The sequence below is a fragment of the Anomaloglossus baeobatrachus genome, chromosome 4 (assembly GCF_048569485.1).
Source record: "Anomaloglossus baeobatrachus isolate aAnoBae1 chromosome 4, aAnoBae1.hap1, whole genome shotgun sequence".
NCBI classification, from domain to species: Eukaryota; Metazoa; Chordata; class Amphibia; order Anura; family Aromobatidae; genus Anomaloglossus; species Anomaloglossus baeobatrachus.
The window spans coordinates 659,719,419-659,791,507 of record NC_134356.1 but is presented as its reverse complement, the minus strand read 5'-3'; the positions used below and the strand labels follow the sequence as shown (position 1 = coordinate 659,791,507).

The following is a 72,089-nucleotide window of genomic DNA, read 5'->3' as shown; positions in this document are numbered from 1 at the left end:
AAATGCATTGAAATGAAAACGAATTTGCACTGGATCCGTTTTTGCGTTAAAAGAACGTTCAGGACGCATGTGAAAAAGACGTAGTGTGAAAGCAGACTAATCCAGGGTCATGGTGATGACCCTGGGTTACCATGGCAGTGTTCTGGTCACTGTGATCGCATTACAGGGACCTGATCGCCAAAGAAAGCTAAGCGATTCCTCTCCCTGCTTTATGAATGCTGCGATCGCACTGATTGTAGCATTTAGGGGGTTAAACTGCCGGGAGCGACGCAGGCACTGCTTCTGGCAGTGAGAGTCGGGTCCCGGCTGTAAGATCAGCCGGTGGCCCCACGGCGACCGTGGGAGTACAGCGCCTGAACGCCCGCGGTCGCCATAACTACAAAACACACAAAAAAACATGTAAAAAAAATGTGCAAACACAATAAAAAAAATGCCCGGTTTGTTTCAGCTTCTTTTTTCCTGGCAAAACATGCGTTTTTATGTGCAGATTTTCTGCACATAAAAAAGCAATGTGAGGGCATAGCCTAATTTTTTTTTTTCAAAATGCTCACAACAGGTGAAAAAAATAATAATAAATAAATAAAATAAGCAATATTTATTTTATTGATCCTCCACTGCTCATTTTTCTATGCTGCCAGATCTCACAAAACTGAAGCCATGACCTCCTAATAAAGACTTCTATCAACTGCAACCGGTCACCTCTGCGGCCACTGATTTGCAGCAGTCACATATCCAGATGAGCAGTGTTGGTCCTGGAGCTCTGGGCGATCGTTGAGTTTTTTGCTTCGTTTATTATTTTAGACACTTCTACGCATCTTTATGGAACTAAAGACACTTCTAGTGACTCTTCAGATTTTGTGTTATACCATGCCTGATGAAGAGACCTGAGTAGTCTCGAAAGCTTGCAATTATTACCATCTTTTCAGTTAGCCATTAAAAGGTATCAACCACTGAGGACTTTCTGTTCTTTTAAACAAAAATTTTTTTTTATTATTTTAGGCATTTAAAAAAAAGACAACCCCTTTAATTTCATCCGCTGTTTCATCATTGTCAAAAGGGGTCTAGATATCATTCCTGGGTGTAACGAAATATTACAAGTCATGGTTACTAGATTTCTAGAGATGGATCGCTGATCCTGAGATTTATTCTGATTGACGAATTTGGAGATTAGAACCAATATTTTTTCTCAAACAAGTAAAATTGTCTTCTGATTTTTTTTCACCTTCTTTGGTTTTAACCTGACGTTGTAACATACAGTATATAATAATGAAATCAGGCAATATCCAGGACTCAGTGGATAAAAATCTTCTACGTTCTATTCTTCAAAAAATCCTACAATCCAAAACAGATCACCCGATAAAATACTACTAACACGTTTCTAGCACACAGTGTCCATAGCAGTACCATATACTCGATAACTACGGTAGTTGGTATCATATATAACTTACATATCAAATAGAAAAGCAGACCTTATGATTAGAATATATTTCATGTGAACGGTGACTCAAATTAACCCAGACATTACAATATTTACAGTGACAAGCAAAGGGGTAAGAATGTTTTGAACTTTTCACTTTCAGGCTCAATATCTCACCATCCTCTACAGCTTTGAGCGGGAGACGAACTTCATTTTATACACAATCATCTTGGCTATCTCATACAGAAATCTGACTTGTAACTATTTAGCATATGATTAGTTATGTAGATTCTTGTCATGTCACTGCATTGTTACTGTTTTGCTCCTAAAAATGTAAATTTTAATTTTTATTATGTTGTTAGTATTTTGTAAATCCACCTTTGGGTTTCACACTGCCTGAAATATTCTGTGCTCTCAATCAGATTCTCCCATGTCTCGACCGAAATCCGATCCCAGGTCTCTTCTATATGTTCCCAGTGTTGGTGTATCGCCTCACTTGGGTATGTATACAGCTTTTTCTTCAACTCTACCCAGAAGTATTCGATTGGGTTGGGGTCTGGGGACTGTGGGGACAATCCAGCTCCTCTACTTCATTGTCATTGAACCATTTCTTCTCCAGTCTCGCCGTATGCTTTGGGTCATTGTCCTGCTGGACCACTATGTCGTCCTTTTCATACCAATAGTACTCGAGTGTATGAAGTAACCCGTCTTGTAGCATACTCACATATAGATCAGCATTGAGACCACCATTGAATCTGTACAAGAGCAATTCTGTCAAGCAGACACTTAGGGTATGTGCGCACTAGGCGTTTTTTTCACGCTGCGTTTTTATGTGCGTTTTTGTCTAAAAACGCACCCGCGGCTAAAAAAACGCGGCAAAAACGCATGCGTTTTTGCCGCGATTTGGTGCGTTTTTTGCTGCGTTTTTGCTCACTGCGTTTTTAATCAGTGCACAATGCCATTAAAGATTGTTGATGAAAAAAAAAAAGGTCTGATGTCATTTCCTTCTTCAAAATGTTCATTGTATGCAGGAGAGCAGACAGCTGCAGAACTAGTGTATGCAGGAGAGCAGACAGCAGCTGCAGAACTACAAGTCTCAGCATCCTCCATTCACTAGTGTATGCAGGAGAGCAGACAGCAGCTACAGAACTACAAGTCTCAGCATCCTCCATTCACTAGTGTATGCAGGAGAGCAGACAGCAGCTGCAGAACTACAAGTCTCAGCATCCTCCATTCACTAGTGTATGCAGGAGAGCAGACAGCAGCTGCAGAACTACAAGTCTCAGCATCCTCCATTCACTAGTGTATGCAGGAGAGCAGACAGCAGCTGCAGAACTACAAGTCTCAGCATCCTCCATTCACTAGTGTATGCAGGAGAGCAGACAGCAGCTGCAGAACTACAAGTCTCAGCATCCTCCATTCACTAGTGTATGCAGGAGAGCAGACAGCAGCTGCAGAACTACAAGTCTCAGCATCCTCCATCCAGGACTGTATGCAGTTTTTTGCCCAAAAAGAAAAAAAAATGACGTGGGCTTCGCCATATTTTTGTATGCTAGCCGGGTACAGCAGGCAGGTACGGGCTGCCCCCAACCCCCAGCTGCCTATTTGTACCCGGCTGGGAACCAAAAATATAGAGAAGCCCTTTTTTTTTAATTATTTCATGAAATAATTAAAAAAAAAAAATGACGTGGGCTTCGCCTAATTTTTGAGTCCAGCCGGGTACAACTAGGCAGCTGGGGATTGGAATCCACAGTGCAGGGTGCCCATGCTTTCTGGGCACCCCCACTGCGAATTGCAGTCCGCAGCCACCCCAGAAAATGGCGCTTTCATAGAAGCGCCATCTTCTGGCGCTGTATCCAACTCTTCCAGCTGCCCTGAAGCCGGGTGGCTAGCTAGGTAATAATGGGGTTAGGGCTAGCTGTATAGCTGGCCCTAAGCCCGAAATTCATGGTGTCACGCCAATATTAGACATGGCCACCATGAATTTCTAGTAATGATAAAAAAAAAACACAACACAGAGAAAAATATTTTTATTAGAAATAAAACACAACACAATTAGTGACTCCATCTTTATTGAAATAAACCCCCCTCCGCAGTAATCCTGGGTCAGGGTCCCGCGCCGTCCAATCAGGATCCAATATCATCTGATCGGTTTGCTGGAAGGCAAAGCGATCAGATGATGTGTCAGGATCAAGTGCCTGAATCACATCACACATCAGCTGATTGTATAAAAGCCGATTATACAATCAGCTGATGCATCAGTAGAAAAAAAAAAAAAAAATAATACTCACTTATGTGCTGTGGTGATTACCGGCAGCTCCTGGAGCGATCGATTGGACAGGAGTCTGATCCTATACGATCGCTGCCGGAGCTGCCGGTAATCAGCTGATGAAGTCCCCTGACGGCAGGATCAGCTGATAGCCGGCCGGGCGCGAAAAAGCCGGCGACACCGCGATCAGCTGATGCGTCAGGTGACTGCATCAGGTGATCCATCGCCAGGTCCTGCAAGCAAGGTCCTGCCCCGGGGAGACTGCACACAGCCAGAGCGGCGGGACCGGGAGGAGCTGGGAGCGGGCATGGCACCGGGACCCTGCGGACAGGTGAGTATATGACATTTTTTTTTTTCTACTGTTCACTTTGGTTTTCGCCGCTGCCTCCACCTCCCGCCCAGACATGGCGCCGCACGGAGCTGACATGCACAGGACGGGAGGTGGAGGCAGCGGTGACGGTACCGGGAGGATTCATGCTTCTGTGTTTACCAACAGAAGGAATCCTCTTCCTGTACACGTCACTGTAGTGCCCACCCCTTGCGTTTATAGCTGCGTTTTTAGTCATAGAAACGCGGCTATATGCGTTATTCATTGCGTTTTTAACATCTCATTGAATTCAATGAGTGAAAAACGCAGTGGAAAACGCAGAAATAATTGACATGCTGCGTTTTTGTGGTCACCACAAAAACGCAGCTAAAAAAAAACGCTGTGTGAGGACAGCACTTCTGAAAACCCATTGACATTGCTGGGGAAGCAATGTCACTGCGTTTTCAGCACAAAAACGCGGTAAAAAACGCCGCTAAAAACGCGGCAAAAACGCCTAGTGCGCACATAGCCTTAATGCCTCAAGTCCTGAAATAAACAACCTAACAAAGCAAGGACTAACATCTAACCTTTAATATATCACTTTAAAATCAGTCAATAAAGTGCAGTGCAAAAATGTGCAAAATCACACAGAAAACAAACAAAAATTAGCATAGATCTCACCCGATCCTTCACCACGAGCGGACCATACACCATGGTATGGTCTGCTCGTGATGAATTATCGGGTGAGATCTATGCTAATTTTTGTTTGTTTTCTGTGTGATTTTGCACATTTGTGCACTGCACTTTATTGACTGATTTTAAAGTGATATATTAAAGGTTATATTTTAGTCCTTAGACCATTGAACCTGGTCAACTTTCCAACGTCTTTGGCTGTGAAACACCCCCATATCATCAGGCTTCCTCCACCAAACTTGACAGTTCCTTTAATTTCTTGATCCGTTACCAACTTTTTCGTCTTCCAGACACATTTGCTCCCATCAGAGCCGTCTATTGACTTTATTCTTATTGCTCCAAATCAGCCGTTTCCAAACTTCTATCTTTCCAATCTTTACGATGATATTGAAGTTGAGGCTTCTTCACCGTTTTTCGAGCCACCATTCCAGACTTGTGTAACGTGCGTCGCTCGGTGCTTGCATGGACGTCTGTGATCTCATTATTATGAAGCAGACGAGCCGCCTCCACTCCCAATTTTGCCACCAGAACTGATAGACCTTGTGACGAGTTCACTTATTGACTCCGATATTTTGCCTGGATGTCACTTCTTGGCTTTTCAATGGATGGACATGTGACGCCCCTGGACTATCAGGTCATCACAGGGTACTGCACAAACTGGCCTTCCGTGCAGTATTCCAAGTGCCTCATGGTTCTGGGTCCCTATCTTGCAGTGTTGCCCCCAACCCCCAACAGTAAATCAAATCCTAGGTACACAATGCACCACACCCACCAGGCACACCAGTAGACGGCTTGAGCGGAATAGAGTCGCCCACCTGGGGTGTCAGGGAGGGGGATGAGTAGTGTAGTGAGTCGGTAGTGAGTCAGTGGGAGGAGAGGAGTGAAGTAGCCCTCGAGCTGTGAGGAGCTCAGAGGAGGTTAGGAGTGGTGGCTCCCAAGAGAAGCTGTCTAGGTTGCAGACGGTGGTCTGGGCCTAGAGGAGTCGGACCCCCGGTCACAGGGGATTGCGGCTAGGTGCCTGGACCTGTCAAGGAGGACGGTCAGCAGCCTGGCACTATCATCAGTCCGGGACTGAAGGCACGGCGGGGTACACAGTCCCTAGGTCGCGGAGAAGCTTCAGCCAACCCGGCAATTAACCTGACGTGAACGGAGCCTTTATGATCTGTTCCCACCCGCGCCAGAATCGGGGCACTAGCGCAACGAGGGGGATAGGCCCTTCCAAACAAGCGGTCCAAGAAAATCCCAAGCGTTAGCCCTGAGAGCAGGCTCCCACACTTAGCCATAGTGGGGAGCGGGATCCGGCAAGTCAATACTACCGGGCCACTACGTTGAAGTTAAACTTAGTGCCAGGAGGCAGGTCACGGATGACCAGGCAACACTGCAGGGGACGGGACCCGGACGAGCTCCCCTCAAGCGGCAGCGATACTCCGAGATTTGGTTTACCTGGTTGTCAGCATCTGCTTATTGACTGAGTGAGTACCTGAGTGATCCCTGCATCCCACAGCATCCTACCGAGTCCCGGGCCTCCTCCTACCCGTGGAGGGCAACGACACCTTGCTGCCCCACTCCATCACCCCATGCCAACGGCAGCGGTGGTACTCCCAATTACCGTACACCATGGGTGGCGTCACGAACTATAATTCCCCTGTAAATAACTCCCCCCTTACATTTAGAGTGGACCCATGCCCCCGGGTCCGGAGACCCTCGAGCCACAAGCAAGCACATGGATCCGAGCGGTTCGATACGCTGCAGGGGCGGCACAGACAGACTTAATTTATTCTTTCAGCTGTCATGGCCTCACATGATGCAGTTTGGCAATTTTCTTGGCTGACAGACCACTATCAATGAGCTGGATGATGCTGTTTCTTTTTTCTTGGGAAATCTTCATGGTTGCTCCTTGATTTGAACCAGTGACCTTTCACTTGGGAATCAATCTAATAACACACTGAGCTATTAGGGAATGTGAGAACAGGTTGTAATTTGTAGTATACAGGAAGAAAAATATTTTTCCACCAGAAACAAAACAATAACAATGCAGTGACATGACAAGAATCTGCATAACTAATCATATGCTGGATAGCTGCAAACCACATTTCTGTATGAGATAGCCAAGATGATTGTTTATAAAATTATGGTCGTTTAACATTCAAAGCTGTAGTGGATGGTGAGATACGGAGCCTGAAAATCAAAAGTTCAAAACATTGTTACCCTTTTGCTCATCACTGTATAATAAAATATTTGTTAAACCTATACAAAACAAAACCAAAAAAGTACAAAAACGTATCCCTATAGAAACCAATATATATGGTTGAACATTGGACGAAAAAATGAATAACTAGCCAAGAAAGGTATTAAGCTGGGGTGGACACTTGCCATGGCCTCAAAGAGAGACACAATTATAAGCAACTGGCCGCAGCTCGCTGTAGTTACTGTTATGAGATAGAAGATAATTGTTCTTTTAGGTAAAAAAAGGAATCTGCAGATTAGGAAATCACCCTTTAGTCGCTGACAATGCCTTTCATTTGGAACTGTGGCCCCTTCCTCATTGGTGGTGTTGTTGGTATAACACATATCTTCCAAGGAATGCAAAGTCTACATTTTTCTTTTATTGATTACAAACATTTACATTTTTTTCCAATCTGTCTTAATTTTCTGATTAGAAATTTTTCCCCGATTTCTCTATAAGTTTTTAAGGGGCCATCTTAGGCTGCTTTCACACCTCCGGTTTTAGCAGAGCCGGCCAATCCGGCTCTAAAACCTATGCAACGGATGCGGCGACAAAACCGCATCCTTTGCATAAGTTTTTTACATGCGGCCCGTCCGGTTTTTGCTGCTTGCGGCAGGCTACTGAGCATGCGCAGTGGCAAAAAAAAGGCATGCGGCGGCCGGATGCGGGTTTTGCCACAGGACACCGCATGCGGCGTCCATAGGCATGCATTGCAAATCGCGCCGCAACGGTTGCGTTTTTTCTGCAAAGCGCCGGATTGTGCCGCACAGGAAAAAACGGATGTGTGAAAGCAGCCTTATCCTGAGCCTCTCTGGTCTGTTACCAGAAGTTCAGATTTGCAAAACTATGGAACTTTTAGCACCGCTGGTTTTACTAGGAACATCCCAGAATGTCCAGGAACGCGTGGATTTACTAAGTCCTTGTCCTTTTGTGGCACAATTTTCATGACTGTTTTGCCAAAGTCAGTACCATTGGTAAGTCGAAATAACCTGGAAACTGCAGTCTGAAAATATTTTTTTTAGCTTGAATGGCTGAGGGGCCAAAGAATTTGCCAAATCAATAGATGGGTTTTTCTATACCAATCCAAACACAAACTTAAATAATTGGCTTGGTTAGTGACAAGTATGCTTTTATGGGAACTTCATTGTAGATGGTGATTTGCATCCACAAAATGTTTCTTAACAAAAATTAGAAGAGGAAATGCTGCCAACATAGTATCTCACATAGTATCTCAGTATTACAACATCAGCCTTTGAGCCTGTACCGTTAGGCTATAATAGCTCAGCAAATATAAGTAGATACACTGTATGGAGAAAAGTGTATAGCCCTCCTACATCACACCTTCAGGAGCTTTTCTGACCTCCGATTCTACATCCAGCTATAACAGCTTCCAGTCTTCTGGGAAAGTTTTCAACAAGATTCTGGTGGCGTCTGTGAGAAGTTTTGAGCACTTGTGACGTCAGACCCTGATGTTGGGGAGAGGCCGGGCTCACAATCTGCATTATAGATGTTGTATGGGGCTGAGGTCCGGGCTCTGTGTTGCTGCTCATGTCCCCCTTTCCCCCTCCATGTCTGTATAGACCTTCCGCACTGGGCACCGTTATGGGAAACAGAAAAGGGTCTTCCCTAAACTGTTCCCGCAAAAGCCGAAATCTACGATTATGCATAATGTCTTGCTGAAGGATTAAAATGTCCTTGTCCTGAAACTATGGCTACGAGGATGACTTCTGAAAAACAAACCCATAGTACTATCCTTTCCCCACCAAACTGTACAGCGAGCACAATGCAGTCAGGGGGTAACGTTCTCCTTCACCAAACTGAGACTCATTCATCAGACGCAGATAGAGCAGTGTGATCCATCAATGAACAGAATACATCTCCTCCAGAGTCCATTAGCGGCGACTTTACAAAGCTCCATCCAATGCTCGCCACTGTGCTTGCTAATGTACGGCTCGGCACTGAGCTTGCTGATGTACGGCTCGGCACTGTGCTTGCTGATGTATGGCTCGGCACTGTGCTTGCTGATGTACGGCTCGGCATTGTGCTCAGTGATGTATGGCTCGACATTGTGCTCGGTGATGTATGGCTCGGCATTGTGCTCGGTGATGTATGGCTCGGCATTGTCCTCGGTGATGTACGGCTCGGCATTGTGCTTGGTGATGTACAGCTCAGTATTGTGCTCGGTGATGTATGGCTCAGCATTGTGCTCGGTGATGTATGGCTCGGCACTGTGCTTGCTGATGTACAGCTCGGCCTTGTTCTTGGTGATGTACGGCTCGGCATTGTGCTCGGTGATGGTCGGCTCGGCATTGTGCTAGGTGATGTACGGCTCGGCATTGTGCTTTGTGATGTATGGCTCGGCATTGCGCTTAGTGATGTACGACTTGGCATTGTGCTTGGTGATGTACGGCTCTGCATTGTGACCGGTGATGTACGGCTCGGCATTGTGCTTGGTGATGTAAGGCTCAGCATTGTGCTTGGCGATGTATGGCTCGGGATTGTGCTTGGTGATGTACAGCTCGGCATTATGCTTAGTGATGTACGGCTCGGCATTGTGCTTGGTGATGTGTGGCTCGGTATTGTGCTCGGTTATATACGGCTCGGCGTTGTGCTTGGTGATGTACGGCTTGGCATTGTGCTTGGTGATGTATGGCTCGGCATTGTACTTAGTGATGTACGGCTCGGCATTGTGCTTGGTGATGTACGGCTCGGCATTGTGCTTAGTGATGTACGGCTCGGCATTGTGCTTGGTGATGCATGGCTCGGCATTGTGCTTGGTGATGTACGGCTCGGCATTGTGCTTGGTGATGTATGGCTCGGCATTGTGCTTGGTGATGTACGGCTCGGCATTGTGCTTGGCGATGTACGGCTGCTGCAGTGGCTCGGTTATGAAGCTCCTGGTGAATGCAGTGTTTGTGCTGATGTTACCAGAGGAGATATGGACTCCGCAGTTATGGAGTCCGTAGAGCGTTGGTGACTTTTCTTCCCTCTGCTCCTCAGCACTCGGCCCCCCGCTCTGTAATGTTATGGGGTCTCCACTTCGTGGCTGAGTTGCTTTGGTTCCTTCCTCTTTTCAATAATATCACTCACAGATGATGGTGGAAGATTAATGGCTGAGGCCGCACGGGGATTACTGTGAGTGCTCGCATGACACTCGGCACACGCTCGCAGCACAGTGGGAGCTGAGTGTCATGCGACTGTGGTCCGATCGTGTGATCAGAACATAGCTGCAGAGGGGAGGGCCGGCGCTGCGGAGGAAAGGGAGGGATTTATCTCCCCATCTCCTCCATTGCCGGCTGTAACGCGAGTGCAATGCGATGTTTCTTTCGCCCCCATAGACTTGAATGGGTGCAAGTGAAACAGGATCGCATTGCACCCGCAGCATGCTGCGATTGTTTTCTCAGAACGATTACGGATGTGAAAAAAATCGCTCATGGGAGCTGCGCCATAGAGTAAAATTGATACTTGTGGAATGCAATTTTTTTTTTTTATCACATTCCATTCTCTCCGTATTACTCGCCGTGTGTGCCGATATGGCGCCCTGGACTAGCCAGGTCGTCAGAGGTACTACAACATACACCCCCACCCTGAGACAGGCACATCAGCCAGACACAAAATCCTTGTTGCCTCCCTCCAGGGGCTGATGTCCACACCAGGTGGGGTGGAGCCAGGCGGTTGGCCCCACCCACTGAGGAGTTCACAGCTCTGGAGGCGGGAAAAGGAAGTCAGTGTAGAGTTCAGTTAGGGAAGTGAAGGAGTAGTGGAGGAGTAAACTGACCGTGTCCGGGTGCATGGCCCGGGCACTAAGAGCAAGGTTGGCAGACGGTGGTGGCCGTCTGTAGGAGAGGCAGATCAACGCGGAACCGTAGGACCGGGGATAGGCGGTGGCCCGCCGGTACCGAACCGGGGAGCGAAGTGAAGCCAGCACACACAGGCAGGGCCTGCGGACCCCGACCAGGCTTGGCGTCGCCATTAGAGGTCAAATCCGTCAGTGACCGGAACCCCAGGGGTTTCCTAACAGCCAAGACCCGATTGAAGGCAACCGTCCGACCAGCAAAAGGAAATACAGCTACCGCCACAGCTACAGTTCCAAGGGCCAGAGCCTGCGGGCTAAAGGGCTCCTCCAGCACATATACACGCTGGGGAGCGGGTTACCGGTGGGAATCCATCGGGACCGAACATACACAAAGGTGCAGGGAAAGGCAGCCACCACCAACCGTCCGGGAGAAGTCACAGCAGCCGGCTGCGGGACCCGTCCATCCAGACGTTTGGTTTACCAGAGACTTTGCGTACATTTGTGGCTGAGTGAGTACAACCGTGCCATCCGGCACCACGCTGCGCAGTCCAGGCGACCCTGCACCTTGCCAACCCTGCCTCCCCGTCACCTCCCCGGGACCACCAACCCCTACCCACGGAGGGGGGGAAACAACATCCCAGCTTCTCCCTACCATCGCTCCCGGGATCCCCGTCACTAGCAGCGGTGGTGCCCAACCTCACCACAAACCGTGGGTGGCGTCACGGACCAAACCCCCAAACCAAACTACCCCCTTTCACTCACGGGCGAGGAGCGCCGCTCGAGTCCCCGGATCCGGCCCACCGCTTGAGCCACTGAGCAGCCATCGCAGCAGCGCCGGACCCGAGCGTTAGCAAGCGCAGCGCAGCGGCGTCCTTCCGCGCCCGCGACAACGACCCTAAGGAGGAAGAAATGTCATGAAAGGACTTGTTATCCTGGTGCCTTCTATTACAGTAAGCTCTTTACCATTAGCCGTTGTGTCTCGTGTTAGTGAAGGCAGACGGTACGGCTGCATTTTATACACGTGTGATAATGGCACTGGATGAAACATTCAAATTCAATGATTAAGACGCGTGTCCTAATACTCTCCCCACATAGTGTTTATCAAAACAGTTTTCACATTTTAATTTTACGCTAATGAGAACTGATACTTTTTTGGTTAAGACACATTTAAAGCATGTGTAACCAGACAGAACCCTGTTTGCCAAAATGTCATATATGAGTCCATTAATGCCCATTGAGTTAATTCATATCCCATTGGGGGGCAAATTTGTCTCATTTGCTATTTTTGAGTGTAAAAACATGAGCTTGCAATTCCACAACTTTTTAAGAACCAAGGAGAGAGAGGGGCACAGGTCTACTGTATACATACACTGTATATGTCAGTCACTTATGATTCTCATCACATCATCATCTGACTATTTACTGAACAAAGTGCGTTATAACTTCTCTGTAGAGCACACAAATAGGAGATCAGACAACCCAGTCCTTGACTCACTGACCCGTCCAACGTCATTACACAAGGACGTCGGTTAGATCACCACCAGTACTATTAGCAGCTTTTGTCCAAAAATCCAGCACATTCACTTTTCACCCTTGAGCAGATATAGCAAACCAAATTAATCAGAAGCGTAGATCATGTATTCTGTAGGAGAAGACTGATAGTTGAAGCCTTAAAAAATATGACAACTCTACTAAAACCCACCACACTCGCACAACCATTTGCTAAACTGTCAAACTCCAAGTGAACCTCAACTTTGCACCCAGGGAGAAAGATTTAATGTACCAGAATTTAGTTATGTTTCTACTGTGGGGCACTAGGGGGTACCTTGCTGATGTGGCAGTTCTTGACGTAGTGATATCCCTTTGCGATACCTATAGTGTAAAGCTCACCGCCATAGATGGTGAAGCAGCGAGCTGGAGTAGTAGACCCATTTGTAGCTTACCCCTTAATTAGAGGGGCTTAACTAAGAGCCCACCGTGAAGCGGACACCATGTACCACTCCCAGGGCAGTGACCGAGATTGTGGCAAGCTGACTTCCAGGACAGGTGACGGACACACGTATAGACATAGATACAGGCGGGATGACTAAAACAGGCTGGACAGGTGGGTACGGACCGGAATGGTGGACATGTCAGTGATAGACAGGTATGGGAAGACAGATACTGGAGACGGACACAGTCTTAACAGGACAGGAGGTCAGGACATGACAACTAGCTAGGTAGCAGACTGACTAACTAACTGGAGGCGTTGCTAAGGCACCTTCCACAGTAGGAGGGTGCCTTAAATACATAGTGCCTCTCAGCCATAGGCATTTCCGGGAAATATGAGGACTTGTGTGTAGGCGCGCGCATGTCTTCGATGCACTCCCGGGAATCCTGTGTGGCATGTACAGGGCCCGGGATCAGGGGCAGGCAGGAGAGCATGTGGAAAGTCACATTGCAACTGGGGAGGATGTGACCTGGCCAGGGCGGTAAGTAAGTCGGCGTCTCTGCAGAGAAGCTGACGCTACATATAGATTGCCATTAAACTTGATGTGGTAATTTCCTGACCATCCAAGATATTTCTATTGAAATGCAAGTGCAATAATTTGGTTGTTCATGTGCTGTTTTATGCCATATGAAATAATTGTATATTGTGTATGCGGAGTACTCCCAGCAAATTTTATTTTTGGCAATATTTTGTACTTTTAAGGGGGCTTTACACGCTACGACATCGCTAATGCGAACTCGTTGGGGTCACGGAATTGGTGACGCACATCCGGCCGCATTAGCGATGCCGTTGCGTGTGACACCGATGAGCGATTTTGCATCGTTGCAAAAACGTGCAAAATCGTTCATCGGTGACATGGGGGTCCATTCTCAAAAATCGCTACTGCAGCAGTAACGAGGTTGTTCCTCGTTCCTGCGGCAGCACACATCGCTCTGTGTGACACCGCAGGAACGAGGAAGCTCTCCTTACCTGCCTCCCGGCCGCTATGCGGAAGGAAGGAGGTGGGCAGGATGTTACGTCCCGCTCAGCTCCGCCCCTCCGCTGCTATTGGGCGGCCACTCCGTGATGTCGCTGTGACGCTGCACGGACCGACCCCTTAGAAAAGAGGCGGTTCGCCGGTCACAGCGACGTCGCCGGGCAGGTAAGTATGTGTGACGGGTCTGGGCGATGTTGTGCGGCATGGGCAGCGATTTGCCCGTGTCGCGCAACAGATGGGGGCGGGTACCCACACTAGCGATATCGGGACCGATATCGCAGCGTGTAAAGCCCGCTTTAGTCAGATATGATCAGCACTCCATATTATTTGTTGCATGATTTATGCATAAAATGTGAGAGAATTGCAACTAATGTGTGACCTGCATGTGTTACTTATAGAGAAGCGAGTAGTGACTTCAGAGCGAGTGATTATTGTAAATAGGAGATGCACGCTGGATCACAAAGTGCCTTATTCCGGGTGTTAATTGTTAGAGGTTTAGTAATCTGACATATCACTAGTAGAAGCAAGGATTTTGCAGTGAGTGGCTGGTGGCATGGTTGGGTCAGAGAGCAGCCTAGGGTCAGCTTTAGCATGCACCTTCAGTGGGGAAAATAATTATTTTATCCTCTGAAGATTTTGCAAGTTTTCCCCCCGACAAAGAATGGAGAGATCTGTAATTTTTATTGTATTTACACTCCAACTATGACAAACAGAATCCCCCCAAAAATCCAGAAAATCACATTGCATGATTTTTAAATAATTAATTTGCATTTTATTGCATGAAATAAGTATTTGATCACCTACTAACCAGCAAGAATTCTGTCTCACAGACCTCTTATTTTTTTTCTTTGAGAAGCTCCTACTCTGCACTCATTACCTGCATTAATTTCCCCTGTTTGAACTTGTTACCTGTATAAAAGACACCTGTCCACACACCCAATCACACTCCAACCTCTCCACCACGGCCAAGATCAAAAAGCTGTCTAAGGACACCAGGGACAAAATTGTAGACCTGCACTAGGCTGGCATGGGCTACAGGTCAATAGGCAAGCAGCTTGGTGAGAAGGTAACAACTGTTGGCGCAATTATTAGAAAATGGAAGAAACACAAGATGACTTACTCGGTCTAGGTCTCCATGTAACATCTTGGCTAGTGGGGTAAGGATGATTCTGATAAAGGTCAGGAATCAGCCCAGAACTACACGGGAGAACGTGGTCAATGATCTGAAGAGAGCTGGGACCACAGTCTCAAAGATTACTGTTAGCAACACACTACACCATCATGGATTAAAATCCTTCAGGACACATAAGGTCCCCCTGCTCACACCAGCAAATGTGCAGGCCCATTTGAAGTTCGCCATTGACCATCTGGATAATCCAGAGGAGTCATGGGAGAAGGTTATGTGGTCAGATGAGACCAAAATAGGTTATTTTGGTATCAGCTCCACTTGTGTTTGAAAAAAGAAGAATGAGTACAACCTCAAGAACACCGTCCTAATCGTGAAGCAGGGGGGTGGAAACATCTCACTTTGGGGGTGCTGTTCTGCAAAGGGGACAGGATGACGTATTGAAGGGAAGATGGATGGGGTCATGTATCTCGAGATTTTGGCCAATAACCTCCTTCGTTAAGTAAGAGCATTGTAGATAGGTCATGGCTGGGTCTTCCAGCATGACAATGACCCGAAACACACAGCCAGGGCCATCAAGGAGTGGCTCCTTAAGAAGCATTTCAAGGTCCTGGAGTGGCCCAGCCAGTCTCCAAACCTGAACCCAATAGAAAATCTTTGGAGAAGCCAAAACTCAATGTTACCCAGTGACAGCCCCGAAATCTGAAAGATCTGGAGAAGATCTGTATGGAGGAGTTGCCAAAATCCCTGCTGCAGTGTGAGCAAACCTGGCCAAGATCTACCGGAAACATCCGACCTCTGTAACTGCAAACAAAGGTTTCTACCAAATATTAAGTTCTGTTTTTCAATTGGATCAAATACTTATATCATGCAATAAAATGCAAATTCATTATTTAATAATCATACAATGTCATTTTCTGGATTTTTTTTATTCTGTCTGTCACAGTTGAAGTTACCTACAATAAAAATTATAGACCTCTCCAATCTTTGTAGGTGGGAAAACGTGCAAAATCGGCAGAGGATCAAATACTTATTTTCCCCACTGTACATGCCTTTGAATGCACTATGAATCCAGTCATAGAAAAATGAAGAGATATATTACAAAAAATGATTTAGTATAAATTCATGTTTTATTTAAATAGTTAAAAATAAATAAAATAGGAATAAACAGGGATTTTCCTCTGAAAAGGACACACTATACAGAAATTCAAAATAAATATAGGCCAACGCACAATCCTAAATATGCCATAATAAAATGCAAGTGCAAGATTATTCTATAGAAGTCACTACAGTAGATAGACTAAAGGGGGCTTTACACGCTGTGACATCGCTAATGCGAAGTCGTTGGGGTCACGGAATTGGTGACGCACATCCGGCCGCATTAGCGATGCCATTGCGTGTGACACCAATGAGCGATTTTGCATCGTCGCAAAAACGTGCATAATCGCTCATCGGTGACATGGGGGTCCATTCTCAAATATCGTTACTGCAGCAGTAACTGTTAGGGCCAGGTGGATGGGAAGACCCAGGAGGTGGATCCACTGGGCTGAACACCTCACCGAGGGCAAGGTGCCCGGTAGCCGGAGCACTAGCAGGACAGTCCGTTTAGAGGAGTGGAGTAAAGAAGTCCCTGGGACCACGGGGTCTCTGATGGTAGTCCGGGTGACGGAGCTCAGGTTCGGAGGCCGAGATGTCGTCAGGCAGAGTCCGGAACCAATGGAGCGAGAAGACGGGTCACCACAGGGATCGGAGATGGCAGGAACTGATGGGATGGCAGGCCGTCACCGTTCGGGGTTCGGGTATCCTCAGGACCGGTTGGCGAGGCAGGAGCGGCTCTAGGAGAGAGATAGGTGAGTATATCACAGACACAAGGAGACCTGACTCCTAGCTTAGAAAACACGAAGAACAGGCCCCGCCCACTTGGAAAGGATCCCCCTATATACCCAGTACCTGATCCCTCAGTATCCTGTTGGAGGACACTGGCCCTTTAAGAAAGGGTCAATGACCGCGCGCGCGCCCTAATGCGCATGCGCGAGGCCCGGGTGCCAGAAGCCAGGGCAGGGAGCAGTGAACAGGAGGCAGGGGTGCCGGCCCGGAGCAGAGCTGCCGACGGGCGCCGGGAGCGGGGGCCGAGCCGCCTGGGGACCGCTGGTGATGGGGGCTGGAGGCTGTGGAGCGGGGGACGCCTCACAGAGGAGCCGGGAAGCGAGGCAGGGAAGCCGGGGAGCGTGGCAGGTGAGCCGGGGAGCGAGGCAGGGGAGCCGGGAAGCAAGGCAGGGGACCCGGAGAGCGTGACAGTACCCCCCCCCACGCCCCCCTCCCCGCAACCGGGACAGGAAGGCACGAATCAGAGGAGTACCCACATTCTCCCGGGGTTCCCAGGACCTATCCTCTGGACCATACCCTGCCCAGTCCACCAGGAAGAACTGTCGGCCTTGTACGGTTTTCATGGCCACGATATCCCTTACCGCATAGATGTCATCATCAGCAATAGGAGGAGGAGCAGAACTGGCAGCAGCGGAGAAGGGACCAAGGACAACCGGCTTGGGCAGGGAGACGTGGAAGGAGTTGGGTATCCTCATCGTGGCCGGGAGCTGCAGCTTGTAGGAGACTTCATTTATTTTGCTGAGGACTTTGAACGGCCCGATGTAGCGAGGACCCAGCTTGTATGATGGTAGCTTCAATCAGACGTACTTGGAAGCAAGCCAGACCAGATCTCCTGGAGAGAAACACGGAGGATCCAGACGCCTCTTATCTGCGTGTCTCTTCATCCGCAGGGAAGCACGTCCAAGGGACGTCTTGACAGAGTCCCAAATTGTAGAAAAGTCACGGGCTACAGCATCAGCAGCAGGGACATCCGAGGAAGAGGATACAGGTAATGGGACGGAAGGCTGAAGGCCGTAAACTCCATGGAAGGGAGAGCTGGAGGAGGACTCACTGACGTGGTGGTTATGGGAGAATTCAGCCCAAGGAAGAAGCGTGGACCAGTCGTCGTGATGGGCGTTAACGTAGTGACGTAAGAAGGAGGTCAAGATCTGATTGACTCGTTCCACTTGGCCATTCGACTGAGGATGGTAGGCTGAAGAAAAGTCCAGAGTCACTCCCAGATGTTTGCAGAGAGCCCTCCAGAAGCGGGAGGTAAACTGAGTTCCTCTGTCGGACACAATGTGTGATGGAAAGCCATGCAACCGGAAGATGTGCTGTATGTAAGCGTCAGCGAGTTCCTGGGCAGAGGGCAGTCCAGCCATAGGGACGAAATGAGCCATTTTGGAGAACCGATCCACCACGACCCATATGACTGTGTGTCCGGAGGACAGGGGCAAGTCCGTAATAAAGTCCATCGCAATGTGTTGTCACGGAACGGAGGGTATAGGCAGAGGCAGAAGACGACCATATGGCAGGTGTTTGGGCGTCTTGTTCCTGGCACAAGAGGAGCAGCCTGAGACAAAAGAAGCGACGTCCGTGCGAAGGGATGGCCACAAGTAGTGACGTACAATTGTACTCCATGTTTTCTTCTGACCAGCATGGCCGGCTATTTTCGAGGCATGGCCCCAGTGCAACACTTTTTGCCTGTCAGTCTCAGAGACATAGGTCTTCCCAGGCGGTATCTGGGCCAGGGTGACAGGAGCCACTGGAATGATCTTACTAGGGCAGATGATGGGCTGGGATGTCTCCTCCTCCTGCTCCATGGGCATGAATGACCTGGACAAGGCATCTGCTCGTACATTCTTGTCCGCGGGTCGAAAATGGAGCTGAAAATCGAACCTGGCAAAGAACAAGGACCACCTGGCCTGCCGTGGGTTCAGTCGCTGAGCGGACCGCAGGTATTCCAGGTTCTTGTGGTCCGTGTAAATGATCACGGGGTACACTGCTCCTTCCAGAAGGTAGCGCCATTCCTCCAGAGCCAGTTTGACTGCCAATAGCTGTCGGTCACCGATGGTGTAGTTGCGTTCAGGCGCTGAGAAGCTCTTGGAGAAGAAACCGCAAGTAACCATCTTCCCGGAGGAGGACTTCTGCATGAGCACTGCTCCGGCTCCCGAGGAGGAGGCATCCACCTCCAAGGTAAACTGTCGGTTTAATTCAGGACGGTGGAGCACAGGGGAAGAAGCAAATGCCTGTTTCAGGGAGCCAAACGCGGCGTCGGCCGCAGGTGACCAGTCCTTTGGATTAGCCCCCTTCTTGGTCAAGGCGGAGAGAGGTGCAGTCAGAGCAGAGAAGTGAGGGATGAACTGACGATAATAGTTTGCGAATCCCAGAAAGCGTTGGATTGCCTTCAGTCCGGAAGGAGGGGGCCAGTTGAGAATGGAAGAGACCTTCTCCGGGTCCATCTGCAGACCGGTATCGGAGATTACGTAACCCAAGAAGGGAAGAGAAGACTGCTCGAATACACACTTCTCGTACTTGGCGTACAGGCGATTCTCTCTCAGTCTTTGTAGTACCAGCTGCACGTTCTCTCTGTGGGTCTGGAGGTCCGGAGAGAAGACCAGGATATCGTCAAGATACACCACCACACAGACGTAGAGAAGGTCCCGGAACACGTCGTTCACCAATTCCTGAAACACTGCTGGTGCGTTACAGAGGCCGAAGGGCATCACACAGTATTCATAGTGCCCATCGCGAGTATTGAATGCGGTCTTCCATTCGTCCCCAGAGCGGATGCGGACCAGGTTGTAGGCACCCCGAAGATCCAACTTGGTAAACACACGAGCTCCTCTAAGCCGATCAAACAATTCGGGGATGAGCGGCAGGGGGTATTTATTTTTCACGGTGATTTGGTTCAATCCCCGGTAGTCAATGCAGGGGCGTAGATCGCCCTCTTTCTTCTTAACGAAGAAGAAGCCTGCTCCCGCAGGAGAGGAGGACCTCCGAATGAATCCCCTTGCCAGGTTCTCCGTGATGTAGGCAGACATGGCCCTTGTTTCAGCAGGAGACAGCGGATATATCCGTCCTCGAGGTGGTGTAGTTCCCGAGAGTAGGTCGATGGCACAGTCATAAGGACGATGTGGCGGAAGTACCTCTGACTCCTTTTTATCAAAGACGTCCGCAAAGGACCAATAGGCCGATGGCAGTCCCGGTAGGGACTCCGGAACCGGAGGTCGTCGGATGGGCTGTATAGTCTTCAGACAATTCTCGTGGCAAGAGGAGCCCCATCGGGTGATTTCACCAGTACCCCAGCTGACTGATGGTTCGTGTGTCCGTAACCAGGGGAGTCCCAGCAGGATTTGATGGGACATGTGTGGGAGGACGTAGAGAGCGATGTTCTCGGTGTGCAGGGCACCGATACGTAGTTCCACCGGCTTGGTGATCCAGGAGATAGTGTCAGAGAGGGGTCTCCCATCTACAGAGGCAATCACGAGGGGTTTGTCGAGTGGAGTAACAGGCACCTGGTACTTGTCCACCGTGGCCTGCTGGATGAAATTGCCTGCTGCCCCGGAATCGAGGTACGCCTCGGCCGTGAACCGCGTCTCTCCCGTTGTCACTTGAACAGTCCACGTAACCGGGTCTGAGAGAGTCCCAGCACCTAGGGTGGCCTCTCCTACCAACCCTAGGCTTTGGAGTTTCCCGGCCTCTCTGGACAGGAGCGTAGAAGGTGTGTGCCCTCTCCGCAGCAGAAGCAGAGGCCCTTGGCGAGCCGTTCTGCTCGGCGTTGTTCGGATTGCCGCAAACGGTCAATCTGCATGGGCTCGTGGACAGAGACATCAGACGACGCTGACTGAAGTACGGCGGGCTTCTGCGGAGGAGAGGAATGCCGTATCGGACGTCTCTCACGGGACACCTCTTTGGATCGTTCCTGGAATCTGAGGTCCACGCGGGTGGCTAGTGCGATCAGGGCATCCAGGGTGGAAGGAATATCGCGGCCTGCCAGCTCGTCCTTAATACGGCTGGAGAGTCCTTCCCAGAAGGCGGCGGTGAGGGCTTCATTGTTCCACCCCAATTCTGAGGCCAAGGTGCGGAAGCGGATGGCATACTGCCCTACCGTCGTAGTCCCCTGACGTAGCCTGAGGAGTGATGAGGCGGATGCAGCGGCACGTCCAGGTTCGTCAAAGGTGTTTCTGAATGCCTGCAGGAAGTCCTGGATGTTGGTAGTCACAGGGTCCTCCTTTTCCCACAAGGGGTTCATCCAAGCCAGTGCCTCACCCTCTAGATGGGACATCACAAACGCCACCTTGGCTTGGTCGGAGGCAAACAAGTGCGGAAGCAGCTTGAAATGAAGGGAGCACTGGTTTAGGAATCCCCTGCAGGTCTTGGGATCTCCGGCGTACCGGGGTGGTGAGGCCAAACGAAGTCTGGAAGCATCCGAGGAGGCTGCCACGGGAGCTGTGGCCGTGGATTGTACAGTGGAAACCTGAGATGCCAAGGATGTGGCCGTTGCTTGTAGCGTGTTCAGGCGGGTATCCACAGAAGATATGAAGGTCAGCATGCGGGTCTGGGTCTCGCGCTGGCGTGTGAGTTCCTGCTGCAAGGCCGCTAGTGCTTCGGCGGGATCCATGGCCTGTTCTTACTGTTAGGGCCAGGTGGACGGGCAGACCCAGGAGGTGGATCCACTGGGCTGAACACCTCACCGAGGCAAGGTGCCCGGTAGCCGGAGCACTAGCAGGACAGTCCGTTTAGAGGAGTGGAGTAAAGAAGTCCCTGGGACCACGGGGTCTCTGATGGTAGTCCGGGTGACGGAGCTCAGGTTCGGAGGCCGAGATGTCGTCAGGCAGAGTCCGGAACCAATGGAGCGAGAAGACGGGTCACCACAGGGATCGGAGATGGCAGGAACTGACGGGATGGCAGGCCGTCACCGTTCGGGGTTCGGGTATCGTCAGGACCGGTTGGCGAGGCAGGAGCGGCTCTAGGAGAGAGATAGGTGAGTATATCACAGACACAAGGAGACCTGACTCCTAGCTTAGAAAACACGAAGAACAGGCCCCGCCCACTTGGAAAGGATCCCCCTATATACCCAGTACCTGATCCTTCAATATCCTGTTGGAGGACACTGGCCCTTTAAGAAAGGGTCAATGACCGCGCGCGCGCCCTAATGCGCATGCGCGAGGCCCGGGTGCCAGAAGCCAGGGCAGGGAGCGGTGAACAGGAGGCAGGGGAGCCGGCCTGGAGCAGAGCTGCCGACGGGCGCCGGGAGCGGGGGCCGAGCCGCCTGGGGACCGCAGGTGATGGGGGCTGGAGGCTGTGGAGCGGGGGACGCCTGACAGAGGAGCCGGGAAGCGAGGCAGGGAAGCCGGGGAGCGTGGCAGGTGAGCCGGGGAGCGAGGCAGGGGAGCCGGGAAGCAAGGCAGCGGTCCCGGGGAGCATGACAGTAACGAAGTTGTTCCTCGTTCCTGCGGCAGCACACATCGCTCCGTGTGACACCGCAGGAACGAGGAAGCTCTCCTTACCTGCCTCCCGGCCGCTATGCGGAAGGAAGAAGGTGGGCGGGATGTTACGTCCCGCTCATCTCCGCCCCTCCACTTCTATTGGGCGGCGGTTCAGTGATGCAGCTGTGACGTCGCTCTGACGCTGAACGAACCGTCCCCTTAGAAAGGAGACGGTTCGCCGGTCACAGCGACGTCGCCGGGCAGGTAAGTAGTGTGACGGGTCCGGGCGATGTTGTGCGACACGGGCAGCGATTTGCCCGTGTCACACAACAGATGGGGGCGGGTACCCACGCTAGCGATATCTGTACCGATATCGCAGCATGTAAAGCGGCCTTAAGGCGGGCTTTGCACACTATGACATCGCAGGTGCGATGTCGGTGGGGTCAAATCGAAAGTGACGCACATCCGGCGTCGCAAGCGATATCGTAGTGTGCAAATCCTTTTTGATACGATTAACGAGCGCAAGAGCGTCGTTATCGTATCATCGGTGTAGGGTCCGATATTTCCATAATGCCGGTGTAGTGACAGGTACGATGTTGTTCCTCGTTCCTGCGGCAGCACACATCGCTGTGTATGAAGCCGCAGGAGTGAGGAACATCAGCTTACCTGCGTCACCGAGGCTCACGCCGGCTATGCGTAAGGATGGAGGTGGACCGCTCATCTCCGCCCCTCCGCTGCTATTGGCCGCCCGCCGTGTGACGTCGCTGTGACGCCGCACAACCCGCCCCCTTAGGAAGGAGGCAGATCGCCGGCCAGAGCGACGTCACAGGACGGGTAAGTACATGTGAAGCTGGCATAGAGATAATGTTCGCTACGGCAGCTATCACAAGATATCGCTGCTGCGACGGGGGCGGGGACTATCGCGCTCGGCATCGCTGCATTGGCTTGCGATGTTGCAGCGTGCAAAGTACCCCTAATGGCCAGGTTACTGTGAAAGCCAGAAGAATAAGTATTATAGCAGTTCAAACAATTCAATATAGTCCTACTTACTGGGTATGTATAAAAACATAGGGTTCTATTGGTAAGTGTCCTTCCACCCCGATGCCATTTCGCCTGATGCTTTTTGCACAGATCACAAATTATGGAAGTGTGAATACAGCCTAAAGGACAGACACATGCATATACAGTATGTTACGGTAGAAAAATATAAATATTGCACAGAAAGTTGCCTGCACAAGAGCTAGCTGGCAAGTGGGGATGAGTAGCACTTACTATAAAGTTGTGCTATAGGATTAGAGAGGGACACAGAGGAGCATGTAACAAGCTCCAGCCGGAGCTGTGGTTGGTCATTTTTGTATCGGTTGAAGAAGAGTAACCCACCTGCATGAGAAAGGATTAAGTTTGCCATAGCAGAGGAGAACATTGAGGATTATTTATAACTGTAAAGAGTCTGTGAAGGTCATGAAAATAATAATTGGAGAATATTTTGATTTTATGGTATTTTTTTTTTACTTATTTCAGACTAACACTGTCATGCGATGTTTGGCTTTACACACACCTGCGGGCACAGTGTTGTCAGACTCCATTCACACCACTGAGCCTGACAAGCAACCTGAGGCTTCTGTATTGTTCAGTCTGAGCCGGGTGTTGGCTGGTTCAGGTTCACTGTTCTCCAGCTCTGTAGGAGTTAATCCCTGCAGACTGGTGAACAGGACCTAATAACTCAGGTTGCTAACTGCCTCATGCAGCTCTTTCCCCCCTATTTAAAGCATGACTTCCTTCCTTTATGTGCTGATGATAGCTTCAGCTTTAGCTCCAGCTATTCCCGAACTTGATGATTTTCCAGTTTATGGTGATCCCTGTAGTGCTTATGAGTGGTGTGAGCGTTCCCCTGTTGTGCGTTACTATCCCCCTTTTTCCGTTGTTTATCAGTACACTTATTGTCTATTATGTGTGTTGTGAGTGCAGTGTGTACCACTTTCCGTTCTCCCTTGTCCATGTCATTTTGTGGGTTTTGTCTTTCTGTATTCTGCCCCGTCCTGAGGGTGTGGTAGAGGGGGAGTAAGATTATGGCTTGGACAGTAGTTAGGGTCACACTGCGGGCTCGGACCTGATTACCATGAAATGTACCTCCGAGATAAGGGACAACTCAGGGACTCTAGACTGAGGGACAGCCTAGGGGCCCGTGTCCCGTCATTACATACCCCGTTACACCCCGTGACAAACACATGATATACTAACAACACCTCAAATGCTCATTTGAGTTTATGTGAAACAGCATCATCTGAGCAATGAGACGTATCCAAATCTTATAAATCAGTGTATGCATGGCTTCTGTATCCTAAGGAAACCATGAACATATTTTTTTCCATCAATACAACTTTCTGTAAGCAATTGTCAATGATGTCTTGCCTGCCTATCTAGTCTCCAGCAGTAAAATATGCCATAGTCATTATGAACTCCACGTCTAATGATCCTAGAAAGATATTGTGAATGCACCAGTTGCCAGTATACCGTAAATTGGTCACCAAGTGTAAAAATACCATAAAAGAAATAGCTAAAGAGAATATGTTTCATTTCTTAAAAATGTAGTTAAAAAGATAGATTTTTTTTTTTAACTTTCCTATAAAGGCTTGATATTCACAAGGTATTGTGCGTTTTGAGGTTAGGTTTATGCAGCATTTGTCTTCTCCTATGAATAGACCACTAGATGAGCATATATATAGACTAGTGGTAATGGCCGGGATTTAGCCTGCACATGTGATCAGTCAAAGCCTCACATGCCTGATCCAACAATGACCATTTCCATGATGACACCGTGACTTTTCCGTCTCAACCGTGGGACAGAGACCAATGGGTAATGACTAATGACTTTTTTCCTTGTCATGCGTGTTAAAGTAGCTGCTAAAACTGAAGGTACCTTTCCTTGGCCACTAAGAGAGCTTATCATCTTACTGATATAGACCTTCAGTGCTCAGCATAAATGAGTACACCCCCTTTGAAAAGTAAGATTTTAATGAATATCTCACTGAACACAAGAACAATTTCCAAAATGCTTACAAGACTGAGTTTCATAGAATATTTTTTTAACCCACAACATGAAAGTAAAGTTAATAATATAACTTTTACAAAGTCTTCAGTTTTACTCAAATTCGTTGATGCAAAAATGAGTACACCCCACTTCAAAAACTACTACATCTAGTATTTTGCATGACCTCCGTGATTTTTAAGGACAGCACCAAGTTTTCTAGACATGGAATGAACAAGTTGGTGACATATTGAAACATATTGAAACATATTTTAGAGCCAGGATATTTGCTAGAGAGTGATGACAACTTGTCTCTTTAGAATTCCCCATAGGTGTTTTGTTTTGGTTCAGATCAGGAGACACTTGGTCACTGAATGACTTTCACCCTGTTCTTCAGAAATACTACAGTGAACTTCAGTGTGTGTTTTGTATCAAGGTCATGTTTGGAAAAGTGCACGTCTACTAAGGGCACAGAGTGATGGGAGCATTTTCTTTTACGATACAGAGCAGTATACCTGTGAATTCATAATACCATCAATGAAACGTAGCTCCCAAACACCACTAGATGTCATGCAGTCTCACATAAGGACACTGCCACCACCATGTGTCACTGTAGGCATCATGTATTTAGAAATATTAATTTAGAAAAATACATGGTACCTATAGTGACACATGGTGGTAACAGTGTCCTTATGTGGGATTGCATGAATGCTGAGCTACATTTCATTGATGGTATCATGAATTCACAGGTGTATTGCTCTGTATTGAAAAAGAACATGCTGCCATCCCTCCATGCCTTTGGTAGACGTGCACTTTTTCAACATGACAATGATCCAAAATACACATCTGTTGCTTTTCTGAAGAAGAACAGTGATTCAGTGGCCAAGTGTCTCATGATCTAAATAAGGTAACAGATGTGAAGTTAAATTTTCTGCTGCCTCCTTTTAGAAGCTTTCAGCAGAATACAGGCACTATTACAGCACTGTATGTTCTGTGGATGGTCTTGTTCCCATATACCAAGCCTGCGTAACATATCGCCCATGGATCTATCCTACAGACGCTGCTTCTTCTCCCTAGTATTTGTGTCTTCCAAATGCAAATACATTTGAAAACTGTGGTGCCAGGACTGGGGCAGAAAAGCTCCCATCAGCCCCAGCCCCGACGTGCAGCAGCGTGATGAGGTCAGCATGTTACTGACGTCATCAGGCTGCTGCTGGCGCCGCAGAGGTACCTGAGGAAGAAGATTAGGGTTACTGACAAACCACCATATGGGGCAGGGGGATTGTTAAAGAGAGCACAGTATAGCGAGGGGCAGTGTAATTTTATGTAGAGGAGCAGTGTGAGGGGAATATTATGAATTTGGGCAGTTTTGGGGGGGTTATGGTGGGGCTTAGTGTAGGAGGACTGTCATGGGGTCCTTCTCCGATATCACACAATCAACAGAGCGAGAGATGATTGAATAATCCAAAGAATATTCCATGCAATCCAGAATGCCCATCAAATAATCCACGACACAGAGGGTAAAATAGTTCAGTATTGGGATAGATGTCCTGGGGATCAGTCACAATCCTCCAGCAGTCCTTTTCCAGGGAAATCGGAGTTTCTCAACGGCCCTCTGGGGTGCTGCCTGTAGCCGCAGCTTCTACCCCAGAGGATGAATCTTCCTGCTTCTCTCTTCTCCTTCTCAATCAGACTGAATAATCTCCCAGGTAAGCAGAGCATTTGGGTAGATCCCAGGTCCCCCTCCCCCAGACTTAGGGACAAAAGCCCAGCAGGGGGTAATTAAGCTGCACACAGGACAATGTACACACAAGCAATACACAGAATTGACAGAGCACCATGCCTAAAATACGAACCTACACAAAATTATACACAACCCCCCCATATTCCACCATTACAAGGACATTATGGAGAGTAGCTTTGTTTGGGAGGGGAATATAATTAAGAGACGCAGTGTGGGAGGACAGTATGGAGAGGTTCAGTGTAGTGGGACATTATGGAGAGAGTTATATAATATGAAGAATGGCAGTGTAGGGGATAATTTGTACAGGAAGCACAGTGAGGGGCAATTATTTATTCAGGGGTGCAGCTTGAGAGATATATTTATTCATGGGACAGTATAATGATACTTTTATTTTTAAGGGCTCCATGTGGGGCAGTGCACTATTCTTGGTGCTGTATACATGTACTAACGGAGGTTCTGACCCTACATTCACATACTGACAGTACTTCTTTCTCTGAATTCATGTACTGATGGTAGTTATGGCATTGCATTGATATAGTGACGGTAGTTCTGATGCACTTGTGTACTGACAATGTGTTGCAAACTGGCGCCACAGATGCCAGAAACGGCCTGCTGTGGTTTCTAATTCACCTGGGTGCTGGCCTCGGATCCCGGCAGTGCCACGGGTGGTTCAGCTTGTTGCTCTTGCCCCCATGTCTAAGTGTGGAATTTCGGCTACTGAGCATGTGCGGCCTGAATTACTAAGTCCCAAAAACATCCCACAGCGCAAGCGCAGGCTCTATCACCAGTACCGGGTGCTAAGTCCCGAGATGCCTCTATGTAGCATGCTTAGGTTTTGTGTAGAAATCTGCTCACTGAGCATGTGCATGTGCTGGCAGTTTCCACACTCTCTGAGGATAAGTCCTGGAAAGGACTAGACTGAGCATGGCTGTGATGTGGCAGGTTCTGATTGGCTCTCCTACATCAGCTGCCCTTCTAACATATCGGTTGTTGATTTGCCGCAGTTTTCTTGCCTTCAGGACTATTGGACTTGGTTGTCTGACGATGACTGATGCCCTCGTTTGGGGTCGTGCTGTGATCGTTTGGGGTGGAGCCAATGTTATTTAGGGCTCCCACCGGCACACATGGGTGCGCAAATACTATAACCTCATGTGTGGATGTCTGGCTTGAAGCCATTGTTGTGACCCGGGTATGTGAGAGCTACTCAACGCCTTAGACAGGTCACTTAGGCAGGTACTGCTAATACCGTACATCTGGTGACCCAGTGCTATGAGAGGGTTACTCCACATCATGTGCGGGTTACCTAGGCAGATACTGCTCAAGCTGAGGCCTGGTGCTGCGAGAGATTCTCCATACCTTATGCGGGCCGCTTAGGCAGGTTAGCTTTGGACACGATCTGTTGTAATCACAGCGTGTTCAAGGTTGTCCAAGGACGTTCCCTTTGTGTGCATGCGAGATGAGCTTGTCGCACTCCAGTGCCACTTCAAGGTCGCTGGTTAGGCGTGTGTTCTGAGTGCAGGTGTGTGCATGTGGTTTTACTTTGAGATGTTGAGTTGCGTAGCCTCTGTGAGGTCAACATTGGTTACAGTGACTATCTTAATTTAATTTGCATAACCTCTGTGATATTAACACAAGTTATTGCGATCCACTATATACCACTGTGTGCCGTCAACACAGCCTATTGGGTTTATATTTATTTTAACCTATAAGCTGTTTGTCCACCTTGTCCTCTGGACTACTAGCAGCAGTATACCATCTCTGCACAGTGGACCCTGGGTTGCGACTGAGGGGAAGGTATCGTTTCTTATTTTCCCTCAATCCGCTAGCCCCTGTAACATCGTGGTTCTGGTACTGCACCATGTACTGACGGTGGTCCTGGTAATGCATTTATGTACTGACTGTGGTTGTGGTGTTGCATTCATGTACTAATGGTGGTTTTGGTGCCGCATTCAGGTACTGACAATATTTTTTAACAATTTAGGTTCTTAAGTCTTCAGACAGTTCTCTTCTCTTTCTGTTCTCCACTCTTAGTGTGGCACACTCAGACACAGAATGCAAAAGACTTCTCCCCTTTTATCTGATTTCAGGTGTGATTTCCATATTGCCCACACCTGTTACTTTCCACAGGTGAGTTTGACCGAGCATCATATGCTTGAAACAAAGTTTTTACCCCCAATTTTGGAAATGTGACAATTTTATCTAGCTGATTTTTGGAGTCTTGTGTTAAATTCTGTCCAATTTGCTTTTTTTTTTTTTAATCTTTACCAGGAGCCGACCACAGGACTCACTGAAGAAATACCTGCCCTACAAATCTATGAACATATCCCAACACAGTGGGGAAAGACATGTGTACAGTATTTACTATCTGTGATGAATAAGAAAGGAAGAAAGTCGTTGGGATTTTCTCTTTTACATCCAGATAGGTTGTTTTTGTTACTTGATATGGATATTACAACTAGCAGGGAAGTGATCAGTATACAGCAATAATATTATGTGGCATGTTGGGGCTGTTATCAGAGGCAGTGATAAAATATCCCTTATTTACAACCTGGATGATAGTACACAACTTCCTTTTAATAGGGTTAAAACGTTGGTGCATCTACCAAGAAAAAAGATAAAAGCAGCAATAAAGGATGATTATCTCAGAGCATGCAATAACATCATCTTTGTATTATGATCAACAGAATTTGAGCCTCTCTGTCCCGCACCAGAATTGCTCATGTTTTTGCTTTGTACAGTATAGAATGATATCACAGATTGTAATAACCTGTTCAGTAATAGAGCGCTGCCATTTAGTGACTGTAGGACGCTATATCCCCTCACACACATTATCCAGTCTGTGATATAGTTATTATTGCTAAATTACCTCATAAAGACGAGGGCCAGATTAATTAAGACCGGCATTTTGTAATAAACACAGTGCTCCTGTATACAAGAATATAACTACTATAATACTGCCCCCTGTGTACAAGAATATAACTACTATAATACTGCCCCCTGTGTACAAGAATATAACTACTATAATACTGCCCCTATGTACAGGAATATAACTACTATAATACTGCCCCTATGTACAAGACGATAACTACTATAATACTGCTCCCTATGTATAAGAATATAACTACTATAATACTGTCCCCTATGTACAGGAATATAACTACTATAATACTGCCCCCTATGTACAAGAATATAACTACTATAATACTGCACCTATGTACAAGAATATAACTACTATAATACTGCCCCTATGTACAAGAATGTAACTACTATAATACTGTCCCCTATGTACAAGAATGTAACTACTATAATACTGCCCCTATGTACAAGAATATAACTACTATAATACTGCCCATATGTACAAGAATATAACTACTATAATACTGCCCCCTATGTACAAGAATATAACTACTATAATACTGCTCCTATGTACAAGAATATAACTACTATAATACTGTCCCCTATGTACAAGAATATAACTACTATAATACTGCACCGATGTACAAGAATATAACTACTATAATACTGCCCCTATGTACAAGAATGTAACTACTATAATACTGTCCCCTATGTACAAGAATGTAACTACTATAATACTGCCCCTATGTACAAGAATATAACTACTATAATACTGCCCCCTGTGTACAAGAATATAACTACTATAATACTGCCCCCTGTGTACAAGAATATAACTACTATAATACTGCCCCTATGTACAAGAATATAACTACTATAATACTGCCCCTATGTACAAGAATATAACTACTATAGTACTGCCCCTATATACAAGAATATAACTACTATAATACTGCCCCTATGTACAAGAATATATCTACTATAATACTGCCCCATGTATAAGAATATAACTGCTATAATGCTGCTTCTATGTACAAGAATATATCTACTATAATACTGCCCCCTATGTACAGGAATATAACTACTATAATACTGCCCCTATGTACAAGAATATAACTACTATAATACTGCTCCCTATGTATAAGAATATAACTACTATAATACTGCCCCCTATGTACAGGAATATAACTACTATAATACTGCCCCCTATGTACAAGAATATAACTACTATAATACTGTACCTATGTACAAGAATATAACTACTATAATACTGCCCCTATGTACAAGAATGTAACTACTATAATACTGTCCCCTATGTACAAGAATGTAACTACTATAATACTGCCCCTATGTACAAGAATATAACTACTATAATACTGCCCATATGTACAAGAATATAACTACTATAATACTGCCCCCTATGTACAAGAATATAACTACTATAATACTGCTCCTATGTACAAGAATATAACTACTATAATACTGCCCCCTATGTACAAGAATATAACTACTATAATACTGCACCTATGTACAAGAATATAACTACTATAATACTGCCCCTATGTACAAGAATGTAACTACTATAATACTGTCCCCTATGTACAAGAATGTAACTACTATAATACTGCCCCTATGTACAAGAATATATCTACTATAATACTGCCCCTATGTATAAGAATATAACTGCTATAATGCTGCTCCTATGTACAAGAATATATCTACTATAATACTGCCCCCTATGTACAGGAATATAACTACTATAATACTGCCCCTATGTACAAGAATATAACTACTATAATACTGCCCCTATGTACAAGAATATATCTACTATAATACTGCCCCCTATGTACAGGAATATAACTACTATAATACTGCCCCTATGTACAAGACGATAACTACTATAATACTGCTCCCTATGTATAAGAATATAACTACTATAATACTGTCCCCTATGTACAGGAATATAACTACTATAATACTGCCCCCTATGTACAAGAATATAACTACTATAATACTGCACCTATGTACAAGAATATAACTACTATAATACTGCCCCTATGTACAAGAATGTAACTACTATAATACTGTCCCCTATGTACAAGAATGTAACTACTATAATACTGCCCCTATGTACAAGAATATAACTACTATAATACTGCCCATATGTACAAGAATATAACTACTATAATACTGCCCCCTATGTACAAGAATATAACTACTATAATACTGCTCCTATGTACAAGAATATAACTACTATAATACTGTCCCCTATGTACAAGAATATAACTACTATAATACTGCACCGATGTACAAGAATATAACTACTATAATACTGCCCCTATGTACAAGAATGTAACTACTATAATACTGTCCCCTATGTACAAGAATGTAACTACTATAATACTGCCCCTATGTACAAGAATATAACTACTATAATACTGCCCCCTGTGTACAAGAATATAACTACTATAATACTGCCCCCTGTGTACAAGAATATAACTACTATAATACTGCCCCTATGTACAAGAATATAACTACTATAATACTGCCCCTATGTACAAGAATATAACTACTATAGTACTGCCCCTATATACAAGAATATAACTACTATAATACTGCCCCTATGTACAAGAATATATCTACTATAATACTGCCCCATGTATAAGAATATAACTGCTATAATGCTGCTTCTATGTACAAGAATATATCTACTATAATACTGCCCCCTATGTACAGGAATATAACTACTATAATACTGCCCCTATGTACAAGAATATAACTACTATAATACTGCTCCCTATGTATAAGAATATAACTACTATAATACTGCCCCCTATGTACAGGAATATAACTACTATAATACTGCCCCCTATGTACAAGAATATAACTACTATAATACTGTACCTATGTACAAGAATATAACTACTATAATACTGCCCCTATGTACAAGAATGTAACTACTATAATACTGTCCCCTATGTACAAGAATGTAACTACTATAATACTGCCCCTATGTACAAGAATATAACTACTATAATACTGCCCATATGTACAAGAATATAACTACTATAATACTGCCCCCTATGTACAAGAATATAACTACTATAATACTGCTCCTATGTACAAGAATATAACTACTATAATACTGCCCCCTATGTACAAGAATATAACTACTATAATACTGCACCTATGTACAAGAATATAACTACTATAATACTGCCCCTATGTACAAGAATGTAACTACTATAATACTGTCCCCTATGTACAAGAATGTAACTACTATAATACTGCCCCTATGTACAAGAATATATCTACTATAATACTGCCCCTATGTATAAGAATATAACTGCTATAATGCTGCTCCTATGTACAAGAATATATCTACTATAATACTGCCCCCTATGTACAGGAATATAACTACTATAATACTGCCCCTATGTACAAGAATATAACTACTATAATACTGCTCCCTATGTATAAGAATATAACTACTATAATACTGCCCCCTATGTACAGGAATATAACTACTATAATACTGCCCCCTATGTAGAAGAATATAACTACTATAATACTGCACCTATGTACAAGAATATAACTACTATAATACTGCCCCTATGTACAAGAATGTAACTACTATAATACTGTCTCCTATGTACAAGAATGTAACTACTATAATACTGCCCCTATGTACAAGAATATAACTACTATAATACTGCCCATATGTACAAGAATATAACTACTATAATACTGCCCCCTATGTACAAGAATATAACTACTATAATACTGCTCCTATGTACAAGAATATAACTACTATAATACTGCCCCCTATGTACAAGAATATAACTACTATAATACTGCACCTATGTACAAGAATATAACTACTATAATACTGCCCCTATGTACAAGAATGTAACTACTATAATACTGTCCCCTATGTACAAGAATGTAACTACTATAATACTGCCCCTATCTACAAGAATATAACTACTATAATACTGCCCTCTGTGTGCAAGAATGTAACTACTATACTACTGCCCCTATGTACAAGAATATAACTACTATAATACTGCCCATATGTACAAGAATATAACTACTATAATTCTGCCCCCTGTGTACAAGTATATAACTACTATAATACTGCCCCCTGTGTACAAGAATATAACTACTATAATACTGCCCCTATGTACAAGAATATAACTACTATAATACTGCCCCCTATGTACAAGAATATAACTATTATAATACTGCCCCCAGTGTACAAGAATATAACTACTATAATACTGCCCCATGTGTACAAGAATATAACTACGATAATACTGCCCCCTGTGTACAAGAATATAACTACTATAATACTGCCCCTATGTACAAGAATATAACTACTATAATACTGCCCCCTATGTACAAGAATATAACTACTATAATACTGCCCCCTATGTACAAGAATATAACTATTATAATACTGCCCCCTGTGTACAAGAATATAACTACTATAATACTGCACCTATGTACAAGAATATAACTACTATAATACTGCCCCTATGTACAAGAATGTAACTACTATAATACTGTCCCCTATGTACAAGAATGTAACTACTATAATACTGCCCCTATGTACAAGAATATATCTACTATAATACTGCCCCTATGTATAAGAATATAACTGCTATAATGCTGCTCCTATGTACAAGAATATATCTACTATAATACTGCCCCCTATGTACAGGAATATAACTACTATAATACTGCCCCTATGTACAAGAATATAACTACTATAATACTGCTCCCTATGTATAAGAATATAACTACTATAATACTGCCCCCTATGTACAGGAATATAACTACTATAATACTGCACCTATGTACAAGAATATAACTACTATAATACTGCCCCTATGTACAAGAATGTAACTACTATAATACTGTCTCCTATGTACAAGAATGTAACTACTATAATACTGCCCCTATGTACAAGAATATAACTACTATAATACTGCCCATATGTACAAGAATATAACTACTATAATACTGCCCCCTATGTACAAGAATATAACTACTATAATACTGCTCCTATGTACAAGAATATAACTACTATAATACTGCCCCCTATGTACAAGAATATAACTACTATAATACTGCACCTATGTACAAGAATATAACTACTATAATACTGCCCCTATGTACAAGAATGTAACTACTATAATACTGTCCCCTATGTACAAGAATGTAACTACTATAATACTGCCCCTATGTACAAGAATATAACTACTATAATACTGCCCTCTGTGTGCAAGAATGTAACTACTATACTACTGCCCCTATGTACAAGAATATAACTACTATAATACTGCCCATATGTACAAGAATATAACTACTATAATTCTGCCCCCTGTGTACAAGTATATAACTACTATAATACTGCCCCCTGTGTACAAGAATATAACTACTATAATACTGCCCCTATGTACAAGAATATAACTACTATAATACTGCCCCCTATGTACAAGAATATAACTACTATAATACTGCCCCCTATGTACAAGAATATAACTATTATAATACTGCCCCCTGTGTACAAGAATATAACTACTATAATACTGCCCCATGTGTACAAGAATATAACTACGATAATACTGCCCCCTGTGTACAAGAATATAACTACTATAATACTGCCCCTATGTACAAGAATATAACTACTATAATACTGCCCCCTGTGTACAAGAATATAACTACGATAATACTGCCCCCTGTGTACAAGAATATAACTACTATACTACTGCCCCTATGTACAAGAATATAACTACTATAATACTGCCCATATGTACAAGAATATAACTACTATAATACTGCCCCTGTGTACAAGAATATAACTACTATAATACTGCCCCATATGTACAAGAATATAACTAATATAATACTGCCCCCTGTGTACAAGAATATAACTACTATAATACTGCCCCCTGTGTACAAGAATATAACTACTATAATACTGCCCATATGTACAAGAATATAACTACTATAATACTGCCCCCTGTGTACAAGAATATAACTACTATAATACTGCCCCCTGTGTACAAGAATATAACTATTATAATACTGCCCCTATGTACAAGAATATAACTACTATAATACTGCCCCTATATACAAGAATATAACTACTATAATACTGCCCCTATGTACAAGAATATATCTACTATAATACTGCCCCTATGTATAAGAATATAACTGCTATAATGCTGCTCCTATGTACAAGAATATATCTACTATTCTACTGCCCCCTATGTACAGGAATATAACTACTATAATACTGCCCCTATGTACAAGAATATAACTACTATAATACTGCCCCCTATGTACAAGAATATATCTACTATAATACTGCCCCCTATGTATAAGAATATAACTACTATAATGCTGCTCCTATGTACAAGAATATAACTACTATAATACTGCCCCCTGTGTACAAGAATATAACTACTATACTACTGCCCCTATGTACAAGAATATAACTACTATAATACTGCCCATATGTACAAGAATATAACTACTATAATACTGCCCCCTGTGTACAAGAATATAACTACTATAATACTGCCCCCTGTGTACAAGAATATAACTACTATAATACTGCCCCCTGTGTACAAGAATATAACTACTATAATACTGCCCATATGTACAAGAATATAACTACTATAATACTGCTCCCTGTGTACAAGAATATAACTACTATAATACTGCCCCCTGTGTACAAGAATATAACTATTATAATACTGCCCCTATGTACAGGAATATAACTACTATAATACTGCCCCTATATACAAGAATATAACTACTATAATACTGCCCCTATGTACAAGAATATATCTACTATAATACTGCCCCTATGTATAAGAATATAACTGCTATAATGCTGCTCCTATGTACAAGAATATATCTACTATTCTACTGCCCCCTATGTACAGGAATATAACTACTATAATACTGCCCCTATGTACAAGAATATAACTACTATAATACTGCTCCTATGTACAAGAATATAACTACTATAATACTGCTCCCTATGTATAAGAATATAACTACTATAATACTGCCCCCTATGTACAGGAATATAACTACTATAATACTGCCCCTATGTACAAGAATATAACTACTATAACACTGCTCCTATGTACAAGAATATAACTACTATAATACTGCCCCTATGTACAAGAATATAACTACTATAACACTGCTCCTATGTACAAGAATATAACTACTATAATACTGCTCCCTATGTATAAGAATATAACTACTATAATGCTGCTCCTATGTACAAGAATATAACTACTATAATACTGCCCCCTGTGTACAAGAATATAACTACTATACTACTGCCCCTATGTACAAGAATATAACTACTATAATACTGCCCATATGTACAAGAATATAACTACTATAATACTGCCCCCTGTGTACAAGAATATAACTACTATAATACTGCCCCCTGTGTACAAGAATATAACTACTATAATACTGCCCCCTGTGTACAAGAATATAACTACTATAATACTGCCCATATGTACAAGAATATAACTACTATAATACTGCTCCCTGTGTACAAGAATATAACTACTATAATACTGCCCCCTGTGTACAAGAATATAACTATTATAATACTGCCCCTATGTACAGGAATATAACTACTATAATACTGCCCCTATATACAAGAATATAACTACTATAATACTGCCCCTATGTACAAGAATATAACTACTATAATACTGCCCCCTATGTACAAGAATGTAACTACTATAATACTGTCCCCTATGTACAAGAATGTAACTACTATAATACTGTCCCCTATGTACAAGAATGTAACTACTATAATACTGCCCCTATGTACAAGAATATAACTACTATAATACTGCCCCCTATGTACAAGAATATAACTACTATAATACTGCTCCTATGTACAAGAATATAACTACTATAATACTGCCCCTATGTACAAGAATATAACTACTATAATACTGCCCCTATGTACAAGAATATAACTACTATAATACTGCCCCTATGTACAAGAATATAACTACTATAATACTGCCCCTATGTACAAGAATGTAACTACTATAATACTGTCCCCTATGTACAAGAATGTAACTACTATAATACTGCCCCTATGTACAAGAATATAACTACTATAATACTGCCCATATGTACAAGAATATAACTACTATAATACTGCCCCCTGTGTGCAAGAATGTAACTACTATACTACTGCCCCTATGTACAAGAATATAACTACTATAATACTGCCCATATGTACAAGAATATAACTACTATAATACTGCCCCCTATGTACAAGAATATAACTACTATAATACTGCCCCCTATGTACAAGAATATAACTACTATAATACTGCCCCTATGTACAAGAATATAACTACTATAATACTGCCCCTATGTACAAGAATGTAACTACTATAATACTGCCCCCCTATGTACAAGAATGTAACTACTATAATACTGCCCCTATGTACAAGAATATAACTACTGTAATACTGCCCCCTATGTACAAGAATATAACTACTATAATACTGCCCCCCTATGTACAAGAATATAACTACTATAATACTGCCCCCTGTGTGCAAGAATGTAACTACTATACTACTGCCCCTATGTACAAGAATATAACTACTATAATACTGCCCCTATGTACAAGAATATAACTACTATAATACTGCCCCCTGTGTACAAGAATATAACTACTATAATACTGCCCCCTGTGTACAAGAATATAACTACTATAATACTGCCCATATGTACAAGAATATAACTACTATAATACTGCCCCCTGTGTACAAGAATATAACTACTATAATACTGCCCCTATGTACAAGAATATAACTACTATAATACTGCCCATATGTACAAGAATATAACTACTATAATACTGTCCCCTATGTACAAGAATATAACTACTATAATGCTGTCCCCTATGTACAAGAATATAACTACTATAATACTGCCCCCTATGTACAAGAATATAACTACTATAATACTGCCCCCTATGTACAAGAATATAACTACTATAATACTGCTCCTATGTACAAGAATATAACTACTATAATACTGCCCCCTATGTACAAGAATGTAACTACTATAATACTGTCCCCTATGTACAAGAATGTAACTACTATAATACTGCAACTACTATAATACTGTCCCCTATGTACAAGAATATAACTACTAAAATACTGTCCCCTATGTACAAGAATATAACTACTATAATACTGCCCCCTATGTACAAGAATATAACTACTATAATACTGCCCCCTATGTACAAGAATATAACTACTATAATACTGCTCCTATGTACAAGAATATAACTACTATAATACTGCCCCCTATGTACAAGAATGTAACTACTATAATACTGTCCCCTATGTACAAGAATGTAACTACTATAATACTGCCCCTATGTACAAGAATATAACTACTATAATACTGCCCATATGTACAAGAATATAACTACTATAATACTGCCCCCTGTGTGCAAGAATGTAACTACTATACTACTGCCCCTATGTACAAGAATATAACTACTATAATACTGCCCATATGTACAAGAATATAACTACTATAATACTGCCCCCTGTGTACAAGAATATAACTACTATAATACTGCCCCCTGTGTACAAGAATATAACTACTATAATACTGCCCCTATGTACAAGAATATAACTACTATAATACTGCCCCGTGTACAAGAATATAACTACGATAATACTGCCCCCTGTGTACAAGAATATAACTACTATACTACTGCCCCTATGTACAAGAATATAACTACTATAATACTGCCCATATGTACAAGAATATAACTACTATAATACTGCCCCCTGTGTACAAGAATATAACTACTATAATACTTCCCCATATGTACAAGAATATAACTACTATAATACTGCCCCCTGTGTACAAGAATATAACTACTATAATACTGCCCCCTGTGTACAAGAATATAACTACTATAATACTGCCCCTATATACAAGAATATAACTACTATAATACTGCCCCTATGTACAAGAACATATCTACTATAATACTGCCCCCTATGTACAGGAATATAACTACTATAATACTGCCCCTATGTACAAGACGATAACTACTATAATACTGCTCCCTATGTATAAGAATATAACTACTATAATACTGTCCCCTATGTACAGGAATATAACTACTATAATACTGCCCCCTATGTACAAGAATATAACTACTATAATACTGCACCTATGTACAAGAATATAACTACTATAATACTGCCCCTATGTACAAGAATGTAACTACTATAATACTGTCCCCTATGTACAAGAATGTAACTACTATAATACTGCCCCTATGTACAAGAATATAACTACTATAATACTGCCCATATGTACAAGAATATAACTACTATAATACTGCCCCCTATGTACAAGAATATAACTACTATAATACTGCTCCTATGTACAAGAATATAACTACTATAATACTGTCCCCTATGTACAAGAATATAACTACTATAATACTGCACCGATGTACAAGAATATAACTACTATAATACTGCCCCTATGTACAAGAATGTAACTACTATAATACTGTCCCCTATGTACAAGAATGTAACTACTATAATACTGCCCCTATGTACAAGAATATAACTACTATAATACTGCCCCCTGTGTACAAGAATATAACTACTATAATACTGCCCCCTGTGTACAAGAATATAACTACTATAATACTGCCCCTATGTACAAGAATATAACTACTATAATACTGCCCCTATGTACAAGAATATAACTACTATAGTACTGCCCCTATATACAAGAATATAACTACTATAATACTGCCCCTATGTACAAGAATATATCTACTATAATACTGCCCCATGTATAAGAATATAACTGCTATAATGCTGCTTCTATGTACAAGAATATATCTACTATAATACTGCCCCCTATGTACAGGAATATAACTACTATAATACTGCCCCTATGTACAAGAATATAACTACTATAATACTGCTCCCTATGTATAAGAATATAACTACTATAATACTGCCCCCTATGTACAGGAATATAACTACTATAATACTGCCCCCTATGTACAAGAATATAACTACTATAATACTGTACCTATGTACAAGAATATAACTACTATAATACTGCCCCTATGTACAAGAATGTAACTACTATAATACTGTCCCCTATGTACAAGAATGTAACTACTATAATACTGCCCCTATGTATAAGAATATAACTACTATAATACTGCCCATATGTACAAGAATATAACTACTATAATACTGCCCCCTATGTACAAGAATATAACTACTATAATACTGCTCCTATGTACAAGAATATAACTACTATAATACTGCCCCCTATGTACAAGAATATAACTACTATAATACTGCACCTATGTACAAGAATATAACTACTATAATACTGCCCCTATGTACAAGAATGTAACTACTATAATACTGTCCCCTATGTACAAGAATGTAACTACTATAATACTGCCCCTATGTACAAGAATATATCTACTATAATACTGCCCCTATGTATAAGAATATAACTGCTATAATGCTGCTCCTATGTACAAGAATATATCTACTATAATACTGCCCCCTATGTACAGGAATATAACTACTATAATACTGCCCCTATGTACAAGAATATAACTACTATAATACTGCTCCCTACGTATAAGAATATAACTACTATAATACTGCCCCCTATGTACAGGAATATAACTACTATAATACTGCCCCCTATGTAGAAGAATATAACTACTATAATACTGCACCTATGTACAAGAATATAACTACTATAATACTGCCCCTATGTACAAGAATGTAACTACTATAATACTGTCTCCTATGTACAAGAATGTAACTACTATAATACTGCCCCTATGTACAAGAATATAACTACTATAATACTGCCCATATGTACAAGAATATAACTACTATAATACTGCCCCCTATGTACAAGAATATAACTACTATAATACTGCTCCTATGTACAAGAATATAACTACTATAATACTGCCCCCTATGTACAAGAATATAACTACTATAATACTGCACCTATGTACAAGAATATAACTACTATAATACTGCCCCTATGTACAAGAATGTAACTACTATAATACTGTCCCCTATGTACAAGAATGTAACTACTATAATACTGCCCCTATGTACAAGAATATAACTACTATAATACTGCCCTCTGTGTGCAAGAATGTAACTACTATACTACTGCCCCTATGTACAAGAATATAACTACTATAATACTGCCCATATGTACAAGAATATAACTACTATAATTCTGCCCCCTGTGTACAAGTATATAACTACTATAATACTGCCCCCTGTGTACAAGAATATAACTACTATAATACTGCCCCTATGTACAAGAATATAACTACTATAATACTGCCCCCTATGTACAAGAATATAACTACTATAATACTGCCCCCTATGTACAAGAATATAACTATTATAATACTGCCCCCAGTGTACAAGAATATAACTACTATAATACTGCCCCATGTGTACAAGAATATAACTACGATAATACTGCCCCCTGTGTACAAGAATATAACTACTATAATACTGCCCCTATGTACAAGAATATAACTACTATAATACTGCCCCCTATGTACAAGAATATAACTACTATAATACTGCCCCCTATGTACAAGAATATAACTATTATAATACTGCCCCCTGTGTACAAGAATATAACTACTATAATACTGCACCTATGTACAAGAATATAACTACTATAATACTGCCCCTATGTACAAGAATGTAACTACTATAATACTGTCCCCTATGTACAAGAATGTAACTACTATAATACTGCCCCTATGTACAAGAATATATCTACTATAATACTGCCCCTATGTATAAGAATATAACTGCTATAATGCTGCTCCTATGTACAAGAATATATCTACTATAATACTGCCCCCTATGTACAGGAATATAACTACTATAATACTGCCCCTATGTACAAGAATATAACTACTATAATACTGCTCCCTATGTATAAGAATATAACTACTATAATACTGCCCCCTATGTACAGGAATATAACTACTATAATACTGCCCCCTATGTAGAAGAATATAACTACTATAATACTGCACCTATGTACAAGAATATAACTACTATAATACTGCCCCTATGTACAAGAATGTAACTACTATAATACTGTCTCCTATGTACAAGAATGTAACTACTATAATACTGCCCCTATGTACAAGAATATAACTACTATAATACTGCCCATATGTACAAGAATATAACTACTATAATACTGCCCCCTATGTACAAGAATATAACTACTATAATACTGCTCCTATGTACAAGAATATAACTACTATAATACTGCCCCCTATGTACAAGAATATAACTACTATAATACTGCACCTATGTACAAGAATATAACTACTATAATACTGCCCCTATGTACAAGAATGTAACTACTATAATACTGTCCCCTATGTACAAGAATGTAACTACTATAATACTGCCCCTATGTACAAGAATATAACTACTATAATACTGCCCTCTGTGTGCAAGAATGTAACTACTATACTACTGCCCCTATGTACAAGAATATAACTACTATAATACTGCCCATATGTACAAGAATATAACTACTATAATTCTGCCCCCTGTGTACAAGTATATAACTACTATAATACTGCCCCCTGTGTACAAGAATATAACTACTATAATACTGCCCCTATGTACAAGAATATAACTACTATAATACTGCCCCCTATGTACAAGAATATAACTACTATAATACTGCCCCCTATGTACAAGAATATAACTATTATAATACTGCCCCCTGTGTACAAGAATATAACTACTATAATACTGCCCCATGTGTACAAGAATATAACTACGATAATACTGCCCCCTGTGTACAAGAATATAACTACTATAATACTGCCCCTATGTACAAGAATATAACTACTATAATACTGCCCCCTGTGTACAAGAATATAACTACGATAATACTGCCCCCTGTGTACAAGAATATAACTACTATACTACTGCCCCTATGTACAAGAATATAACTACTATAATACTGCCCATATGTACAAGAATATAACTACTATAATACTGCCCCTGTGTACAAGAATATAACTACTATAATACTGCCCCATATGTACAAGAATATAACTAATATAATACTGCCCCCTGTGTACAAGAATATAACTACTATAATACTGCCCCCTGTGTACAAGAATATAACTACTATAATACTGCCCATATGTACAAGAATATAACTACTATAATACTGCCCCCTGTGTACAAGAATATAACTACTATAATACTGCCCCCTGTGTACAAGAATATAACTATTATAATACTGCCCCTATGTACAAGAATATAACTACTATAATACTGCCCCTATATACAAGAATATAACTACTATAATACTGCCCCTATGTACAAGAATATATCTACTATAATACTGCCCCTATGTATAAGAATATAACTGCTATAATGCTGCTCCTATGTACAAGAATATATCTACTATACTACTGCCCCTATGTACAAGAATATATCTACTATAATACTGCCCCTATGTATAAGAATATAACTGCTATAATGCTGCTCCTATGTACAAGAATATATCTACTATTCTACTGCCCCCTATGTACAGGAATATAACTACTATAATACTGCCCCTATGTACAAGAATATAACTACTATAATACTGCCCCCTATGTACAAGAATATATCTACTATAATACTGCCCCCTATGTATAAGAATATAACAACTATAATGCTGCTCCTATGTACAAGAATATAACTACTATAATACTGCCCCCTGTGTACAAGAATATAACTACTATACTACTGCCCCTATGTACAAGAATATAACTACTATAATACTGCCCATATGTACAAGAATATAACTACTATAATACTGCCCCCTGTGTACAAGAATATAACTACTATAATACTGCCCCCTGTGTACAAGAATATAACTACTATAATACTGCCCCCTGTGTACAAGAATATAACTACTATAATACTGCCCATATGTACAAGAATATAACTACTATAATACTGCTCCCTGTGTACAAGAATATAACTACTATAATACTGCCCCCTGTGTACAAGAATATAACTATTATAATACTGCCCCTATGTACAGGAATATAACTACTATAATACTGCCCCTATATACAAGAATATAACTACTATAATACTGCCCCTATGTACAAGAATATATCTACTATAATACTGCCCCTATGTATAAGAATATAACTGCTATAATGCTGCTCCTATGTACAAGAATATATCTACTATTCTACTGCCCCCTATGTACAGGAATATAACTACTATAATACTGCCCCTATGTACAAGAATATAACTACTATAATACTGCTCCTATGTACAAGAATATAACTACTATAATACTGCTCCCTATGTATAAGAATATAACTACTATAATACTGCCCCCTATGTACAGGAATATAACTACTATAATACTGCCCCTATGTACAAGAATATAACTACTATAACACTGCTCCTATGTACAAGAATATAACTACTATAATACTGCCCCTATGTACAAGAATATAACTACTATAACACTGCTCCTATGTACAAGAATATAACTACTATAATACTGCTCCCTATGTATAAGAATATAACTACTATAATGCTGCTCCTATGTACAAGAATATAACTACTATAATACTGCCCCCTGTGTACAAGAATATAACTACTATACTACTGCCCCTATGTACAAGAATATAACTACTATAATACTGCCCATATGTACAAGAATATAACTACTATAATACTGCCCCCTGTGTACAAGAATATAACTACTATAATACTGCCCCCTGTGTACAAGAATATAACTACTATAATACTGCCCCCTGTGTACAAGAATATAACTACTATAATACTGCCCATATGTACAAGAATATAACTACTATAATACTGCTCCCTGTGTACAAGAATATAACTACTATAATACTGCCCCCTGTGTACAAGAATATAACTATTATACTACTGCCCCTATGTACAAGAATATAACTACTATAATACTGCCCATATGTACAAGAATATAACTACTATAATTCTGCCCCCTGTGTACAAGTATATAACTACTATAATACTGCCCCCTGTGTACAAGAATATAACTACTATAATACTGCCCCTATGTACAAGAATATAACTACTATAATACTGCCCCCTATGTACAAGAATATAACTACTATAATACTGCCCCCTATGTACAAGAATATAACTATTATAATACTGCCCCCTGTGTACAAGAATATAACTACTATAATACTGCCCCATGTGTACAAGAATATAACTACGATAATACTGCCCCCTGTGTACAAGAATATAACTACTATAATACTGCCCCTATGTACAAGAATATAACTACTATAATACTGCCCCCTGTGTACAAGAATATAACTACGATAATACTGCCCCCTGTGTACAAGAATATAACTACTATACTACTGCCCCTATGTACAAGAATATAACTACTATAATACTGCCCATATGTACAAGAATATAACTACTATAATACTGCCCCCTGTGTACAAGAATATAACTACTATAATACTGCCCCCTGTGTACAAGAATATAACTATTATAATACTGCCCCTATGTACAAGAATATAACTACTATAATACTGCCCCTATATACAAGAATATAACTACTATAATACTGCCCCTATGTACAAGAATATATCTACTATAATACTGCCCCTATGTATAAGAATATAACTGCTATAATGCTGCTCCTATGTACAAGAATATATCTACTATACTACTGCCCCTATGTACAAGAATATATCTACTATAATACTGCCCCTATGTATAAGAATATAACTGCTATAATGCTGCTCCTATGTACAAGAATATATCTACTATTCTACTGCCCCCTATGTACAGGAATATAACTACTATAATACTGCCCCTATGTACAAGAATATAACTACTATAATACTGCCCCCTATGTACAAGAATATATCTACTATAATACTGCCCCCTATGTATAAGAATATAACTACTATAATGCTGCTCCTATGTACAAGAATATAACTACTATAATACTGCCCCCTGTGTACAAGAATATAACTACTATACTACTGCCCCTATGTACAAGAATATAACTACTATAATACTGCCCATATGTACAAGAATATAACTACTATAATACTGCCCCCTGTGTACAAGAATATAACTACTATAATACTGCCCCCTGTGTACAAGAATATAACTACTATAATACTGCCCCCTGTGTACAAGAATATAACTACTATAATACTGCCCATATGTACAAGAATATAACTACTATAATACTGCTCCCTGTGTACAAGAATATAACTACTATAATACTGCCCCCTGTGTACAAGAATATAACTATTATAATACTGCCCCTATGTACAGGAATATAACTACTATAATACTGCCCCTATATACAAGAATATAACTACTATAATACTGCCCCTATGTACAAGAATATATCTACTATAATACTGCCCCTATGTATAAGAATATAACTGCTATAATGCTGCTCCTATGTACAAGAATATATCTACTATTCTACTGCCCCCTATGTACAGGAATATAACTACTATAATACTGCCCCTATGTACAAGAATATAACTACTATAATACTGCTCCTATGTACAAGAATATAACTACTATAATACTGCTCCCTATGTATAAGAATATAACTACTATAATACTGCCCCCTATGTACAGGAATATAACTACTATAATACTGCCCCTATGTACAAGAATATAACTACTATAACACTGCTCCTATGTACAAGAATATAACTACTATAATACTGCCCCTATGTACAAGAATATAACTACTATAACACTGCTCCTATGTACAAGAATATAACTACTATAATACTGCTCCCTATGTATAAGAATATAACTACTATAATGCTGCTCCTATGTACAAGAATATAACTACTATAATACTGCCCCCTGTGTACAAGAATATAACTACTATACTACTGCCCCTATGTACAAGAATATAACTACTATAATACTGCCCATATGTACAAGAATATAACTACTATAATACTGCCCCCTGTGTACAAGAATATAACTACTATAATACTGCCCCCTGTGTACAAGAATATAACTACTATAATACTGCCCCCTGTGTACAAGAATATAACTACTATAATACTGCCCCATATGTACAAGAATATAACTACTATAATACTGCTCCCTATGTATAAGAATATAACTACTATAATACTGCTCCCTATGTATAAGAATATAACTACTATAATACTGCCCCTATGTACAAGAATATAACTACTATAACACTGCTCCTATGTACAAGAATATAACTACTATAATACTGCCCCTATGTACAAGAATATAACTACTATAACACTGCTCCTATGTACAAGAATATAACTACTATAATACTGCTCCCTATGTATAAGAATATAACTACTATAATGCTGCTCTTATGTACAAGAATATAACTACTATAATACTGCCCCCTGTGTATAAAAATATAACCACTATAATACTGCCCCCTGTGTACAAGAATATAACTACTATAATACTGCCCCCTGTGTACAAGAATATAACTATTATAATACTGCCCCCTATGTACAAGAATATAACTACTATAATACTGCCCCCTATGTACAAGAATATAACTACTATAATACTGCCCCTATGTACAAGAATATATCTACTATAATACTGCCCCTATGTATAAGAATATAACTGCTATAATGCTGCTCCTATGTACAAGAATACAACTACTATAATACTGCCCCTATGTACAAGAATATATCTACTATAATACTGCCCCTATGTATAAGAATATACAGTTAGGTCCAGAAATATTTGGACAGTGACACAATTTTCGCGAGTTGGGCTCTGCATGCCACCACATTGGATTTGAAATGAAACCTCTACAACGGAATTCAAGTGCAGATTGTAACGTTTAATTTGAAGGTTTGAACAAAAATATCTGATAGAAATTGTAGGAATTGTCACATTTCTTTACAAACACTCCACATTTTAGGAGGTCAAAAGTAATTGGACAAATAAACCAAACCCAAACAAAATATTTTTATTTTCAATATTTTGTTGCGAATCCTTTGGAGGCAATCACTGCCTTAAGTCTGGAACCCATGGACATCACCAAACGCTGGGTTTCCTCCTTCTTAATGCTTTGCCAGGCCTTTACAGTCGCAGCCTTCAAGTCTTGCTTGTTTGTGGGTCTTTCCGTCTTAAGTCTGGATTTGAGCAAGTGAAATGCATGCTCAATTGGGTTAAGATCTGGTGATTGACTTGGCCATTGCAGAATGTTCCACTTTTTTGCACTCATGAACTCCTGGGTAGCTTTGGCTGTATGCTTGGGGTCATTGTCCATCTGTTCTATGAAGCACCATCCGATCAACTTTGCGGCATTTGGCTGAATCTGGGCTGAAAGTATATCCCGGTACACTTCAGAATTCATCCGGCTACTCTTGTCTGCTGTTATGTCATCAATAAACACAAGTGACCCAGTGCCATTGAAAGCCATGCATGCCCATGCCATCACGTTGCCTCCACCATGTTTTACAGAGGATGTGGTGTGCCTTGGATCATGTGCCGTTCCCTTTCTTCTCCAAACTTTTTTCTTCCCATCATTCTGGTACAGGTTGATCTTTGTCTCATCTGTCCATAGAATACTTTTCCAGAACTGAGCTGGCTTCATGAGGTGTTTTTCAGCAAATTTAACTCTGGCCTGTCTATTTTTGGAATTGATGAATGGTTTGCATCTAGATGTGAACCCTTTGTATTTACTTTCATGGAGTCTTCTCTTTACTGTTGACTTAGAGACAGATACACCTACTTCACTGAGAGTGTTCTGGACTTCAGTTGATGTTGTGAACGGGTTCTTCTTCACCAAAGAAAGTATGCGGCGATCATCCACCACAGTTGTCATCCGTGGACGCCCAGGCCTTTTTGAGTTCCCAAGTTCACCAGTCAATTCCTTTTTTCTCAGAATGTACCCGACTGTTGATTTTGCTACTCCAAGCATGTCTGCTATCTCTCTGATGGATTTTTTCTTTTTTTTCAGCCTCAGGATGTTCTGCTTCACCTCAATTGAGAGTTCCTTAGACCGCATGTTGTCTGGTCACAGCAACAGCTTCCAAATGCAAAACCACACACCTGTAATCAACCCCAGACCTTTTAACTACTTCATTGATTACAGGTTAACGAGGGAGACGCCTTCAGAGTTAATTGCAGCCCTTAGAGTCCCTTGTCCAATTACTTTTGGTCCCTTGAAAAAGAGGAGGCTATGCATTACAGAGCTATGATTCCTAAACCCTTTCTCCGATTTGGATGTGAAAACTCTCATATTGCAGCTGGGAGTGTGCACTTTCAGCCCATATTATATATAGAATTGTATTTCTGAACATGTTTTTGTAAACAGCTAAAATAACAAAACTTGTGTCACTGTCCAAATATTTCTGGCCCTGACTGTAACTACTATAATGCTGCTCCTATGTACAAGAATATAACTACTATAATACTGCCCCTATGTACAAGAATATAACTACTATAATACTGCCCCTATGTACAAGAATATAACTGCTATAATACTGCCCCCTATGTACAAGAATATAACTACTATAATACTGCCCCTATGTACAAGAATATAACTGCTATAATACTGCCCCCTATGTACAAGAATATATCTACTATAATACTGCCCCCTATGTATAAGAATATAACTACTATAATACTGCTCCCTATGTACAAGAATATAACTACTATAATGCTGCTCCTATGTACAAGAATATAACTACTATAATACTGCTCCTATGTACAAGAATATAACTACTATAATACTGCCCCTATGTACAAGAATATAACTACTATAATACTGCCCCTATGTACAAGAATATATCTACTATAATACTGCCCCCTATGTATAAGAATATAACTACTATAATGCTGCTCCTATGTACAAGAATATAACTACTATAATACTGCCCCTATGTACAAGAATATAACTACTATAATACTGCCCCCTATGTACAAGAATATAACTACTATAATACTGCCCCCTATGTACAAGAATATAACTACTATAATACTGCTCCTATGTACAAGAATATAACTACTATAATGCTGTTCCTATGTACAAGAATATAACTACTATAATACTGCCCCTATGTACAAGAATATAACTACTATAATACTGCCCCCTATGTACAAGAATATAACTACTATAATACTGCCCCCTATGTACAAGAATATAACTACTATAATACTGCCCCCTATGTACAAGAATATAACTACTATAATACTGCCCCCTATGTACAAGAATATAACTTCTATAATGCTGCTCCTATGTACAAGAATATAACTACTATAATACTGCCCCCTATGTACAAGAATGTAACTGCTATAATGCTGCTCCTATGTACCAGGAGGCTGCACTGTGCATTTTGGCTCAGGTCTACACTATTTTCATCTAGATCTCTTTGGGTTGCCGGCACCTCGCGCACACTGACTGCTCTGTCATGTTGTAAGGTCACATACCTGCTTAGGGAGAAACTTGTCGCTGACAGTTGTATGCAGCACAGTGTGTCTCTGAATTACATTGTGACAAGAGTGAGTAACCCAGACACGGCTATACATAGACGTCCTATATACACAGTGAACATTTGTAGAATTAGTAAGGAGTAAATGAAGCAATCCGCTGTCACCTCTGGCCGCTCTGCAGGAGCAATGAGCAGAAGCAGAGCCTGTACTGAACTCAGAGCATTTTAGTTTCCTGAAGAGGTAGTGTTTATTGCTTGCTGCTCCTGATATTAAATCATGTTGTAGTTATTAATTATTTAAAAGGTTGATATTCATTTTCAGCCATTTTTTTATACACGATATTACCTTCTACTGAGGAGGAGAGTGACATAAAAAGATCAGGTAGTTTTCCTTTGGCTGTGCTGAAAGGAGCTGTATAAGAAATATTTAGGAAATAAATACTGTACATTATAATACTGCTGATGTGGAGTTTAATTCGGTATTATACTCCAGAGCTGCACTCGCTATTCTGTTGGTGTAGTCACTATGTACATACATTACATTATTTATCCTGTACTGATCCTGAGTTATATCCTGTATTATACCCCAGAGCTGCACTCATTCTGCTGGTGCAATCACTGTGTACATACATTACTGATCCTGTACTGATCCTGAGTTACCTCATGTATTATACTCCAGAGCTGCACTCACTATTCTGCTGGTGCCGTCACAGTGTACATGCATTACATATCCTGAGTTACATCCTGTATTATCCTCCAGAGCTGCACTCACTATTCTGTTGGTGCAGTCATTCTGCACATACATTACATTATCCTGTGCTTATCCTGAGTTACATCCTGTATTATACTCCAGAGCTGCACTCACTATTCTGCTGGTGGAGTCACTGTGTACATACATTACATTACTTATCCTGTACTGATCCTGAGTTACCTCCTGTATTATACTCCAGAGCTGCACTCACTATTCTGCTGGTGCAGTCACTGTGTACATACATTACTGATCCATTCCTGACTCATTACGTCCTGTATTGTACTCCAGAGCTGCACTCACTTCTCTGCAAACAGACTCTGAGACTGTGAGAAAATATGAAATATTAAATACTGAATTGTGCATGCAGCTCTGGAGTGAACACCTTAAAATCCGCAGTTTCTGGCAGTCTGCATCAGTTCATTAGAGTGCAGTTGATAAATAATTAAAGAGTTTTCGTGTGCGATAGTCAGAAGCTTCCAGCATCGACTCCATCCATCCAAGCTACTGCAGTCAGAGCTTCTGGCCCACTTTGCTTTGCTCATGTGTCCCTTTCTAGCAGGGGCGTAACTACATAAGGTGCAGGGGTCACACTCGGGCCTTTGGAACCTAACGGGCCCTAAAAGAACAATAGAGTTAAAGATGTGCAATAATTGGAGTCCATGAGCTTAACGTTATGCCACTGCTTCCTACTATGGATGATGTTTTCCCTATGAACCAAGATTTATCCAAGGCAGCTCACTGATTGTTTGCTCTTGACTCCTTTTTACCTGTTCCTTATTCTTCACTATTTCCTTATATTTTTCAGACGCTTTTCAGAATGACTCTGAGTCTGATTCTCACGGTGACTCTGATTGGAAAAAAGTGACTTTTTTTCAGAGATTTGTGGCTAAAACTGAGGCAGTGTGTAATGTCATAACGAACAGCTGACTTAAATGACGGGGGCGCCTTGTGGCTACAATGGGGCACTCTGGCTGTAAGGATTGCCCTATTTTGGATTAATATGGGGGCACTCTGGCTGTAAGGATTGCCCTATTTTGGATTAATATGGGGGCACTCTGGCTGTAAGGATTGCCCTATTTTGGAATAATATGGGGACACTCTGGCTGTAAGGATTGCCCTATTTTGGATTAATATGGGGGCACTCTGGCTGTAAGGATTGCCCTATTTTGGATTAATATGTGGGCACTCTGGCTGTAAGGATTGCCATATTTTGGATTAATATGTGGGCACTCTGGCTGTAAGGATTGCCCTATTTTGTATTAATATGAGGGCACTCTGGTTGTAAGGATTGCCCTATTTCGTATTAATATGAGGGCACTCTGGTTGTAAGGATTGCCCTATTTTGGATTAATAATGGGCACTCTGGCTGTAAAGATTTCCCTGTTTTGGATTAATATGGGGGCACTCTGGCTGTAAGGATTGCCCTGTTTTGGATTAATATGGGGGCACTCTGGCTATAAGGATTGCCCTATTTTGGATTAATATGGGGACACTCTGGCTGTAAAGATTGCCCTGTTTTGGATTAATATGGGGGCACTCTGGCTGTAAGGATTGCCCTGTTTTGGATTAATATGGGGGCACTCTGGCTATAAGGATTGCCCTATTTTGGATTAATATGGGGACACTCTGGCTGTAAAGATTGCCCTATTTCGTATTAATATGAGGGCACTCTGGTTGTAAGGATTGCCCTATTTTGGATTAATATGGGGGCGCTCTGGTTGTAAGGATTGCCCTACTTTGGATTAATATGGGGCACTCTGGCTGTAAAGATTGCCCTGTTTTGGATTAATATGGGGGCACTCTGGCTGTAAGGATTGCCCTGTTTTGGATTAATATGGGGGCACTCTGGCTATAAGGATTGCCCTATTTTGGATTAATATGGGGACACTCTGGCTGTAAAGATTGCCCTGTTTTGGATTAATATGGGGGCACTCTGGCTGTAAGGATTGCCCTGTTTTGGATTAATATGGGGGCACTCTGGCTGTAAGGATTGCCCTGTTTTGGATTAATATGGGGGCACTCTGGCTGTAAAGATTGCCCTATTTTGGAATAATATGTGGACACTCTGGCTGTAAGGATTGCCCTATTTTGGATGAATATGGGGGCACTCTGGCTGTAAGGATTGCCCTATTTTGGATTAATATGGAGGCACTCTGGCTCTAAAGATTGCCCTATTTTGGAATAATATGGGGACACTCTGGCTGTAAGGATTGCCCTATTTTGGATTAATATGGGGGCACTCTGGCTGTAAGGATTGCCCTATTTTGGATTAATATGGGGGCACTCTGGCTGTAAGGATTGCCTTATTTTGTATTAATATGAGGGCACTCTGGGTGTAAGGATTGCCCTATTTTGGATTAATATGGGTGCTCTCTGGCTGTAAGGATTGCCCTATTTTGGATTAATATGGGGGCACTCTGGCTGTAAAGATTGCCCTATTTTGGAATAATATGGGGATACTCTGGCTGTAAGGATTGCCCTACTTTGGATTAATATGGGGCACTCTGGCTGTAAAGATTGCCCTGTTTTGGATTAATATGGGGGCACTCTGGCTGTAAGGATTGCCCTGTTTTGGATTAATATGGGGGCACTCTGGCTATAAGGATTGCCCTATTTTGGATTAATATGGGGACACTCTGGCTGTAAGGATTGCCCTATTTTGGATTAATATGGGGGCACTCTGGCTGTAAGGATCGCCCTATTTTGGATTAATATGGGGGCACTATGGCTGTAAGGATCGCCCTATTTTGGATTAATATGGGGGCACTATGGCTGTAAGGATTACCCTATTTTGGATTAATATGGGGGCACTCTGGCTGTAAGGATTGCCCTATTTTGGATTAATATGGGGGCACTCTGGCTGTAAGGATTGCCCTATTTTGGATTAATATGGGGGCACTCTGGCTGTAAGGATCGCCCTATTTTGGATTAATATGGGGGCACTATGGCTGTAAGGATTACCCTATTTTGGATTAATATGGGGGCACTCTGGCTGTAAGGATTGCCCTATTTTGGATTAATATGGGGCACTCTGGCTGTAAGGATTACCCTATTTTGGATTAATATGGGGGCACTCTGGCTGTAATAAGCATTGAACCAGCAATAGGGCACTGTAGCTGCGCCGACAGTCCTGTTTAGGATTGTTTTGGTGACACTGTGTCGCCAATTGAACATAATGGTAATTTCGGGAGTTCCTCTATGGAGGTACATTTGCCTATGAAAAAAAAGGTGTACAGCACGTAGAGCCTTATATAAAATGGCCACACACCTTAGGTATTGTATCGCTATTGTATCGCTATTGTATCGCTGTTTACAAACAGTGTTTCCTTAGCGTCTGCTTTGTGCTTTGTTCCCCAGACTGCAAGCTTCCCGACTCTACCCATGTACGCAAACAAAACGTGAGCGCAGGCGGTTACCAGGAGGTGAGGAGGAAACACGCCTGACGGAGGATCACACCACTCCGCAGCTCGGCCCCTTCCTGCTGCAGAAAGAGATAGGAAGGAAATATTTACAATACGAGCGGGATCACTTCATTCCATAGACAAGCACAGCAGTGGGCACGCAGGAAGCCCATCGATGTGCCTAAAAGTCTGAACTGAATGCTAGGTAATCACTCGAGTACTGGTCAGACTTAAGAAACTGGTAGGGGTTGTAGGAGAATAGACAACAAGGTTGCTTTTTTTTTTCCCCAGAAACAGCGCCCCTCATATCCATAGGCTTTGTCAGGTATTGCATCTGAATACCACAATTGCCACAATGACGACACCATTGGGTTCTTATTTCTGAGATCAGGGATCAGAAGTACCATAAGCTGGTATTACATGGAAACCATGAGCCACCAGCCCATTGGCCACCAACGATGATAGGTGACATACAGTGTGTCCACCCATATCCTGTCCACCGCCATTAATGTGAGAACGGCGGCAGCTATAGGCATAGAAGTGGTGTCTAGGTATAGTAAAGTAGCCATGTGCTACGCAATGAAACCACCTATATATAGCGCCACCTGGTGGAAAACAACAAAGTTAGAATTTTTATCTCAAAAACGGAACGAGATAGAGAAAAAAAGTGAATTACAAAGTTGCAGGGCATCATCAATTCAATACGAATCGACACCTTGCATACAGAAATGCTATGATTAGAACACGTAAAACGCGCGTACGTATGATCAAGATCTCCAAAATGGAGACGTTGCGAGACGCGGACTAATGGAGCACTTAACCGTCACTAAGCTCAGTAATGGGAATCGTGACCAAGGGGGATGGAGAGGAAAGACACGTCCCCCCATTAGTTACAACGGATGGGAAATTAAAACGCTCGGCTTACATGAATTGGCCAAAAATCATGAAACAACAACAAAATATTAGTGACAAACAATAATGAGCACAAATAAAGAACATAAAATACAAAAAGGTGGGAGAGGGGAGATTTTTTTCTCTCGCCCCCCAAACAATTCTTGTAAGCCGACCATACGTACGCGCGTTTTACACGTTCCAATCATAGCATTTCTGTATGCAAGGTGTCGATTCATATTGAATTGATGATGCCCTACAACTTTGTTATTTGCTTTTTTCTCTATCTCGTTCCGTTTTCGAGATAAAAATGCTAACTCCGTTGTTTTCCACCAGGTGGCGGTATAGGTGGTTTCATTGGGTAGCGCATGGCTACTTTACTATACCTAGACACCACTTCTATGCCTATAGCTGCCGCCGTTCTCAAGTTAATGGCGGTGGACAGGATATGGGTGGACACACTGAATATAAGGTAGGCGTTCCAAATGTGTTATCTTATAGCCCCTTTAATGAGTACTGAATCGCCTGTAAGCATTAGGGAAGCCCCATAGCAGTAGTAGTGTCCAAGTGGAGTGGTTATCAAGTGTGAACACAGATTTAGTCATCATTACGTAAGATACAAGCACAAGTGACGGCACCGCCGCCTGCCTCACTTTTCTCCCTGTAAAGTACAGATGTGGTAATACCTCCTATTAATAGCACTGCAGATTCCAGCAGCCGTCCCTTCTTATGTACAGTAAGTGCTCTTGTGGGGCTGTGCAATCCCCTCCTTATACAGAGGGGAAATACAGATCATAGCACACGGCGGAAACCTGATCTCCAGCCGGATGTGGGCTCATTGCCAAATTATTCCTGTCATAAGGCTGCGTCATTGTGTTCTGTACAATCTGACTGTGGACACCTATTTTCTATGGAAAGTATTTAAAGGGAATCTGTCAGCAGGATTTTGGCAGAGACCCTGATTCCAGTAGTTTGTAATTTACTAAGCTACTTCCTACAGTTTTGATAAAACGTTTTATCTGCAGTTTGCTGAATTCTGAGCTCTGTATAACTCCATCCACACCACTGATTGGCCGCTTTTTGCCTATGCATAGTGTACACAGAAATCTGGCAGTGTATACTGTGCATAGGCAGAAAGCCGACAATCAGCGGTGGAGGCGGGGTTATACAGATCTCATGAATACAGAGGACTACATGCCAGCAGGGTTTACTAGTCGTTTAATGATAATCTCCTGCTGATAAACAGTAAGTGACACATTGCCGGAATCAGTGTCGCTGCAATTAGATTATGCTGCTCTCAGATTAGGTAGCAAAACCCTGGTGATAGATTCCCTGTAAGTCCACTATATTACTATAATACCATAATAATGACCCTCGGGTCCTGTTCTGCTGTGAGTGTTAGCCAAGGGTCATGCAACTGTGATCTGGATCTTGCGAGCAGATCCCAGCTGCGGAGAAGAAGTTGACAGCACTTTCTCGCCGTATATCGCACTGCACTCTGATGACATCAGAGTGCAGTCTGATGTTTCACATGCTCCAAAGTCATGTATGATTCCGTGTGAGCCGATATTCGCTGCCAAACGCAGCGTGCAGCGGTTCTTTTCTCATACCGATATGGCATGAGAAAAGAATTGCAGATGGATTAAGACTGGTGTGAGTGCAATCCGATGTTTTTTTCAGATTGCACTCGTCTGTGTTAATTGCAAGTGGAACCAAGCCCTAAGGCCCCGTGCCCACGGAAGAAACTAACCGCGGGTTTTGCCAGGGAAAACCCGCAGATTTTCTAGATTTTCCAGATAAATCCGTGGGTTTACGCAAGTAGAGACACTCCCCATGTTATCCTATGGGACTTGGGGAGTGCTGTATCAATGCTGCGGTATTTGCGTCTGCGAAAAATGCTGAGGATGTCCCGCAGCCGCACGTACCTGCATGTTCATTATTCATGCGGAATTATCTGCGGAATTCCCGCTATGAAGATACAGGGCGGGAATTCCGCACTAAGTCCGCAGGTTTACTGCAACAACTCCGCAGTTATACCGCAGCAATGGATAGCTGCGGATTCCGGGGAGTTGCTGCTTGAACCTGTGGAAATACCCGCAGAAAAGTCCGCATGTACGATCTCCCATGGGCACGTAGCCTAATTGCGTTTCTCATGCTGAGCAGCAGATAATGCAGAGTCAGTGCGCAACAGAACAGCGGATCTGTGTCTCAGTAGCAGTAATTACAGCACTACCTTACAAACTTTCATAGAAGGACTTGCAGGGAGTTGATACAAAAAAAGTATTGTCAGTACAGGAAATTAGGGGAATTTTAGTGTTTCATTGGTAATTCCTCCAACATAAAGCACTGTCAGCATCAAAACCACAGTGCTACACACTTACCACACTTAAAATTAAAAATCTGTCAGGGCCCCCCCCCCCTCTCCTTCAGTACCAGTGTATGGAAGGAAGACAGGTGTCAATCGAGATTTATGACAATTGCTGGAGGCAGAAGAGAAATACAGCTATACAGTGGCTTAACGAAAGTCTGATGGGCCCCAATGCAAACTTGGAGCCTGCCCACCCATGTTTGTCAGATATATGGGGCGTTGTAGCATTCTAAATCCTATAAAGATATACGAGTTGCCCCCCTCCACTTTAATTGTGCAGTACTGCTCCCATTCTGTACTAATGTCCCCCATCCTAAACCACTTGCTGGTAAATATGTCCCCCATCCTGGTGTATGACTATATCCTGGCTATATCTTTACATACATCATGGCCCCGTCCTGGTATACATGTCCCTATCGGGGGCCCCATTCTGGTATGCATGCCCCCATCCTGGTATACATGTGCCCACCCTGGCCCCATCCTGGTATACATGTCCCCATCATGGCCCCATCCTGGTATACATGTTCCCATAATGGACCCACCCTGGTATATATGTCCCCATCATGGCCCTACCCTGGTATCCATGAGCCCAGCCTGGCCCCATCCTGGTATACATGTGCCCAGCCTGGCCCCATCCTGGTATACATGTTTTCATCATTGCCCCATTTTGGTATACATGTCCCCATCATGGCCCCACCCTGGTATACATGTCCCCATTATGGCCCCACCCTGGTATACATGTCCCCATTATGGCCCCATCCTGGTATACATGCCCCTGTCATGGCCCCATCCTGGTATACATGTCCCCATTATGGCCCCATCCTGGTATACATGCCCCTGTCATGGCCCCATCCTGGTATACATGTCCCCATCATGGCCCAATCCTAGCATACATGTGCCCATCATGGCCCCACCCTGGTATACATGTCCCCATCATGGCCCCATCCTGGTATACATGCCCCTGCCATGGCCCCATCCTAGTATACATGCCCTTGTCAGGGCCCCATCCTGGTATACATGTCCCCGTCATGGCCCAATCCTAGCATACATGTGCCCATCATGTCCTTATGTCCCCATTCTAGTATACATGTCCCCATCATGGCCCCATCCTGGTATACATGTCCCCATCATTGCCCCATCCTGGTATACATGTCCCCACCCTGGTATACATGTCCCCATTATGGCCCCACCCTGGTATACATGTCCCCATCATGGCCCCACCCTGGTATACATGTGCCCATTATGTCCCCATCCTGGTATACTTGCCCCTGTCATGGCCCCATCCTGGTATACATGTCCCCGTCATGGCCCAATCCTAGCATACATGTGCCCATCATGTCCTTATGTCCCCATTCTGGTATACATGTCCCCATTATGGCCCCACCCTGGTATACATGTCCCCATTATGGCCCCATCCTGGTATACATGCTCCTGTCATGGCCCCACCCTGGTATACATGTCCCCATCCTGGTATACATGCCCCTGTCATGGCCCCATCCTGGTATACATGTCCCAGTCATGGCCCAATCCTAGCATACATGTGCCCATCATGTCCTTATGTCCCCATTCTAGTATACATATCCCCATCATGGCCCAATCCTAGCATACATGTGCCCATCATGGCCCCACCCTGGTATACATGTCCCCATCATGGCCACATCCTGGTATACATGCCCCTGTCATGGCCCCATCCTAGTATACATGCCCCTGTCAGGGCCCCATCCTGGTATACATGTCCCCGTCATGGCCCAATCCTAGCATACATATGCCCATCATGTCTTTATGTCCCCATTCTAGTATACATGTCCCCATCATGGCCCCATCCTGGTATACATGTCCCCATCATTGCCCCATCCTGGTATACATGTCCCCACCCTGGTATACATGTCCCCATTATGGCCCCACCCTGGTATACATGTCCCCATCATGGCCCCACCCTGGTATACATGTCCCCATTATGGCCCCATCCTGGTATACTTGTCCCTGTCATGGCCAAATCCTAGCATACATGTGCCCATCATGTCCTTATGTCCCCATTCTGGTATACAAGTCCCCATCATGGTATACATGTCCCCATCATGGCCCCATCCTGGTATACATGTCCCCATCATGGCTCCATCCTGGTATACATGTCCCCATCATGGCCCCATCCTGGTATATATGTCCCCATCATGGCCCCATCCTGGTATACATGTCCCCATCATGGCCCCATCCTGGTATATATGTCCCCATCATGGCCCCATCCTGGTATACATGTTACCATCATGGCCCCATCCTGGTATATATGTCCCCATCATGGCCCCATACTGGTATACATGTCCCAATCATGGCCCCATCCAGGGTACATACAGTGCCTACAAGTAGTCTTCAACCCCCTGCAGATTTAGCAGGTTTGATAAGATGCAAATAAGTTAGAGCCTGCAAACTTCAAACAAGAGCAGGATTTATTAACAGATGCATAAATCTTACAAACCAACAAGTTATGTTGCTCAGTTAAATTTTAATACATTTTCAACATAAAAGTGTGGGTCAATTATTATTCAACCCCTAGGTTTAATATTTTGTGGAATAACCCTTGTTTGCAATTACAGCTAATAATCGTCTTTTATAAGACCTGAACAGGCCGGCACAGGTCTCGGGAGTTATCTTGGCCCACTCCTCCATGCAGATCTTCTCCAAGTTATCTAGGTTCTTCGGGTGTTTCATGTGGACTTTAATCTTGAGCTCCTTCCACAAGTTTTCAATTGGGTTAAGGTCAGGAGACTGACTAGGCCACTGCAACACTGATTTTTTCCCTCTTGAACCAGGCCTTGGTTTTCTTGGCTGTGTGCTTTGGGTCGTTGTCTTGTTGGAAGATAAAATGACGACCCATCTTAAGATCCTTGATGGAGGAGCGCAGGTTCTTGGCCAAAATCTCCAGGTAGGCCGTGCTATCCATCTTCCCATGGATGCGGACCAGATGGCCAGGCCCCTTGGCTGAGAAACAGCCCCACAGCATGATGTTGCCACCACCATGCTTGACTGTAGGGATGGTATTCTTGGGGTCGTATGCAGTGCCATCCAGTCTCCAAACGTCATGGGTGTGGTTGGCACCAAAGATCTCGATCTTGGTCTCATCAGACCAGAGAACCTTGAACCAGTCTGTCTCAGAGTCCTCCAAGTGATCATGAGCAAACTGTAGACGAGCCTTGACATGACGCTTTGAAAGTAAAGGTACCTTACGGGCTCGTCTGGAACGGAGACCATTGCGGTGGAGTACGTTACTTATGGTATTGACTGAAACCAATGTCCCCACTGCCATGAGATCTTCCCGGAGCTCCTTCCTTGTTGTCCTTGGGTTAGCCTTGACTCTTCGGACAAGCCTGGCCTCGGCACGGGAGGAAACTTTCAAAGGCTGTCCAGGCCGTGGAAGGCTAACAGTAGTTCCATAAGCCTTCCACTTCCGGATGATGCTCCCAACAGTGGAGACAGGTAGGCCCAACTCATTGGAAAGGGTTTTGTACCCCTTGCCAGCCTTGTGACCCTCCACGATCTTGTCTCTGATGGCCTTGGAATGCTCCTTTGTCTTTCCCATGTTGACCAAGTATGAGTGCTGTTCACAAGTTTGGGGAGGGTCTTAATTAGTCAGAAAAGGCTGGAAAAAGAGATAATTAATCCAAACATGTGAAGCTCATTGTTCTTTGTGCCTGAAATACTTCTTAATACTTTAGGGGAACCAAACAGAATTCTGGTGGTTTGAGGGGTTGAATAATAAATGACCCTCTGAATAAACTTTTCACAATTAAAAAAAAAAAAAAAAGAAATAACATTCTTTTTTGCTGCATTTCACACTTCCAGGCTGATCTACAGTCCAAATGTCACAATGGCAAGTTAATTCCGAATGTGTAAACCTGCTAAATCTGCAGGGGGTTGAATACTACTTGTAGGTACTGTATGCTACCCCCAGGCACTACACAAAGGAAAAAAAAAACCAAAAAAAACCCAGACAATTATGCTCACCTCCCTTCCCCCACTCCCCTGATGTCCTCCTCTGATGATGGCATGCTGCAACTGACCAGCGTGTAAGTGACGCAGCGTATAAGGTCACTGTGCGCCCACTTACAGCGTGGTCAGCTGCCGGGTGCCAGCATATTCTCTGCTCCCCTTCATAGCCTTAATCGGCTCCTGGCACATCGCAGTGCAGGGACCCAATGAGTCTCTGTGCTGCAATGTATTTTAGCTGGATGCACATCCAGCTGAAACAGGCGCTGTACCCCCAGGCCCGGTCGCGATTGCTGTGACTGTTACACCCCTGTATCTATACATCATGAAAACAGCTCCAGCAGGGACACGTTACATCATAAGAACTGTCCCGCTCAGCTTTATGAGGTCTGCTTAATATACATAGCAAAAAGCGTGGTCATGTGTCTTCACGTGTTAACAAAATAACCTATGTAAAAACATGTAATAATGAGACCTCATCCAGACCGCATTAAATCCCCAACCTCAGGGTCGAGACTGAGATCAACCATGTTTTAACTCATCAGAGCATTGACCTGCGATTGTGACACAGACCCTAAAAATCAGCTGGCCCAACCGTCATTTCAGCCATTAATCCGTATTGCACAACTCGCAGTCGTAAACGCTGCCTGGTGAGTGTAAAGATCGATACACTATAATGCCATCATGTGACTCAGACGTCGGGCCCAGCCCAGGGGCCTGCACCGTGCAAGTGTGAGCGACGGAAGTGGCATCAACAGGTTCATGAAGTTTGATATAAAAAAAAAAAAAAGAAAAAATTATTTTTGTCTTTAACCCATTTTAGGCCCTGTGCACACACTGCAGATGTTTATTCAGCAAAAACGCATCTCTGGCTGAAACAAAAAAAAAAAAAAAAGCATAAAAAAACCCGCGTTTTTACCACGTTTCGGTGTGGTTTTGTTACTGCGTTGTTTTTTTTTTAATATTATCAATGGCAAAACATGGAAAACCGCAGGGACCTGAAGAAGAGAAATTACATGCTGTTTCTTTTTGCTGCAGAAAATCTGCAGCAAAAACTGTAAGGAAAAAAGAAGCAACGTGCGCACAGCATTTTGGATTTTTCAGACTTTGCTGGGGAAGGACTGCATGAACTTTATGAACAGACGCTGCAGCAATTCTGCACCCAAAACCACCCCAAAAAAATGCAGTGTGCGCACGGGGCCTTATGTTTGTGAATTTTTTTTTGTTAGGGTGAAAGCCATATTTTTGGCTGATATGTTGCAAAATTTGTGCAAAATTAACTGGCGCTCATGTAATTAGTCTGAGGGTGAGGAATAGAGTACATTTGCAACAAAAATGTGTGGTTGATGAATCTTTGAAGCATATCTAAAAACCCCAAACCCCCCCCTCCCCCGGCCATAACAGAGGGGGCAGCGATTTTAGAATTATTGTACATAGGACCATAATATGAAACCTAAACATCCACTCAAACCAAATTTATGTAAAGCTCCGGCGCCCCCTAGTGTCTGATAGATCACCATCCATCCTGGTGATTAAAAAGGGGAGACATTTCATGGTGTATAAAAGGAGAATATCAAAAAAGAAGGAACTTCAGCTCTCCCCTCTTCACTGGCATTCCATGATTAAGACCTATTTAGGTTGAAACGCGTAGGAAATAGCTCCTCTGTCTTGCCTTTCTATTTTTTGTCTTGCTTGGATGGAATATTTTTATCATCAATAAAGAATCTGCTTTTAAAGAAAATCTACTTTCTCCTGGAGTTGCTGGAATTTTCTCCTTTTCTTCATATAAAAGGAGAAAAACCAAAAAGGTTGGAATAACTAAGAACTGAACTGGGAAAAAAAAAAAATCCAGTAACCCTTGCAGGTCAGCCAGAGTCACTGCCCTAATGTAGCAAACAGCAACGTAAAAGGAGATTGGCGCTCACCAACAGGTCCTCACGGTCCTGGAATCAGAAGTGAAAGCCTTCACATATGACAGATGCTCCGAGGAGTGCTCAGCACATCTTCACGGAGTTTGTGTATTCTTTTGGTGTTAATAATAATTGATTAAAGCTGAGTAGCTGCTACTACTTCAGGGCCCCCTCTTTGCACTGTCATAGCCGCATTGTAACAGCCTCAGAAGTACTGACAACCCCCAGTGGGAGCCAGAGAGACTCAGCGACTCTGATGAGCAGTAACGTTATAAACGTCACCACTCTTCTGAAGCGCCGGGTCTCAGCACAGGCTGTGCGGCACAGCACACAGTTACCCGGAATTGTCAGTAAACAAAGTCTATGAGGGTCAGAACAAGGCTCCATAGACTTTATTCTTCGGAATCCTCCATCATGGACTACCCTGGAGCAGCTAATACATTTTTTTTTTATTTTGAATAAAGTGGTGAACAAAGTTAAGAGTCTTGTTTTAATTCAGCGTGTGGTTTTTTTTTTATATATTTTTCTTTTTGGACTACAACGTATTCCTTGAACTACGGCAGAGCTGCATAGGTTTTCTTTCTTATTAATAAAAAAAAAAATTATTTTTTGGGGGTGTCTGATAATAATGGAGGGGTGTCTAACCACTGGGCTTGATGCCAACTGACACTACACCGCTGATATTAGCCCCAGGGAAAAGGGGAAGAGCGGAGTTTAATTCTGGGGTGGCTGCAGGCTGCTATTTTTAGGCTGGGAAGGGCCAATAAGTGTGTATTTTTATATATATAATATATATATATATATATATATATATATACATAAACATACATATATACATGTCTCCAGTACGTGTGAAAACAGATATGTCGCGGGCGGGGAAGGACGCCGCTGCTCTGCGCTCGCTAACGCTTGGGTCTGGCGCTGCTGCGATGGCTGCTTGGTGGCTCGAGCGGTGGGCCGGATCCGGAGACTCGAGCGGCGCTCCTCGCCCGTGAGTGAAAGGGGGTAGTTTGGTTTGGGGATAAGGTCCGTGACGCCACCCACGGGTTGTGGTGAGGTTGGACACCACCGCTGCTGGTGACGGGGATCCCGGGAGCGATGGCAGGGAGCAGCTGGGATGTTGTTTCCCCCCTCCGTGGGTAGGGGTTGGTGGTTCCGGGGCCCGGTGAGGTGACGGGTTGGCAAGGTGCAGGGTCGCCTGGACTGTGCAGCGCGGTGCCGGACGGCACGGTTGTACTCACTCAGCCACAAATGTACGCAAAGTCTCTGGTAAACCAAACGGCTGGATGGACGGGTCCCGCAGCCGGCTGCTGTGACTTCTCCCGGACGGTTGGTGGTGGCTGCCTTTTCCTGCACCTTTGTGTATGTTCGGTCCCGATAGATTCCCACCGGTAACCTGCTCCCCAGCGTATATATGTGCCGGAGGAGCCCTTTTGCCCGCAGGCTCTGGCCCTTGGAACTCTAGCTGTGGCGGTAGCTGTATTTCCTTTTGCTGGTCAGACGGTTGCATTTTTAATAACAACGGACGGGCGGCTTCCGCTCTCCCACCCAAGCAACCTAGCCCTGATGCTGCCCCTAAGAAGTGGGCAGCACCCCTTGACCCCAGTCCAGATCCAGGCTGCCCGAGCGGTAACGGGTACGGTGACTCGCACCCGGCTGTCACTTCAGGGGACCCCACGTCCATGGGGGACCCCTGACCCCCGGAGGATCGCCACCGGTTGCGGGCCTGGGCCATCTCTTTCCTCCAGGCCCATCCTCCAAATCAGCCTCTCCGGGGGCGGCAACGGAAACATGCCCCAACATATTTACAATCCCACAAGTTCGTGGGTGTCCTGCAAGTTCTCAGGCATGTCCATGAAGAATTCCTCATGCAACGGTAGCAAAGGGTCCCTACGGGGACTACTTACCGGCAACGGCCGGGTCAATCAGGTTACTTTCTCGGTTGATTCATTCATTTACTCATTTACACATTCAACATATAACACCCCTAAATGGTAGTTTCCCTGTACCTAAGCGGGGGTCGGCCCAGGTTGGGGCATGTGGACCTTCGGGTCCCACTGTTAGTGGGGACAGGCAGTGGGGCGGAGGAAACAACTGGTTCCTCTTCCCGTCTATCGTGTGGGGCAGGCAGAGACACAGGGGAGCTGGGTACAGGTGCATCCCTGGGCACTAGTTCATTGGCGGCTACTCCCATCTCTTTTTCCTCCACAGGTTGTGGGAACAGTAGCACGGGAAGAATCACTGCGCCGTTCTGCGTAGGCCAATCTGCCGGGAAATCGCCCATCATGGTGTGGATTACCTCTTTTTCTTTCTCCCCAGCCGGTCTGGGGGCCAGAACCTCAGTTGCCACCCTCAACGGTGGTGGGCACCTCTTCAGGTGGTCCCTGGAAACCATGGCCGAAGTCTTCCCCTGGTCACGACTGATCTGGTAGGCCTTCCCGTTCTCCCATTCAGTGGGTTGTATAACATACGGGGTCTTCTCCCATTGGTCATCCAGCTTATGGGTTCTTGTCTTTCACTTCAGTACTACATCCCCAGGCTGAAAGGGCCCTGCAGGGACCTTCCTGTTGAAGCACTGTTCTTGCTGTCCCCGACTCCGGCACAAGTTCTTTTCTACGTATTCTTGGACTTGTTGGTACTGCGCCCTCCGCCAGGCGTCCCAGTCAGCAGTGGAAGGAAGGGCCTCCAGATCCATTTCTAGGTCCACCGGCAACCGGCCTGGTCGGGCTCTCATTAGGTACGCGGGCGTGCACTTGGTGGAGCTGCTAGGAATATTATTGTACATGTCTACCAGATCGGGCAGCTTTTCCGGCCATAAGTTCCGCTCTTCCAACGGCAGGGTCTTAAGGAGGTCCAAGAGCAGATGGCTCATCTTTTCACACATGCCGTTAGTCTGGGCGTGGTACGGGGTGGTCCGGATCATTTTACAGCTGTATAACTGGCAGAATTCCTGAAACACTTCTGCTTCGAAAGCTGGACCCTGGTCGGTCAGCACCCTCTCCAGGTACCCATGTGGTCGACAAAAGTAGGCCTGGAAGGCTCTGGCTGCAGTACGCCCGGTCAGATCTTTAACTGGGACAACCACCATGAATCTCGAATAGTGGTCTACAATGGTTAGAGCGTAGGTGTACCCACTTCGGCTAGGGGTGAGCTTCACGTGGTCGAGGGCGACCAGCTCCAGCGGTTGATGGGTAATTATTGGGCGTAGGGGGGCCTTCTGGCTAGCTTCGTCCCTTCTTCTCAGCGTGCAGGGACCACACTCCCGGCACCAGGCCTCTACCGACTCCCGCATCCCACTCCAATAAAACCGTTCCCTCAACAGCATCTCCAGCTTCTTCCACCCAAAGTGCCCGGCACCGTCATGGTATGCTTGCAGAACAGTGGGCACGTTAGCCTGGAGAACCACCAGCTGGCGAACCTTGTCATGGGTCTTCGGGTTGATCAATTTCCGATACAGCTTCCCCTGGTGCAGGTACAGCCGGGCTCGTTCCCTCCACAGTCGTTGGGCCTCAGCGGTGGCGGCAGGGTCTGTTCAGGCAGAGCCTTGTTCCACCAGGGTCTTGACCAAGCGGACAGCAGGTGCCTGGTCCTGGGCTTCTTGCCACCCTTGGCTGGGCAGCGGATCTAAGTTCACTTGTTGTTGCTGGACATGCAACTTCTCAGCTGGCGGCCGGTGGAACGCAGGCAACTCGATTTCTTCGAGGTCATCATCGTCCGGCCCCTCTCCCAACAGGTGGGGCATCCGGGAGAGTGCGTCTGCGTTAGCATTTTTTCGGCCGGCTCGGTACTTGATGGTGAAGTCATAGTTAGCCAACCTGGCCACCCACCGCTGCTCCAGTGCACCCAGCTTAGCTGTATCCAGATGGGTTAGCGGGTTATTGTCCGTATAAGCAGTGAACTTGGCTGCCGCTAGGTAATGGCGGAATCGCACGGTGATGGCCCACACCAGTGCTAAGAGCTCAAGCTTGAAAGAGCTGTAGTTCTCAGGATTCCTTTCTGTAGGTCGGAGTTTCCGGCTAGCATAAGCGATCACCTTCTCCCTTCCGTCCTGGACCTGGGATAAGACTGCTCCTAAACCTACATTACTGGCATCGGTGTAGAGGATGAACGGGAGACTGTAGTCGGGGTACGCCAGGATTTCTTCCCCGGTCAAGGCCGTCTTCAGCTGACGGAAGGACTCTTCATGCATTTCTTCCCACGCCAACGGGGTTCCAGGGGACCTGCCACCCTTGGTCTGTCGCACGAGGAGGTCCTGCATGGGGGCGGCCATCTTCGTGTACCCCTTAATGAAGCGGCGATAGTAGCCCACCAGACCCAGGAACTGTCTCAACTCTCTCACCGTGGTCTGCCTCAGCCAGTCCTGAATGGCAGTGATCTTTTCGGGGTCTGGGGCAACGCCTTCCGCGCCCACCACATGTCCGAGGTACTGCACCCTGGGCTTCAATAGATGGCACTTGGAGGGCTTCAATTTCATCCCGTACTTGGCAAGGGACGCGAACACCTCAGCTAGGTGCTCCAGGTGGGCTTCATACGTCTGTGAGTATACAATTACATCGTCCAGGTACAACAAGACGGTCTCAAAATTCAGATGTCCCAGACAGCATTCCATCAGCCGTTGGAAGGTTCCAGGGGTGTTGCACAGCCCGAACGGCATGCTGTTGAATTCACAGAGTCCCATGGGTGTAGCGAAGGCAGTCTTCTCGCGGTCCTCGGGCGCCACGGCCACCTGCCAGTACCCACTGGTGAGGTCCAGGGTGGAGAAGTAGTTAGCGGTTCTCAGTGCGGCCAGTGACTCTTCAATACGGGGCAGAGGATAGGCATCTTTATGCGTTATCTGGTTAATCTTCCGGTAATCCACACACATCCTCATGGTGCCATCCTTTTTCTTTACCAGCACCAGCGGGGCGGCCCAGGGACTGCAGCTATCCCGAATAACCCCTGCCTCCTTCATGTTCCTCAACATGTCTTTGGCGCATTGGTAGTGTGCAGCTGGGATAGGTCTGTATCTCTCTTTAATGGGGGGATGCTCGCCGGTGGGGATGTGGTGTTGGACCCCTTTAATCCGCCCAAAATCTAGTGAATGTTTGCTGAAAACCTGCTCGTACTCCTGTACCACCCGGTATACCCCTTCTTTGTGGTGTGTGGGGGTAACATCAGTGCCTACATGTAACTCTTGACACCACTCATCTAACCGTTCAGGGGATGTGTAGTGACTGGCAGATGGTGGTGAGGTCGGGGGAACGGCCTCCTGGATGGTGTGGGGTCTAGGGTAAGCAGCTTGGCAAGGGTAGCGTACCGGGGAAGCCTGACCTCCTCCTCCCCACAGTTTAACACCCTTACGGGCACTCTCCCCTTCTTAACGTCTACTACCCCTCGGGCGGCCATTACTGTGGGCCAGTGTTCGGAGGGCATGGGCTCTACCATGGCTGGGTAATCACGCCCCTGGGGACCTACCGCTGCCCTGCACCAAATCATCATTTCACTCCTGGGAGGCACAATCAAAGGGGCCGCATCCATCACTCTCACTCCCCAAATCTCCCCTCCTGTTGAGTTCACTCGCTGCCGATACATCAAGGCCCGGATCTCACGCTGCACAGCCCTCTGTTGGCCTCCTGCTGCAGTGGCGGCCAGCTGCTGCAGTAGGGTCAGCACCTCACTCATGCAGTGCTCCATCACATTAGTCCCTAGCACTACCTTTGGGTTATGGTCGCTGGGTTCATTCATTATCACAATCATTCCCTGGTGCTGCAGTTCAGCCCGTCACACGGTGATGGCCACTTGTTTGTATCCCACTTGGGTCAAGGGGAGCCCATCAGCTGCGATCAGCGTCATGCTACCGTTTGGAGGGGCAAGTTCATCATCCCCCCAATACCGCTGATACAGTGTGTATGGTATCGTGGTTACCTGGGATCCAGTGTCCAGGAGTGCCATCAGCGGGATGCCGTCTACTGCCAGAGGGATGATGGGACGGGCTCCAATGTACCGGTCCCGCCAGTCTGGGGGGCCACTGGGTTCTACTCCTGAGGATTGGCCCTTGGCCCCAGGGGTTGCTCGTTTAATGGACACCGTGGGAGTAGTGGCCGGGCTTGCTGCACCTGTAACAAATTGGAGGTCCATACCGTGAGTCATTGGCCCGCCTCCGCTGCATCCAGGGGACGTCCTCCGGGCTGTCGGCGAGCTGCATCCTCCCCGGGGGCTTGGATCTCGTCGGAGGCTGGAGTGCGGCGAGGATCTTGGCGAGGTCTCCATCCATGCGACGGACCTGGGCAGCCAGCTCCTCCATCATTCCACCAGGGGCTGCAGGAGCTGGGAGAGGAAGGGCTACCAAGATGGGAGCCGTCTCAGCTGGCCATGGGGCTGCTTCAGGGACGTCGGAAGCTGGGGGCTGCAGAGCTTTAATGGCCCGTTCTTTCAGCACGGCAAAGTCCACGTTAGGGTGTTCTAGGGCCCACAGCCGGAGCTGCTTGCGGTCCTCCGGGGAACCCAGCCCCTGCACGAACTGCTTGGCTAACATTTTGTTGCTGTCCGCATCGTTAATGGTATCCACCCGCTTCAGCGTACGTAGGGAAGTTTGCAGGCGCACGGCATAGTCTCGAATACTATCTGCAGGACGCTGTCGACATTGATAAAACTGCATCCGCATCTCGGCTTCGGTGCGGGTCTCGAAGGCAATCTGAAGCTTTTCAAAGATAGTGGCCATGGAGGACCGGTCCCCCTTGGTCCAGGTCTCCGTCTCCTGCTCAGCCGCGCCGGTTAGCTGCCCCAGCACTACCGCTGCACGTTGCTTATCGGTCAGAGGATACAGTTCAAGGACCGGGTTAAGCTTCTTCCGGAAGACCTGTAAAGCATCAGGTTTCCCGTCGTACTGCGGCAGCCAGGTAGCTCCGGGCACATAGGGCAAGGAAAACGGCATCACCTGAGCAATGGCAGGGGCCACGGCCTTCCCTGCTCGTGCGACCGGAGCACGGGCTGGCCCATTTCCATCCACGGGTGCCGCTGCGGCTGCGACCGCCGCTCCTCCTGCGGCTCCGTCGGGCGCAGACATCTTGTTATCGCCCCCCTTGGTCTCTTCTCGGCACCTCCTCTTCAGGGGCGGGGCTTCGGCTTTCGCGCCTCCACTGCTCGAGAAGACGCTCGAGCGGGAAAATCTTCGCGCCCAAGATGGCAGATTCTGAAATTTTTCGGCCGGACACCGCCGGCGGGGCACAAGGCGCACTTCTACTAGCCGGCAGAACGGTAAGATCCTGTTCGTGACGCCAAGTTGTCGCGGGCGGGGAAGGACGCCGCTGCACTCGCTAACGCTCGGGTCCGGCGCTGCTGCGATGGCTGCTCGGTGGCTCGAGCGGTGGGCCGGATCCGGAGACTCGAGCGGCGCTCCTCACCCATGAGTGAAAGGGGGTAGTTTGGTTTGGGGATTTGGTCCGTGACGCCACCCACGGGT

General features: G+C 44.2%; 1 long non-coding RNA gene across 2 annotated transcripts; it reads right to left on the bottom strand.

Moving 5' to 3' along the window:
- Positions 1-15,977: 15,977 nt before the first annotated feature.
- Positions 15,978-57,155, bottom strand: LOC142304293 (uncharacterized). Of its 2 annotated transcripts, none has more exons than XR_012753083.1 (3): positions 57,076-57,155; positions 23,150-23,259; positions 15,978-16,636 (listed from the first exon to the last, which is right to left on the bottom strand). It is a non-coding gene; the product is annotated as an uncharacterized LOC142304293 (long non-coding RNA). The 2 variants fall into 2 exon arrangements; XR_012753082.1 differs by lacking the exon at positions 57,076-57,155 and adding an exon at positions 51,345-51,502.
- Between the last annotated feature and the right edge of the window lie 14,934 nt (positions 57,156-72,089).